Raw genomic sequence first — 70962 nt, forward strand, 5'->3', positions numbered from 1 at the left:
CCTCGAACCGGAAGCGAGTAAAAGCGTGCGGGACGACGAACGTTGTAAACAAATGTTGAAGCTTTGACGCAACATCTGTGGGAGGAATGCCACCTGAAAAGACTCGAGTTTAAGTGAGTACGTGAGCAAAGACTTATGAAATGGAAAACCTCTCCGCGAACTGTAGCCGCAACGCTAACAACGGCCTAGCAAAATGGTGGCGAAAAAAATTTGACTAAATTTGCCACGTCACGCGTGGGCGATGATGTGGTTTTGTCCGCTTGGTCCTTAAATTTGAGCCTAAATGTCAATCGCTGAAAAGAAAAGCTGCTTTTTATTAGCTTTTAAGCACCTAATTTGGTGGCTAGTTAGCATTAGCATGCTACAGCTAATTGAAAACAGTCGGACAGCCACATTGGCTGCTTTATCGGCAAGCTACTTATCGATGTTTACAAAATCCATTGATGACTGAGATATTTGCAATTGATATTTCTTAAAAAATAATTACACATGGGTTAATATAGTCTTTGCACGTCGGTGTCAGAAATGTCAAATGTCTAAATTTGGTTTTGGAACATCATAGAACGTTAATTGGGAAAGTCATCCATTTTCCAAACTCGGTGTAATCCAAAACTTGATCTAATTACGTTCAACATGTCACAAATCAAGATGAACACTAAATATCCTCTCTCGCTCTCTAAATGTACTGTACATCTTATACGTGTATGCACGTGCGCGCTCGTGGTTTTGTATATGATCCAACAATTGCTGTATATAAGTCCTCAAAAGCTTTAAAAAATTATGATTTCATTGGAGTAGTAAAAACATGTCCTGAAACATGATTTTTTTTTTCAATCTTTTTTTGTTGGTTTTTGGGGGGTTGTTTGAGCAGTGGCGGTAGTTGTGTAATTATATTATTGTGGTTTTTTTTTTTTCTTGGAAGTTCCAGAATGTTGTGCGAATTACTTTTCTCGTCTCTGTGGTTCCTGTTTGTCATCTTCTGGGTGGAGACCATCAGTGTATGGTTCTTCCTCTCCATGTTCTACCATGACAGAGCCTTCTACCATTGGGGAGATGGGTAAGTCACATAAACTTCTTAGAATATCACTCTGAATCAAGAGGTGGTTTTATATGACACTCCATATCATAAAGCATACGGTGTATACAAAAAATGTTTAGTCAGGTAGTTTTTCTATAAAATAAGACCAAGATAAAATAGTCTCAAAACTTTTCTCTATTGTTAACTTGATGCATAACCTGTAAAACCAAACAAAAAAGAATGAGGAAGGGAACAAAAAAATCTGCACATTCTGGTCAGGGAGGCTGCAAAAAGGCTGATGTTAACAAGTAGTAGTGAAGTAGGTGTCTGAATTTATTTTAAGTACGGGATTGTACATCTGCTGGGAATCCCTATTTTATCTCTGAGCTGTGGGAGAGGTTGAAAAGACAGAAGCATTGCCTTGCAAAGAAAAAAAATTTAAATGTAACAAATGCATGTGAGAAAATGTTTTTGTTTTTTTTGTCCGGTGAAAGCAAGGTTTAACTTGTTGTTCAGTGCAAATACAACGCAGCTCATCTTCAAAAGAACACCAGACCTACAGTAAACTATGTTTACAGCATCAGTCTTTGGGTCATCTTTTTTTTTTCAGCTGCAACTGGGGCCTGAGTCTCGAATTGGAGAGAGTTACGAACAGTTCTGAACACCAGTCAGTGTTAGAAAAAAACTTCTGGCTTCTGCTAGACATAATAAAAGAAACGTTAGCCTATAAAGAATCACTAGCACATCCCCAGTATTAAGGCGGTGTGCACGCTTGTGCAACCATATTACCCACTCTCGAAAAGATTTCATTTTTCTCACTTGGGTTGTTATACACGTTACTGGTGGCAGAAAAACAAGTTTTGAAATTATTTGACTTGGACGCAAAAATCTTGTGAACAACATCGTGTGGATTATTTTAATATTCACTATGAGTACAAATAGTTCTGTGTGTGTCTTTATGCTAGCTTGTGAGTGTCAAAGGGAACTAAACCTGTGTTTTCTGTAACAGGATATTTTCAGATGATTCTGGCCAGCTGATATACATGCTGAGCAGGTAGGGACCCACACAACTTCACACCGCAATTAAGTTCTGTTTGTCAGAAGCTAACAACACTATTATGCAGCCAAAAGAAGGCAATGCAGCTCTGCTTACATTGCACTCAGCCGTCACTGGTTAATTTAACCATTTAATAGGGAAAAGGAAATGACTAATTTCTGGTCTATAAGCCCCACCCAGTACATTTGAAACGAAAAACCATTTTGTACATGCATATACCGCACCTATCTATAAGATGCATGTGCCCAGATTGAAACACCAGATATTTACAGAGAAAGACGGTACACAGAGTTTTCAAAGTTTTAATAATATAGCTTAGCTTTTCTTTCCAAACAGTCACTGAAAGACGGCAGTAACATAGCAGCAACACGGTTTAGGTTACCTGCTTTTTATAATTTTATTTTATTATTCTGAAAGCTTTTTTCATCTTTTTATATTGCGCCAGTTCTTTCCGCTGCCGTTTCCAGCGTCTCACCATCGATTAATTTATGCCAAGTTTACGTACAGCAGGTCTGTTTCCTTCTTTATCGGCCAGCTCGATTGCTTTTAACTTGAAAGCTGCGTCATATGCATTTCTTCTTGCCTTTTTCATGTTGAGGACCTGTTCCTGATAATTTTATTCATGCACAAAGCGCGAAGTTTCATTAAACTTGCGTCTTCCTCGGCACACACTGTATATTCCACCGGTCTCACTCATACCTTTTCTGCTCGAGCGCCCCTGGCAGCTGTTCGAGAAAAAAAAAATCCATAAATAAGCCGCATCATTGCATAAGGCGCAGGGTTGAAAGCATGTGACAAAAGTCGCGGCTTGTAGTCCGGAAATTATGATATTTGCATTCAAACGTTTTTTTTTTATTTTATTTTTTAGGAAAAGTTTTTAATAACATTTATGTTAATCTTATATACAAAATAACACCATAAAAAAAACATGACAACTGTACTTCATGAAGTTCTTTCTTTGAAGAGCAAAAACATGTATGTCGAGTTCCTAATTTTGTACTCACCTGCATATGAAATCTGCTAGTTTTCATCAGAACTGTACTAAAATACTGTATATATTCCAACGGTTTGTGATTAAGAACCAATCTTCACGTTTGTACAAACCTGCTTTATTTCTTTTAATGTCCATAAATTATGGTTAATTCCCATAAAAGGTTTGCAATTCTGAAAAGATTACGCCAGACCACCATTATATGTATACCAGTCATTCACATTTGACGAGCGCCTCTGCCCCGCACGCCATCGCGCTCGCAAATCTGCACAGTCGAGAACGAAAAATCAGACGCGTAAAATTTGTTACGAGTAGAAAGACATTGAAAGACGTCGCTTACTTTGTGTAGTTTTGACTTTATTTACGTGTTTTTTTCCTAAACGTTGTTTACAAAACAAGCCTGCTCCTAAGCAATCAGTATTCACCCGGAAACAGGAAATGCAAGTTAACCGTCCAGACCATCTACGGAAGTGATGCCAAAAGCACATGTTCCGAGCTGCTTGACGTACTGCAAGCGCATTTACGTCCAATGTCATCAATATAATGAGCCATGTCGAAGGAAATTCAGTTACACCAGGGGTGCTCAATGCGTCGATCGCGAGGCAGTGTGAGAGCGTGCCCAAAAAAAAAAAAAAGACGTTCAACAATCACCCACCTCGTCGCTTGATTCAGGTGTGGCCAAAATGTCGTGCGCACGCACATATAGGCGCGTTCTAGCAAGCCAGCCTCCTATTTACGGCCGTCGCAGCGATGCGTGCCCCCCACCCACAACAATACATCACAATTGCCGACAGGAATGTTTGTTCCAATGTATCGCGAGCTTTTTGCCACTAACGCCGATTATGTTGAACTAAACTTTCAGCATTTCAGGCCAGTGCATTTAACGTCCATCCATCCATTTTCTTTGCCGCTTATCCTCACGAGGGTCGCGGGGAGTGCTGGAGCCTATCCCAGCTGTCAATGGGCAGGAGGCAGGGTACACCCTGAACTGGTTGCCAGCCAATCACAGGGCACATGTAGACAAACAGCCGCACTCACTATCACATCTAGAGGCAATTTAGAATGTCCAATTAATGTTGCATGTTTTGGGATGTGGGAGGAAATCGGAGTACCCGAAGAAAACCCACACAGGAACGGGGCGGACATGCAAACTCCACACAGGTGGGTCCGGGATTGAACCCAGGTCCTCAGAACTCTGGGGCCAACACTTTACCATCTGATCCAGTGTGACTGCATTTCTTCAGATAAAGTTTGTCAGATCAAGAATTTTTATTGATGAAAATTTTTAAATACCGTTCTATATCATGTTCTACTAATATCAGTTGAGATTGGAAGTTATTTCTGAGCTTGGAAATTTTTGTTTTCTATTGTAGTTATGTATTTGTTTATTTTATTTTTAATTTATAGCTATGTTTTTTTAATCCAGTAAGTTATTTTAAGGTCTTGAGATTGCATCCCTAATCACACCCGCAACATTATCTGCAGGCATGGCTGACCACACCTGTACATTTTTGAAATGTGAGTGACTGTTATACTGAACTTTTCTCCTTGTATGTCTTCACAGGGTTGATGCCCACATGCAGAGAGAGCTGTAGCCCTTGTTCATGAAGCACATCCAGGGGTGTAACCAACTGAAAGGACTCTTTTGAGATTTGTATGACCACACCATGCTGCTTTTTTTTTTTTTTTTCCTTTTTCCCTTCTCACTAATGCCATCCTCGTCACCATACTAAAGTGCCAGAGGTGCACATTGATCAAAAGAGCGATGAAGGCACTAAGGGCAGAGACGACGTTCCGGGTGGACTAACACAGGAACGTTTCTTGTTTCACTTTTCAATGTAGTGGGTGTTGCAGGAAAAAAATGATTGGAAACTCTTCTTTGTTTATTTTAATTCCAGAGGGGGCCTTTTTTTTTTTTTTTTTTTTTTGATGTGGTAGGATTTGCACCAAGATGTTTGCTATCACACTGCCACTCTATGCAGCTGCTTTGAAGCCATTTTGAAAGATAGCCGTCAATGCTTCCTGTACGTTAATACAAATGACCTGTTTTATGAAGAAATGTTAATGTAAATATGGCAAGCGTGGAAGCCAAAAATGATCAAATACAAGTACCAAGCTGAAGTTGTAGTACTGTCGTCCAGTTTTTAACGAAAATGTGTTTCAAGGAAATCGTCCAGCTACTTCCTGTAGCGTCGCAAGCTAACTTGAACCTATCCCAGCTGATTTTGAGCACAAGGTACGGTGTACACACTTGGAGCGTTCGCCCGCTAACTGCAGGGAAAATATAAACAACCATTCACAATTAGAGCGTTTAATAATTTTGAGTCAAATAAAACAACATCACAGGGTGGATTTTTATTTTCCATCCAAAAATTTGGATTAGTTCTCTCATGGAAAAAAAGTCAATTTATAAAACCTATATAAACACTGTAAATTCAAGTTTTAGATGTTCAGCAATTAAAGGGGGGTACAAAACGTCGTGCCTTGGTTGGTACATATTCCCGTTTTCTGTTGTTGATCTCCAGCTCTCTATCAAAGAGAGGAAAACATTGAAAATGAATCCAAAAACACTTCTTTGCTCGTTTTTACATGTGAGGAAAGGAAAACTTGGCAAACTATTTGGAAGCACATACTCTGTTCAAAACTTTCTGACATTAATAAACCACTTTTTTTCCAACGTAAATTGGCTGTATACTTTTGACAAAGTTCAGTTGAGTTCAATTTGATTGAGTGATTTAAGTGACTTAACGAAACACAATGTGGAATTTGCTCCGCTCATGTTTTTCTTAGCAGGAATGCAAGTCTCTAATTGCATGTAAAAAAAAAAAAAAAAAAAAAAAAAAAAAAAAATCAGAGTGGTTGGGAACGTCATTAAATAACACTGACCAATTCTCTAAGTTGGCAACATGACTTCTGTTTCTGTGCACTTTTCTAAAACAATGGTTTTATATTAAACAAAAATGTAATAATAAAATATATATAATGTACAATATTATAATATATTTACTATATATAATTATATATAATAAAATATATTTTGTATTAAAAAAAATCACCCAAATAAATAAAATCCAATTAATCAATAAAATTGATGGTTTACACAGCTCTACCATGATATTATAAAACCAAAGTATTAAGTATCCTTATTTTGATGTTAGCGATAAGGTTTTTTAAAACAATCGGTACTGCTGGAATTGAAATACTGTATGTCGTGTATAATGAGTGTATTTACATTACAATCTCTCAGTAAAATTAACTTGTGTACGTGCTGTTTAAAGTTCTATTAGCAGTTCTCTGGCTTCATCACAATTGTTTGGTATCTGTGATAATGTCAGAAAAAGCCAAAGAAAGTGAAAGTTTGGTTCAACTTGTACTACTTTTGGGCCATTCGGCTTTGAGAGTCCGCTGTGTAACAGTGAAGAATTGGTTCACTTTGGAAATTTTCATGTTATTTTTTTCTCTTTTTTTTGTGATTGAAGGAGATTATGTTTTTAAAAACTTGCATAGTTTTTCTTGTATCTCAGGCAAGTCAACCATTTTGTATTGGAACGCTCAATTCGTATTTCAAGACTTAATAAATGGATGGATTTTGAAGTCACAACCAGTTTCATCTAGTCACAACAGGGGGGGGGGGTTCAGTCTTGTGCTCACAGATAGGTATATAAAATACAGATCCTTATTATGTACTTGATTTAATTTATAAAATGTCCTATAAAGTTTAGTTGGGAATCACAATTACAGATAATACAAGATAAAAAAAATAACTAAAAATGTAAAACAATGTGGTCTCACTGGAATGTCCACCTCAGCCTTTTTTTTTTATGTACACTGAAAAAGCATCTCATAAAAGGACATGGGAAAGGTCATGTCTAGATTTTATTTTATTTTTTAAAGGGTAAATATTCAAATGTGTATGTGAAATTGTCCATCCATCCCTTCTCTATACTGTTTATCCTGTTCAGGGTCACAGGGTGCTGGAACCTTTCCGAGTCGGGATCAAACCCGGGCCCTCAAAACTGTGAGGCCAATGCTTTCCAGCTGACCGCTGTGCTGCCCACTACAGCATCAGTGACTGAAATACTGTTTTCAATACAAATAATTTATTCTAATTTTCAATATTTTATAAAATGTTTAAATGTCCATGTGAAATTGTTTATTTTACAAGTATTTTTATTTACAATAAGTCAAGTAGCCCATTTTTTTAGTCAGCTAAAGAGCAAAAATAGAATAAATGCATTTTAATCGATCCGTTTCTGTGGGAAAAGGGGCTAATTAATTGAACGTACATGACAAAACTCTAAATCGGAGTACTGTATTGTACTTTCGGCCCAAAACCGAATCTTGTGAAGCAACGCCTACGTACAATAGGGGGCGCTCACGAAAAAAAAGCTACTACTTTTCTAAAGCGGGTCTGGCACTTGAGGGCGTGGGGGGGGGGGAGTCTTTCCGGCACTATACATCTCACTCCAGCAAAGAAATAGATTATATTTCGAAAGCTGCGTGTGCTTTTTACCCTTATTTGGAGAGCTCCAGCCGTCGTGACTTGGAAAGCAGACACTTCGGTCGCCGTTTGGTGCTAGAATGGCGCCGACGATTCAGACGCAGGCGCAACGCGAGGACGGCCTCAGGTAAACACGTTAACACAGGCTGGCAAACTATCTCGAGCAAGTTTGCCACTTTTAGCCTTACTTTAACAGTTTGACATGTTGTTTTTTTTTAATTATTATTTTTTTTTTGCTTAGCCGAATTGGTGGAATAACTGAAAACATTGAGTACTACGTGCCCAACAAGATTTGCTTTTTATATAACGGCTGCTAAGTGTAGTGCAACATTTCCGATGTCTTGTTTTGCGTTCGACATATAACTCGGTTCAGTGGTTCGCCAACGTTCTCCCTCAAGGACCACCTTAACTAATAATGCTTAACGTTCCTAAGTATCACAATCCCGACCAACAATATAATAGTGTATGCTATCTTTGTAAGGCCAAATATACATCTAAATCGAGACAGTAACTTTTACAGATGGATTGACAGAAGCGACATCTGGTTTAATATAATGTATGCTGAGAAACCTCGTTTTTCGTGGCTATTTATCGTAGAATGTAAGTATGGGGCCATCTGGTACCAAGCAAAAATAAGTTATGTTACCAAATTCTGAAAAACAACTGCTGATTTCCATCCATTTTTTGTGCAAGATTTTGGGGACCTGGATTTCTCAGCGGAAGACCAAAATTAAGTTGTTTTTTTTTTGCTCAAGGACATAGATGTTGATTTCATATTATGTCGTTGTGCAATCAGCATTTCGTTTTTTTAAAATTGTAATTTGGTATACATTTTGTGTGTGTAGCTCTGACAAAGAGCTATATATATTCCTCGATTTGGGTGTTGAAAATCATAGGATTTGAAGACATAAGAAAATTTATATGATGGTGAGTCACTATTATTATTGTTTATCGTGAACTTAGACGTAAATATGACTTTGCACTTGCTCTCTGTTAGACCCAGAAAATGAGACGGCTCGAGTGGACACTTTCATTGGAAAAACCAAAATATGACCAAGGCTCTGCATAAACTTTTGTTCTAGTACCACATGATTTGGTTGCACCATTTTTTTTCCATGCATGACAGTGGAATACATTTATGTATGGAGATTGATAGTAATTGTGATTTATAATTTTATAATTAGCTATAACTTTTGTCCCCCTCCTTCAGTCGGCCGTCATCACACAGAACTGTCCCAGAGAGGTAAGAAGTGCTTGGACTTATTTTATAAATTGTAAATGGTGGTGGCGGTAATTTTTCAACAACAGCCATTTTGTGTCCGCGACAGGTCGGGTTTGGTCTGTCGGGTGAAATACTGCAACAACCTGCCGGACATCCCGTTTGACCCCAAATTCATCACATACCCATTTGATCAGCACAGGTACTGTTCATTACTTTGGAGGACATTATTATGAATATATACAGACAGTATTTTTCTTGTTTACATCTTTACAGGTTTGTACAGTACAAAGCCACATCTCTGGAGAAACAACACAAGCACGAGCTCCTGACCGAGCCGGACCTCGGCGTTACCATCGATCTCATCAACCCGGACACATACCGCATTGATCCCAACAGTAAGTCTTTTGAACCCCTAAAATCAAGAACATTTGTATGGAAAAGATATAATTACAGTAATTTGAAAAATTGCAGTCGGGCAGATGTATGATGGTGAGAGATATACAAAAGGAGAAAGGGGGAAGAAGTCAGAACACTAGCTACAGAGCTTGTGCACCTATGTCACCGAAATTACGTGATTGGCCATATTGCCGGTCAAGCAAAGCATTGAGACGAAACAAAAATACGTCTCCCAGAGTTTAGTCTGATACTATTAAACATTTAGAAGGTGATAATAAACAAAAGTACATGGAAAAATGAGAGACACTTGGGATAGAGGACATATATTTAATGCCGAAGTTGATGTTTTCGCCGATAAGAAAATGGACTGGTAACCAGCTTCCGCTTGTCTTGGACAACTGGATCTACACATGGATCTGGTGAATAAGTCGTTGAGATTTATACAGAAGAGTTTGAAAGCATAGAAAAGTCTGGACGCATACAAATACTTCATTGCTGGATCTGTTCTCAATCAAGAATAAATCCCACAGAGTGATGGAGCCATTCAGATTTTTTCAATACAAATACCAATATTAAAAAAAAATGACCCCTGGATTTACACAAACTCGCATTCATTAACTATGATTGGGGGAAAAAAGACAACAGGTTGATGGCTCGTGAATGCGGAAGTGTGTTGTGGCCACACGTTAAACTTCAGTAAACCTCTCTGTGACAGATGTGCCCCCGTCCACGGAAGCGTGTTGCGGCCACACGTTAACTTACGTAAACCTCCCTGTGACAGACGGTTTATTTTCTTTTTTTAAATATGCATTGGACTCATTTGAGAACAATGCATATTTAAAAAACAAACAAACAAAAACAAAAAAACGTCTGTCGGGTAGAGGTTTACTGAAGTTTAACGTGTACACGCTTTGTACGTTGGAAACGACTCCCTGTCTTTTTTTTTTTTAAACGCATTGTTCTCAAATGAGCCAACTTGATATTTTAAATACTTTTGGTTTGGCACCATCCATCATGTTTAATTGCTGAAATCCATCCGTCTTTTCTTGTCTTTTCAGCTGTATTCTATAGAATGACCTCTTTGAATATCTGTCTCGTCGGTTGTCACAACCAACAGCACAACAAGGCTCAGGCATTGTGAATTTTCTGCTCCGGTTCAATGTCCCCCACACTGTCGAGCAGCTCTTTTTGACCGGCAATATGGTGGCGTGAAAATGGTGACGTCGTGTGCACAAGCTCTCTAAGAAAAACAAAGATAATTTTTTTTTGTCCCCCCCCCCTCCCCCAGTACTCTTGGATCCAGCTGATGAAAAACTGTTAGAGGAGGACATCCAGGCTCCGTCCAGCTCAAAGAGGTAAAGCTTACAGTTTAGCTTGCCTGAGTTATCTGTAATACTTTTGATAATTTTCTGTTTTGTTTTGGGTTTTTTTTGTCTTCCCCTTTTAAAGATCCCAGCAGCACGCCAAGGTGGTGCCATGGATGAGAAAGACGGAATATATTTCAACAGAGTTCAACAGATATGGTGTCTCCAATGAAAAAGTGGAAGTCAAGTGAGTTGGTGTGTGTGTGTGTGTGGTGTGTGTGTGTGTGTGCGTGTGTGTGTGTGTGTGTGTGTGTGTGCGTGTGCGTGCGTGCGTGCGTGCGTGCGTGCGTGTGTGTGTGTGTGAGTGAGTGAGACCTTTCCAACATGAGTGCGTGTTTGTGCTTAGGATCGGGGTGTCTGTCAAACAGCAGTTCACAGAAGAGGAAATCTACAAGGACAGAGACAGCCAAATTTCCGCCATTGAGAAAACCTTTGAGGATGCACAGAAACCGGTGAGAGCGCAGTTGGACGCCGCTGTACAGGCACAGTCAGGAACATTTTGATTACGCTACTCCAGTGCTCTTCTAGTATTGGCTCTCATTCTATGCGATATTGTGATCGCTTATCTAAAAATGTCATTTGTGTTCAGATTGTCCAGCATTACAGCAAACCTAGAGTTACTCCTGTGGAGGTTTTGCCCGCCTTCCCAGATTTTAAGGTGAGCTACTATCTTTTTATCTGCTCAAGTGACATCCACTGTCACTAAATCCATTTTGGCTAGTTATGTATTTCTGAAAATGTCCATTATAACGTTTGCTCTTTGCCTCCTCAGATGTGGATCAACCCATGCGCTCAGGTCATCTTTGACTCAGATCCTGCTCCGAAAGACATGTCAGGACCGGCAGGCGTGGAAATGATGTCTCAGGCCATGATCAGGTAGCCATTAAAAAAAAAAAAAAAAGGGGGGGGGGGCTGCGGTGTTGATATTAAAACACCGGCTGCGGACACTTGACCAATGAACACCTTCCACGCAGAGGTATGATGGATGAGGAAGGAAACCAGTTTGTGGCCTACTTCCTGCCCAACGAGGAAACACTTCGCAAGCGTAAACGAGACTTTGAAGAGGGGCTCGACTACATGCCGGACGATCTGTAAGGAAACGTCAAGACGAGAGCTCACTTAATTAGGTACAGTTCAATTATAAAGTTATTTACTTTTTTTTTTTTTTTTAGGTATGACTACAAGATAGCCAGGGAGTACAACTGGAACGTGAAGAACAAAGCCAGCAAAGGTTATGAGGAGAATTACTTCTTCATCTTCAGAGATGGCGACGGGGTTTACTATAATGAGCTGGAAACAAGGTACGTTCCTCTGTGGTGGCGTCACAAAAAAACACACACACATTTCACAAAGAGGGGAGGAAAAAAAATAAAGCAAAACTGTTGTGGGGTGTATCCTTTAGTCTTCCGATATGTCATCCTACATCTTGTGGTGACATTTTGAGGCAAATTTTTCCAATACCATTACGTTAAACTTCAAATCCACTTCAAACTTTTTGCTGGCTCGAATATTGCTTGATTTATTATTTGAAAAATACATGACATGATATTTTAGAAATTGCCATCTTATGTCTCATTTTGGCGGCACGTTGGATCAGCTGGAAAGCATTGGCCTCACAGTTCTGAGGTCCCTGGTTCAATCCCGGACCCGCCTGTGTGGAGTTTGGATGTTCTCCCCGTGCCTGCGTAGGATTTCTGTGGGCACTCCAGTTTTACTCCCAGATTCCAAAAACATGCATCATTAATTGGACATTCTTAATTCCCCCGAGGTGTGATTGTGAGTGCGGCTATTTGTCTCGATGTGTCCTGCGATTGGCTGGCAACCAGTTCAGGGTGTAACTCACCCGTTGACAGCTGGAAAAGGCTCCAGCACGCCCCACGACCCTTGTGAGGATAGGCAGCAAATAAGATGGATGGATGTTTATTCTTAGTATTTGATCACGGGAGGAGGGATTTACCTTCGAACATTAAAAATTCACACACAAATTACATATATTCTCTCTAATCTGTGAAAAACAGGGCTAAATTATAGTGCCACTTTCTTCTACGTCTCGTCTTTTTTTTCCTTTTTAGCAGAATTGTATTTAAATTCAGTTTTATTTTCATTGCTATTAGTCCAAATTGGTTTTCATTTTTGTTTAAAATGTATAATTTTTAATTGTATTTTTCAGTTATTGTCTTATTTTAATGCATGTTTATCGTTAATTCATGTTATATATGAAAATGGTGTAATGTATTATTTTTCAAAATTGTCATTTGGTGATCACTCCGTGGGGGTTTTGCCCTGCAGAGTGCGTCTGAGCAAGAGGAGAGCCAAGGCCGGCGCCCAGTCCACCACCAACGCCGTGCTGGTGTGCAAGCACAGAGACATGAATGAGAAGGAGCTGGAGGCCCAGGTCGCTCTGTCTTCATCTCATTTTACAGCTGTCATCAGTTTTAGATTCTTTTTTTTTTTCTTCTTCTTGGATCATAACCGTTTCTCCGTTTAATTGGCAGGAAGCCCGTAAAGCTCAGCTGGAAAACCACGAGCCAGAGGATGAAGAGGAAGACATGGACATGGATAAGGATTCTGGTCAGTCATCTTTAGTGTATTTTAGAACGTTGATTCTCAAAACATGGTACTCAGGCAACCTCCAGCGTTGCTCCGTGTGTAATATGTGGCGATGAATGCATGAAACTACCGCAATTCAAATGCCATCTTACAAACTGTAAAAAATACATAAATACAATTCTTTACCTAAGCCTAAAATAGTAAAGCTCGATCAAAACTAACACATTTGTGGAGGATAAAAATGTCCTTGGTGGAAATGTATTTTTATTTTGGCTTGCCTTCATTATTATCCAGCTATGCATGAACTTCAAAGATCTTTAATTTTTATTGTGCCACAAACTTTGTTTTGAAAAACCTTTCTATTCTTTTGTTTTTTAAACCCAAATAGCTATTTGATATAGTTAATTGTGTTTTCACTTTATTGGATATATTGGGCACCACAGTGGAACGTTGGTAAATTAATTTTATCGAGTTGGAGTTCTTTGCTCAGGGCCATGTTGGATGGTTAGCAGATCTGTCTCATAGTTGTGAGTACCAGGGTTCAAATCCCAGCCCCGCCTGTGTGGAATTTGTATGTTTTCTCCATGGCGGAAAGGTTTTTAAATACAGCAAAATAGATATATATTTTTCATTTTAGATGTTTTTAAAAATGTCAAAATGTTTCATGTTTTATTTTTGGACTTCCTGAATTCAAATCATTTTATTCGTTTTTTTTTTCATTAGATTAGCTTGAAGTTCTCATTCTGATTTTATTAAAAAAAAAAAAATTGTGCACATTCACACTATCATGTTTAAATGTGTGATTCCTCCTGCCTCCCCTTTTGATCCAGGCGATGATAAAGAGAGAGCCAGCGGCAGTGAGGCCGAGAACTCCGCCAGCGATTCAGAGAGGGACGATGAAGAGCCGGAGCGGCGAGCGCAAGAGGATGACGATGAGAGCCGAGCGAAGATTATCAATAAGAACAAGAGGAGGCGGTCGAGCGGAAGCGGCAGTGAAAGCGGCGAAGACCGCGCCCGGGAGATGCGCGACGAGGAGGAGATCTTCGGAAGTGACGACGACAGCGACAACGAGCCAAAGAGGAGCAGCGGCGACGACGGGAGCGAGGACGACGACGAGGGAGGAGGAAGAGGAGGAGGAGCTAGCAGGAGTCGCAGCGCCTCTCCGGCTCACAGCGAGCGAAGCAGCGACCATTCGGAGGTTCAGGTGCAGAGCGGAAGTGGCAGTGAAAGGGCTTCGGACTCCAGTGGCGCGAGTGACAGTGAATAATTGCACTGTCCTCTTCTTATTGCTCCTATATTGTAGGTGTAGCTTGTACACACTGTTACATTGCGGACGCAATTTTTGTTTTTTTTGTTGTTGTTGTTGTTAGTGAGACAGCCAATACACAATGTGTAAAAAATGTTTTTTTTTTTGCTTTGTGTAATGCCTTTTAGACCAATAAATGTCAAGGATTTTTTTTTAACTTCTAATTCTTCTACTTTAAAAAAATACCATAAATAATCATAATAGGCTGAATCAGGGAAGTCCAACTTGCTTTCCTGGCACTCCACAATAGACCTTTTTCACCATGAAGTCACATATTTAAGAATGGCAAGAGACTGCGCCGTCTCTGGTTGCACCACTAGTATACAAGCACTTCAGTCATTTGACAAAGCCAGTGATAGAGGAAATTAACTGTTAAGACAAAAAAATGTTAACACTGGATACAAAGTCTACACATCTGTCAGTGTTTTGTGATTGTACAAAACTTTTCACCATTAAGGTTACTTTCATTGTGTTAAACTGTTACAACCGGGGGTACTGCTCTGTTCAGAATTAACCAATCACATTCAAACTCGTTAAATGGGAGCACGCTCCTGCATCACCATCCTAGACCCCTTAAGTTTCTCAATTGTATTGCAGACATTTTCTAAAAATCTCAATCAACACACCATCTCATATAGACGGAAAAAAATACAATTTTAATTTTCTATCCATTTTCTTCAGGGCTTATCCTCACGAGGGTCACGGAATGCTGGAGCCTAGCCTAGCTGTCAACGGGCAGGAGGCGGGGTACACCCTAAACTGGTTGCCACCCAATCACAAGGCACGTAGAGACAAACAGCCACACTCGCAATCACACCTAGGGGAAATTTAAAGTATCCAATTAGTGTTGCATGTTTTTGGGATATTGGAGGAAACCGGAGTGCCCGGAGGAATTTTAATTACTAAAAACATATGTGTATATCACAGCTGTAAGTATCAAGACCCTTTGCTGTGACACTTATATTTAACTCTTGGGTGCTGTCAGTTTCTTCTAATCATCTTTGATATGGTTCACATTCCCAGTAAAAACAAAATGACGTCAAATCATCCACCCTTGTTGTTTAGTCACATGACGTGTTTGGGGACACCTGTAGGAACAAAGGCAATAACGGGGTATCATTTTGGCAAATAATAAAATGTCATTTGTGATCACAGCTGTGAAAATTGTCCTTTCCGGCCCCATCCCGCTTCAATGGTGAGTGTGACCGCGTTTGGAGGGCTGCTGCGAAGAATGGGGTCGTCACGCACTTGGTCAGGTGGCATCGGGTGTCTGAGTTCTTCGCAGGGATGGGTCCGGCGTCTCCGGGGCATCAGCGCGTGCGTCAAGCTCACTAAGCGAAACCCCGTGTCTGTTGGCGTACCCCTTTAAGAAAAAGTCATGGGACCGATGCAGGTACTGGACTGAAGTACAATCCCTCACCACAACTGAAGTGGAGTACAAGATAAATATATACATAAAAAAAAAAAAAGCAGCCAAAATCAAATAGGTTCATCCATTTATTCCCTAGTAGTATATGCCTTTAAAAACTGGACAGAATTTATAAGCATTTTAATGGATTGAAAATGTTTGTAAACTCATTTGGCAAGCTTGTTTTTCAGCCACTGCTCGGTCAAGTCATCCACGTTGTCGATGCTTAAGGACTGAGTGGAGCAGAAAATGAAAAATAAAAAAAATAATTTAGCCTCATCATTCTTTGGCTCCTCCCTGACAGGGGACTCATTGTATGCAACGAGATGATGACATGCTTACGTTGGTGGCAGCCATTTGCTTTCTTGCGAAATCAACGGCGGACGCACACGACATCAGGTCCCTTGGATTGCACCCTATGGATTGAATGCACATTTTGGGGACATTAAATGCATCTCTTTTATAGAATAAAACAGGTGGTAGTTATTTCGGATCCGCTGAATAGTAAGGAAAAATGTGTCAATGTCATTTTGATGTCATTTATTCCGGCCACATTTTTGTTAAAAGGAAAAGTCTGGTGGTTTTGAGTAACAATGGATCCAATAGGTCATGTATTATGTACGCTATCTTGATAATGTGATGTTAAATCCTCTCTCATTTAATGTTTTGAGAAGATTTTTATTGACAATTACGAATTTTCGGGTGAGCTCGCTCCCCGAGCCCCAGATCTCGCTCGCCGGGGAGTGAGCTCATGGCTCCGCCACTCGGGGGAACTCACTCGTCAGACTCTGCGTCATTCCGCCCAAAGAACCATCCGAATATCCAAAACATCCAACTATGGCTGTCCCCTCTCATGAACTCATTTCTAATCCTACCTGTTGACTCCAAGCGAGAACCTCAGCATCTTCATTTCTGCTACCTCCAGCTCTGCTTCCTCCTGTTGTTTCTTCAGTACCACCGTCTCTAATCCGTACATCGTGGCCGGCCTCACCACTGTTTTATAAACTTTGCCCTTCATCCAAGTGGAGACTCTTCTGTCACATAGAACACCAGACACCTTCTGCAAAATGTTCCACCCCACTTGGACCCGTTTCTTCACTTCCTTACCACACTCACCATTGCTCTGTATTGTTGAGTCCAAGTATTTGAAGGCATCCACCCTCGCTATCTCTTCTCCCTGGGGCTTCACTCTTCCTCCTCCGCCCCTCACATTCATTCTGTTTTACTTCGGCTAATTTTCATTCCTCCCTGTTTTCACTGTAGATCACAGGATCATTTGCAAATATCATAGTCCAAGGGGATTCCAGTCTAACCTCATCTGTCAGCCTGTCCATTACTACCGCAAACAGGAAGGGCCTCAACGCGGATTCTGATGCAGTCCCACCTCCACCTTAAATTCTTCTGACACACCTACGGCACATCTCACCGCTGTTCTGCTGCCCTCATACATCCATCTCCTGTACTATTCTAACAAATTTCTCCGCCACACCAGACTTGCACATGCAGTATCACAGTTCCTCTCTTCGTACTCATTGCCACTTCTGGGTCATTCACGCTTGTCTCTTCTACACTACCTTCTCTCCCATTTTCTTCATTCATTAACTTCTCAAAATACTCTTTCCAACAACTTAGCACACTACTGGCACCAGTCAACATATTTCCATCGTTATCCTTAATCACCCTTACTTGCTGCACATCCTTCCCATCTCTATCCCTCTGTCTGGCCAACCTGTAGATCTCTTTTTCTCCTTCTTTCATATCCAACCTGGTGTACGGCGTCATATGCCTCTTGCTTAGCCTTCACCACCTCTACCTTCGCCCTACATTGCATCTCAATGTATTCCTTTCGCCTCTCCTCAGTCCTCTCCATGTCCCACTTCTTCTTCGCTAATCTCTTTCCTTATATGACTTCCTGTATTTTGGGGTTCTGCCACCAATTCTCCTTCTCCCCTTTCCTACGAGAAGGCACCCCAAGTACTCTCCCGCCTGCCTCTTTGAGTACCTTGGCAGTAGTATTCCAGTCTTCCGGGAACTCTTCCTGTCCATCTAGAGCCTGTCTCACCTCTTTCCGAAAGGCCACACAACAATCTTCCTTCCTCAGCTTCCACCACCTGATTCTCTGCTCTACCTTTATCTTCTTATTCTTCCTACCTGTTACGAGAGTCATCCTACACACCACCATCCTATGCTGTCGGGCTACACTCTCCCCTACGACTACTTTACAATCAGTAATCTCCTTCAGATTACATCGTCTGCACAAAATATAATCCACCTGCGGGCTCCTTTCTTGGTACATGAAAAACAATATGAAAATGATGCTACTCATGTTGTCTGTTTCTTAGCCGGAATTCAAGTTGCTAGTCGCTTATTGGCAAAATAGTCAAGAGAGTGTTTGGAAAGGTTTTTCGATATCCAGTATCGACCAAATCAGTGACAATGACCTTCTGTTTGCAGCCATGTTGTGAGTGCAAGCTGCTCAATGAAAAGGTCCTGAGCGAAGAACTCCCAACTGATCGATAAAATCCATGAGGATCCTAGCCCAACGCAAACACGTGCACTGAATTCAGTTCAAAGTCAGCTTTATAGAAGTTGTGTGATCGTAGTGAGATAACCGTAAATACTTACCGTTAGGGCTGACGAATATAAGGGTCCTGTAGCATGCCTTTATCTCGCCATCCTCAATGAGATCGTAAGGGTAAGCAATGATCCTACGTGACAGTCAAGGAACCGGGTTGCGTAAAAATCATGGAGTTTGTTATAAAAAATGTTTTACACTAAACAAAAAACTACTGGCAGTAAACTGCACAATCACTGAAAGTTTCACATAACGTACAAAATAGAATTTTAAATTATTAAGATATAATGGCTTAACTCTTCTTTTTATATTACATGAATGTCTTATTTTTAGGAAGCAGAATAAAATAATATGCAATAAAATATAGTTACATATTTGATAGAGGAACTTAAACACAACTGCAGAGCAACTTGAACGTTTTCTTTTTCAGGAGGTAAAATAACGTATTCAATAAAATAAAATGAAAATTCTATATAAGAGATCATTTTTAAGAATGCAAAGTAGTCTTACTTTTGGGGAATTGTGTAAAATAATGAATACACTACAGCAAAACCAACACCCCCTCCCCCTTTTTTTTTAACAACAAAAAATTAACCTAAAACATTATTATCATGGATTTAGGATATCTTGGCTCTTGCTTGGGAAGGTTGTTTCTTAACTCATCCAGTGAGATTTTCTAAAAGAGAAATATAATACTATAACGGAGAATGTGAAATTGCGGGCAGAAATAAAGGAATCACATTTTCAACTTGCCTCATATTCCTGATCGAAAATTAGAACCATCCGGTCCATTTTCACTGGGAGAAACGTCATATACGTTCACATATCAATAGCCATGACACTGAACTACAAACTTTCTTAAAAAAAAAAAAAAGAAAATACACTCACTTATCAGAGCGTTTTGGGGGTTAATAATATTTTCCAGCTTTGCCTTGAGGCTGTCATCGATCTCTGGTCCCATCAATGCCTGTAGGGTTATATACAGTACATATACATATACGGTACAAATGAGCAAGTCGCGACTTCATTTCAACTGCCATGCATTCCCTTTGAAGGGAACAGCAACCTTCCCAACATGGCCGTCACTTTGCCAAGTGGGTCAGACGGGCTGCTACAGTGATCTGGTGTCGAGTCGTCAGAACCGCGACACACATTTGCTGCTGTGTAATCGCTAATTCTTAATTTACAACCCGGACTATTTAGTTGACAGATGACCACATGACAATGCTTCAATGCCTTCTCTTGAATTGCTTAATGTTATGGAGATATGTAAATGTACATACTGCGTAGCTACTGTATTAGGTTATTTGGCCCTCAGAGCTATTGCTAGCTAAATCAATAGCAAAAGAGTTTTTGCCCAGTGTATCTGGTATGGTATGAGAATGGAGGAAAAGTGTGCTAATTCCCATTTTTAAGAACAAAGATGATTTGTAGAGCTGTGGGATCAATAGAGGAATAAAGTTGATAAGACACACAATGAAGTTATGGGAAAGAGTAGTGGAGGCTAGACTCAGGACAGAAGTATCTTCTAGCAACAGTATGGTTTCATGCCAAGAAAGAGTACCACAGATACATTATTTGCCTTGACAATGCTCGTGGAAAAGTACAGAGAAGGTCAGAAGGAGCTACATTGTGTCTTTGTGGATCTAGAGAAAGCCTATGACAAAGTACCAAGAGAGGAACTGTGGTACTGCATGCGTAAGTCGGGTGTGGCAGAGAAGTATGTTAAAATAGTACAGGACATGTACGATAGCAGCAGAACAATGGTGAGGTGTGCCTTAGGTGTGACAGAAGAATTTAAGGTGGGGGTGAGACTGCATCAGAGATCAGCTCTGAGCCCCTTCCTGTTTGCAGTGGTAATGGATAGGCTGACAGATGAGGTTAGACTGGAATCCCCTTGGACCTTGATGTTCGCAGATGATATTGTGATCTGCAGTGAAAGCAGGGAACAGGCGGAGGAACAGTTAGAAAGATGGAGGTACGCACTGGAAAGGAGAGGAATGAAGATTAGCCAAAGTAAAAGAGAATGTATGTGCGTAAATGAGAGGGCCGGAGGGGGAAGAGTGAAGCTCCAGGGAGAAGAGATACCGAGGGTGGACGACTTCAAATACTTGGAGTCAACAACACAGAGCAACGGTGAGTGTGGTAAGGAAGTGAAGAAACGGGTCCAAGTGGGGTTTAACAGTTAGCGGAAGGTGTCTGGTGTTCTATGTGACAGAAGAGTCTCTGCGAGGATGAAGGGCAAAGTTTATAAAACAGTGGTGAGGATTATGATGATGAACGGATTAGAGACGGTGGAACTGAAGAAACAACAGGAAGCAGATATGAAGATGTTGAGGTTCTTGCTTTTAGTGAACAGGTTGGATAGGATTAGAAATGAGGTCATGAGAGGGACACCACAAAATTGGATGTTTTGGAGTCAAGGTTAGAGAGAGCAGACTTAGATGGTTTGGACATGTTCAGAGATGAGAGAGTGAGTATATTGGTAGAAGGGTGCTGAGGATGGAGCTGCCTGGCAAAAGAGCGAGAGGAAGACCAAAGAGAAGGTTGATGGATGTTGTGAGAGAAGACATGAGGGCAGTTGGTGTTAGAGAAGAAGATGCACTAGATAGGCTTAGATGGAAAAAGATGACACGCTGCGACGACCCCAAATGGGACAAGCAGAAAGGAAAAGTATTTGCATTGTCTCTGTAAAGTGTCATCCCAAGATACGTTCATACGTGGCATTTTTTTAGATGTATTTTTGAAGCATATAAGACAGAAAAAGATACCCTGCAAAAACTCAAACTCTTACCAAGGATTATATTTCTAGTCAAAACTCATAAAAATTATACGCATCATGTAGAAAATAAAAATAAAACTGGCCAGTAGATGCTAAAAAAATGTCCTGCCTGGAAAACATTTTGTCTACCCATTTCAGGTAAAAAATTAGCTTGAAACAAATGAACATTGTCTTTTAAAAAAAGGTGATAAATCTTATGCCTGGATCAGATTAGAAGATAAATTATTTTGATTTTTATTATTTTATATAATAGTCATTATCTAAATTGAAGTTTTGAAATTGCGACATGTTTGACAACCTGAAATGGTGACATTTTTGTGTGGTGGGGTTCTGTGAGAGTCTTCAAATATAAACTGTGTGCCTTGGCTCAAACGTTGGGAAACATGCACGCATGCACACAGACACACAAATACATATGTGTAAAAAAAAAAGTATGTGAGAATATTATCCTGGAATTGGATCGGGTTTACTGACCATTTTCCTGATCTCTTTCCACAGTCTTCTCAATTTCGACAGACATGTAAAAAAAAAAAGAGAGAAAAAAAGTGTTATTCTTATACGAGTGCTCAAAGGCATAGGTTGGTGATCAGTTCTAGCAGGAAAAACCTGTTGAATACTAGGGTGTGTTCCAATAACCCCTTGTAAAGAAGGAATTTCAAAGCACTGCATATAAAAAAATGCAATTGTTCAGAAGTCAGATTTTGCATTACATCGACATACATCGACTTAAATTAGCGAAACTGAATAAGTAAAATAGTAAAACATTAATCAAGGCTGCTGGGTAACCGAGGTTGGGCTACAGAAGATCCAAGTGAGCAGCAGTCTCGGAATGCAGCATGAAGTTCTGCAGTATGAAAAACCAATATATTTGCAAAACATCATCAACACTCACACAGTGCTTTAAACTGGAAAAAAAAAAAAAAAAAGTAATGCACTGTTTTTGCAAGCCCATCTAAATCGGCGCCAATTGCATCTTGTCATCCATAACCTTTGGAATCATTTGGGAAGAATCAAAACTAAAGGACACAATTGGATAATATAATTAAACCAAACAGTAGCAAAATGGATTCATGTTGCAAATTGCTTACCTGTTGAAGAGGCCGCCAAGCACACAGAGCAAAGGAATGCAAGTTTGCGCAATGGAGTTTCTTGTGCAGGTACATAAGAAGGGTTCTCACCCATCTTCTTCTTCACTGATAATTATTTTTAATTACTGGTTTTAGTTGTCTTTTATGATGCTGTGTAGACCCAGTGCACCCCGTGCTGGCAGGATTCGACTAAACAGGTGTGCTTTGAACACTGCTTGTGTCATCTTCACATTACAGATTATAGCAAATCATTACGAATATCGTAAAATATAGTGGAGTGAAATGTATGCTGTTTATGCCAGTTTTCTCAACAGTATCTCCATCCATCCATCTTCAGAACTGCTTCCACTCACAAGGTCCACTAGTGTGTTGGCGCCTGTCTCAGATGGCTGTCCGCGAAAGGCAGGCAACACCCTGAAATGGTCGCCAGCCAATCACAATTAAAAACAAAACAACCATTCACACTCACATTCACACTCACAATTTTGGGCCTTCAATTAACCTACCATGCATGTTTTGGGGATGTGGGAGGAAACTGGAACACCTGGAGAACTTCACACAGGTGAGGCTAGATTTGAACCTGGAACGTCAGAACTGTGAGGCAGCTGTGCTAACCAGTTGTCCACCATGCCGCCTTAAGGGGATCTGTCCATGATAAATCATTCAGCTGAAGGCCTGCTGCGACCATCAGACTTAAAAAGCTTGACCTGTACCAACTTCAAGGTGTTCAAAGGCTTCAAGGGAGAGATCGCAGTGATCATAATGAGGTCATGCAAACGTTTTGCACAAATAGGGTCATACTCTATTTGGTAACATCCATCCATCCATCCATCCATGTTCATAGCCGCTTATCCTCACAAGGGTCGCAGGGAGTGTTGGAGCCCATCTCAGCTCTCAACGTGCAGGAGGTGGGGTTCACCGTGAACTGGTTGCCAGACAATCGCAGGGCACATGGAGACAGACAGCCACACTCACAATCACAGCTTGGGGCATTTTTGAGTGTCCAATTAATGTTGCTTGTTTTTGGGATGTGGGAGGAAACCGGAGAGCCCGGAGGAAACCCACGCAGGCACGGGGAGAACATGCAAACTCCACAAAGGCGGGTCCAGCATTGAACCCAGGACCTCAGAACTGTGAGGCCAACGCTTTACCATCTGATTCACCGTGCCGCCTATTTGGTAAAATTTGGCTTTTTTATGGATAATTTGTAAAATAAAATAGATATTATGAAACAAGGTTTTTATTATTTATGTCTCTACCTAAATGTAAGCGCTATGTCTGGTAATAGTCAACCATCTTTTAAAATTCTGTTAGATTTGACAGCATTCAACATTTATTTTTGATTTTCTAAATTAAAACTATTCTCATAATATAATAAATTATTTTGGTTCATATTATCTATGTGATGGTGCAGACGAAATGTATTAATAGTGTTGTAGTGAATTAATCCAAATGATTCATGTTACATTTGCAATACTGTATTGACTCTTGCGATGAAAAAAAGTCAAAATTTTGGGCGGTGAGGTTTTGTACTTTTTTCTCTTTAGTCTTCGGACGTTTTCTGTTTTCCATTAAACTAAGGTAAACTAATACTGTACATATTTTTCATTGAGCACTTTTGTTGCAGTTTGAAAACATGACGTAGCGCACAGGCGTATGACGTCAGATGCCTGCCATTCACTTACGTCATGCGCCAACTCCAAAAAAAATCGAAGTACATTCCTAACCAGGCGTCCACTGTTCTATTGTAATAAACTCATTTTTATCGTACGCACACTGTTCGACTTTCTAGGGGAATCTGTTTCTAATGGACGCTACCACGAGGGAGGATCGGAATCCACGCTTCACGCAGCTAAGGCAACATTATTGTTAGCAAAACTTGCTAAGCTACGAGGCTAGCCTTTAGCACCCGAGAGCTAAGCTATGCGTTAGCCTTAGCTTGCTAAAAGCACTGACAAACCGACAAAGGTAAGCAACTTGGAATCTTCTACGTATATCTTTGTGTAATAACCCCAGGGCCGTCGCTGTTAACTTAGTTGACGTTGTGTTGTCGTCGAAGTTTGTTGCGGGGGGAATATGTGCAGCAACAGCGTCAACGAAAAACAATACCAAATCCCCCCATCATTAGCAAGGCCGACTTTACTCGCGTTGGCTAGCTCATTCTGGCGTTCTATGCCGCCTATAGGGCAACTTTTTTACCCTCCACTGACTATACTCGGGAACACTCTGCTGACCGAAACCACTGTCGCTGTGCGAATCCCGTTTATATATATTTTTTAATATTACGGGGGCTACCGTTTTGTAGCGGTATGTGCGTTTTTGACGTGCTACATTAGTTTTGCTTTTCACCCTGTCATATGTGTGAGGGTTTCTATATTTTTAGTGGCCACAGGTGTCAGAGGTCCTTACCTCTTAATACCTCTTATAAAATTACCCATACGTTCGTTAATGTGGCATTCAACGGTAATCAAACTTTATACACCCCCCCCCATTAAAAAAAGTTTTCCAGGCTGCTACACAGCTTATGAATACCGTAATGTTTTCTTCGAAAAATGTCACTTCGTGACCTGTCCGACCGCAATATTTTGGAGAATTAGGGTCTTGAATAAACCATTTAGTAACTGAGTGGCAAGAAATTTACTAGTAAATTGTGTTCTTCAGACATCCTCTAATCAGCAAGGCTGATATAATGCCTAAAAATATACATTGTGAGCAATCGGCTCTCTGTGACACTGACATGAATTCTGCTATCTATAACTAGACACATATTTTAAAATCGATTAAACGATGTGGGTAATTGAGAGGACTAATCAAACTGTATCAGCTCTGTTGCAAAAAGAGAAACTTTGACTGTTATTTAATGCTGAGGGTCCAAATAACTTAAGAGGGCCCGCATTTTGACTAGTTAGACCTCCGTGTGGTGACTCCCTAACGTGAACTGAGTATAAAAGTGTCAATGTCATTTAAAAAAAAAAAAAAACGCAACTTGGTTTTGTCATACGAGTATCCAGAAAATGGCCCTCTGACTGCTACGTCTGTTTGACCCAGTTGTAAACATGCTTTGTTCATATTTAGCAAAGACTGCCCCCTTGAATAGTTGCCTTAATGTAGAAGACACACTTGTGAGGGATAGTGTTTGCTATGTAGGCAGTGGTGGCTCCGGAGATATTTGCTAGTGATATAAGCTCGAGACAGGATATCAGGCCTCTCAGCAGAAAAATTTGCGGATGTGTGCAATCATTTTTACATTTAGACTAAAAAAGTTGGTTTAGCAAAATATATCCCATTTAGTAAAAATCTGTCATAGCAATTTCAATCCAGTTAAAAACTATCTGAAGTGTCCACGAAAACTAAAGAAACGCTCATGCAATTATATTTGGACCTTCTCATTCATCCAAAGTCATTATAACGCCTCTTTTTTTATAACTAAGTTCACTTAATGACCAAGTTAATGATCTGGTTCAAGATGCCCTGTGATTTACATTGTTACATTTTACATACTATTATATTAATTGATGAATCATTCAGAGCATAGGTGTCGAACACATTATTGTTATTATTTTGAAAGTCAGTCAAGGAGAATAGCTTAGTCAACGATATTTTCAACTTCCTGTAAAAGGAGTTTGGTAACCAAAAATAAGGCTTGCGTTGGTCAACATTATTTATTTCCTATGACAATCTGAAATTTTGGTTCAAATCTCAGCAAGAATCATGGATGTCTACTTCCTTTACTTACCTTTGCGGGCCTGATAAAATAATATGGCAGGCCGGATCTGGCCCTGTAGCTTTGAGTTTGACACATGGTTTAGAGCATTGTTTCAATTTTTCCAATCGTCTGATTTCAACCTCTCAACGGAAAATATTTTCAGATTTCTGTACTTGCTCATGAAAGCAGATTAATCTATGGTTGATTAAAATCAGAGATTTGCAAACAATTGCTTTTACTTTGGAAACGACAATCAATCTTTCCCCCCAATTTTCTGACATGTTACATACCAAACTAGAAACTGCATCATAATCGACTTGTGGAAAAATAATATTCCGTTATATCATCCAAGTATTTGTTCTTTGAAGACGTAATATGAATACGTAATTGTAATTGAATCTGCAGGAGCCTCAGAATTGTATAACTAGCATAGGAAGGTAGAACAAATATACCTGAGTACTGTTACTTTAGAACAATATGATTCAAGTAAAAAGTAGTCTTCCAAATTATTACTTTGTGTAAGAAAGTACTCAGAGGAAAAAACACAAAACTAATGAGTAACAAGTGATTAACTTTTTTTTCATCAGCACATAAATGCCTAATAAAATAAAAATAACTAAATAAAATATGAATGCGTAAATAAAGATATTGCTTAACATTACCATAACTCTCGCACAATCTAAAATAAATAAATAAATAATCAATAAGATCATCTAATATGAAAACTTAGTCAAATACCATTCAGGCTAATTCAGCTCCGAGATGATCTAATACATTCTTTCCACTTTTTAAATAGCACAATACTGTAGGCTCACCAGGCAGATTACAAAAACAGGAACAAGGGTACAGAGGATATAAAAAGTATATATACACAACCCTGTTCAAATGTCAGATGATTAGTATTTATCACCAAGATAAATAGTTTTAAAACTTTTTTGATCATTTATGTCACCTAGAATTACATCATTTTTACTTGTTTTATTATTCGATGTGCAATTCAACTGATTTATTTATGTATCTTTTTGAGATGGGAAGTAAAAATAAACTGAAGTAAATGACTGTGATTGACTCGGACTTGATGTTGAACTTGCTGCCTTCTTGGAAAGGTCACCAATGAAACGGAGATGTTTTAACTGGTCCTATAGCTGGTTAAATAAAGTCAAAATAAAGTGAATAAAAATAAATCTAGTTGCACAAGGATACACTCCCTCTTAAAAATGGCATGTGGCTGTATTCAGAAGTAATCATATTCAAACTTATCTTGCATGGGAGTCCACACACCCCACACAATTTATATTTCTAATTGAAAAACACAACACATCCATGGTGCCTTTCAGAAACATTATTTGATTTACCAACTAAAATGACTGTATAAATAAATTGGTTGCTGAATAGTCTGATTGAAAGTCGGCGTGTGTGAGACAGACACCTGTCATTTCATTATTGGTTGGCATAATCAATGGAATAATCAACTCTAAAAGTATTCAATAGTGACTGCCCTCGATTTGGTTCCAAAAGAACTCCTAAATTAGGGTTGGGCCATATGAACCTTACAGTGCGATTCTAGAAACAAATAAAACCCAGGAGGAGGTCTTGCACAAAGCCCCAAAAACATTAAGCACACTCAGCGTTCACGGGCTGTATTCCGTGGTATCAACACAAGTATTCAGTGTTTTCGGCTTCCTTCTGAAGTCATGCATGTTAGGTTTGTCGAAGACTAAATTGTTCATAGCTGCGAATGTAAATGTGAAAGCATGTTTGTCTGTTATTATCTGTTGACCACTCCAAGGTATACCCGGCCTCTTGCTTAAAATCAGATGGGAAAAACTATGGAAGTGCTATTAAAATGAATGGAGTGAAATTCGTTCACAATTAAAACATTAACATCGTGTTTTTCTGCTTTTTAAGGTAACCGATGTGATCCTGAGCATGCGAGAGTGACTCTACAATCTCTTTCGACTCTTCCTGTCAGGATCACTTTACGAGGAACCACCGGCCCCAAAAACCAGTGGACAGGGTGATCTGACAGGATTTCTGTTATGTTTTGCTGCACGTGAACCATGTGAGGGTCTCTGAATTGGAGTCTGGGGAAAAGACTGACCCTGTCTGTCCCTGAAGAGTGTTCTTCCCCACCCCGTTGCCCCCTTCATCCCCCTCACACATTCCTGAGCTCCTTACCTAAAAAAACGGAGGCACGCCATGATGTTCAGAGACCAGGTAGGTATTCTCACGGACTGGTTCAAGGGCTGGAACGAGTGCGAACAGACAGTGGCGCTGTTGTCCCTCCTCAAGAGGGTGTCCCGCACACAGGCTCGCTTTTTACACATATGCCTTGAACACTGGTTGGCGGACTGCACAGAGATTCATATCCTTGAAGCGGAGGCCAACAATGCAGGTAGATGAACATATATTTCAATCTTGATATATGGTGGAACCTGGGATGCTGGTAAAGCTCCAATTTTGTTTTAGTACAGGGATATGTTTTATGGCCAAACTGACATTCCATTAAAAATTAACAACTGGATAGGCAATGGCAGAGGACCAAAATTTGAAAAAAGAAAAAATTCCAAACTAAAATCAATGAACTGAGGTATGCTGAGGTCTGTCGCCATTTTTGAAGGTTCCCCCGTATATCCAAATTGTGCTTTGAACATAATAAAGAAGCAGGACTAAATGAATATCCTCTTTCTTCAGCCGTAGTTAACCAGTGGCACCAGGAGCCCAAGGAGAAAGTGGTGTCCTTGCTCTTGTCCCATCTGCCTTTGTTGCAGCCACGCAACTGCGAGGCCAAATGTGAGTACATGAAGCTGCTGCAGAAGGTGTTGAGTCACACCATTGAGAGTAGCTTGTTTGTGGAGGAGAGCAGACAGCTACTGTCCTACGCACTCATCCATCCCGCCACCACACTGGAGGACCGCACGTCCCTGGCAATGTGGCTCAACCACTTAGAGGAGCATCTATCGGGCGGTTACGCGCCGTCCACACGGCCGCCCCCCAGCCCATACCACCCGCGTCAGGGCTCGGACGAGTGGCCCAGCTCGGCCGAGGCCCTGGAGCCCGGCCACGCCTGGCACGACAAGTCTCCCTCGTCTAGCACGTCTCCTGCAGGCCACAATGGGCATCTGGCTTTTCCGGGCGGATTGTCCTCTCCTGTCAACAGCAATAACACAGGTTTATAGACAGCTCACACTTTCGAAAATGCATATAACACAGAGTTGTTTTTTTTACCGTTTTCATCCCTCTCCTCATTCATAGGACTAGGTGGGCAGATGCAGCCAAGCCCTCTAAAGAAATCCATCATCCCCCCGAGCCCCCAGGCTTGTGGCTCCGAGTGGCTCAGCCAGGATGACACGGGGGGCCGGCAGAACTTCCTTCCGACGGATCACGCCCCCCTCTCCCCACAGAGTAGCGTGGCCTCCTCAGGCAGCGAGCAGACGGAAGAGCAGGGCTCGGCACGCAACACCTTCCAGGAGGATGGCAGTGGCATGAAAGGTCAGAAGACTTGCGCTCTCTGTGGCGGTGCAGCAATTTACATTGACCTGTCGATTCTTTTTGTTCCAGATGTTCCCGCGTGGTTGAAAAGTCTCCGGCTTCACAAATATGCATCACTTTTTTCCCAAATGACCTATGAGGAGATGATGATTCTCACGGAGCATCATCTGGAATCACAGGTTTGTAAGACTAGTTTTAGTTAAACAAAGAGCTGTCTTAGTTTAGAGTGGAATTACAAAGTTTGAATGGGCATTAATTAGGTAGTACAATTCCAAAACAGCCCCAAATTGAGCCTTGACAAATTTCTCAAGACTTCAGCATATCACAGGACATTTGCACTCCTCTAAAGGATTAGCCCTACTAAATTGTTTCGCTTTTCCATGTTGTTTTATAACTGCTGCAGATGGCAAAGTAGAGAAGTGTGACGTTAACCATTAAACAGTAATTTGAACTTTGTTGAAAAAGTAGCATTAAAATTTTTGAGGCTGAAATATATAAACAGCGTATCCAGAGACTTCTGCTCAGTGAGCTGCTAAAGGGTTATAGTAAAATGTGTGACTATAATATCTTGAATTTGTATACTGCGTTTGAAGGACAAAAACTAGGGAACCGGAAACAGAACTTGTTGTGACTGGTTGTGGGGTTTAGATTTAAGGGTGTATGCCCACCTCCATATTCAGATGGGATAATCCCCTGCTCACCCAGCGCCCTAATAAACTCAAACAAGCAGGTTTCCTCTTGTCCCATCAATGATAAACGATTGTGTTCTTAAACCTGATAATACATCACCTTTCAATGAGGCGTGAAATTAAACAATGTACCCCATCAGTCACACATAGCGGCGGGACAATTGTTGTCCCTGCTCCTTGGCTTCAATGAAACAGATGGTGATTACGTTTTGTTGTGTCATAATAATTGTAGATGGTTAGGGCAAGAAATGACACATCTGCTTCAGACACTGTCTTGTTCTCTTTCCTCTTTAGAATGTCACCAAGGGAGCACGGCATAAAATTGCCTTGAGCATTCAAAAACTGCGTGAGCGGCAAAGTGTGCTCAAATCTTTGGAAAAGGTAATTTACATAATGTTTTGTCTAAATTAGTTCGTCTTCTGGGACCAATCAGAAGGCAATAATTACTGGTCGTATAAGTTGCAACTCAGCTGGGGCAAGAAATTCCTCTTCAGCCTGTTGGCTGGCTGGTTGTACTTTAGGTACTTCTCCGACTCTTGTGACCGACTAATGTTCCTTCTCACGTGCCTGCAGGACATTTTGGAAGGAGGAAACTTGCGCAATGCACTGCAGGAGCTGCAGCAAATCATCATCACGCCCATCAAGGCGTACAGCACGTTGTCGCAGACCCTGCAGGAGCCGGCCAGCGCTACTCCAGAACCGACTAAGTCAGCAACGGATAAAGAATCAGCCCCTGAGGGATTCCATTCCCACAGCACCCCAGCCTGTGATGGAGACTCCTCGACGGCGCCTATCTCGGATGGCGACATTGCCGGCCAGTTTACTCGAGTCATGGGGAAGGGTAAGAGATGCCTGTTTTTTATTTTTTTTTTTATTTTAAGCAGCAAGCAAAACTACCACTTATCAATATGCTGCATCTAGCGTAAATTTTATAATGACAGTATTAAAAAAAAATTTTTTAGTATGTAACCAAATCCTAGCATTCTTAGAGAAACGCTAACAGTCACAATGACACAAATTTGATGGTGAATCAGAGGAAGAGAATTTTCCAACTGTGAAAAAAATACTGTGCGTCTTATTTGTGGAGGGTTCCTAGCAATAATTATCAACAATGATCAGAATTTACTTTGAGTTTGCATGTTCTCTCCATGTCTGCGTGGGTTTTCTCCGGGCACTCCAGTTTCCTCCCACATTCCAAAAACATGCATTAATTGCAGACTCTAAATTGCCCGTAGGTCTGATTGTGAGTGCAGATGGTTGTTTGTATGTGCTCTCCGATTGGCTGGCAACCAGTTCAGGGTGTCTCCCACCTCCTGCCCGAAGATAGCTGGGATAGGCTCCAGCAGTCAGGCGACCCTTGTAAGGATAAGCGGTTCAGCAAACACTTTATTTTATTTTTATTTTTAAACACTTGACTATATCTTCTGAACTCAAAACACAACTGGATACACTCGTTACTATGACGACGACAAGAATAATGGCTCGCGCCGTGTGTTTGTAAGAATAAAATGGGGGGGGGGGGAGGTGTCAGTGGTCACTGGTGCTCAGGAGAGGACTTTCATTCAAGGATTGCTTGAGGTATGTTCACATACTTTTAATACCATCCATCTTGCATGCAGGGAACAAAATACGTGGCGCACTAAAGGTTGTAAGCAAACGTGCATGTGTTGTCGAATCGTGCGCTAAGGTTTTGCTTTGTGTGAAGTAATCACAATAAAGTAATTTAATTACACTATGTTAACACCCACTATTTCTGTCATTTAATCTAGATTAGACCTAATTAGAATACAGGATCTGACCAGAGCAGTGATTTCCAACCTTTATGGAGCCAAGGCACATATTTTACAATTAAAAAGCCTCACAGCACACAAGCAAAAAAAAAAATGTCCCAAACAGTGGACATTAATTACTCTTTGTTCTTTCTGCCATCTAATAAAAGACCATTTATTTATGTCTGTTACAATGCCTCACTGGCAGAAAAGACGAGAAAAGATACATTTATTGCAAATATATGTTTTCGAGATTTCAAGTACAGAAGTACATACAATAAAATTAACTGGTCACATTAATAGACTCAACTTGTGATCCCATCAGTGATTGGTTATGGATTTTTTGTAACTCGCTGATTGGTGATGGCCCCTGAAAATCATGATCGTGCAAAGCTGAACTATGATATAACAAGATAAATAATGTCAATATACAATACTTTAGTTCAATGAATCAGTTGTGCACATGTTCAAGTAATTAGTTTACAACTTTCTTAGGAGATCATCATGTCCGATTACTAGTGAGCTTTTTTTAAGAACAGGTCCGCAGGTGCAGGCTACTCATGTTCTCCATAGGCACAGTGTTATTGATCTTTTGTAGGTCTCGAGATTGACATGACCAGTCTTATAAAAAAAGACAAACATTTTTCATAAGAAACTGGAGAAACACAGTATAATAGGGGTTTTAACGTCTGCCTCATAGTCCAGGTTTGCAGGGTTCAACTCTCTCCTCGTGTCCGACGAAGACTTTGCATGTTCTGCGACAAGTTTGCATGTCCAAGAATATGCCAGTTGTAGGTTCATTGAAGTGTCTAAATTGAACTTTTACCAGCTTCAAGCTTGGTTCAAAACAATTAGTAAAAAGAACAATTTAAGATAACAGCGTGGAAAGGAAGCACGGCGAGAAACAAACACGGCAGTGATTCATGAATGCCGGTTGCGCTCCAATGGTCATCAGTTCTGTGGCCTCATCTCACTCGATAGAAACAAAACTGGAAGTCGTTACCACGGGAACTCAATTTCAGCCTTCCGAATAAGATGTTGATTAGGCACGTGCCCCGATCCCTGTGGTTTAACACGTGGCTGACAGCTCTTGTTCGTCAACTTTCTATTTTAAGATTTCTCCATTCTACACTGGTATCCTGTTGCTGTATTGCATGCTCCTCTCAATAATGGAATGAAACCCCTTGGTGCTGATCTCATAACTTCAAATGCAGATACTTTTTTTTTTTAATGTTGCTGTAATATAGTCAAACTGTGTTTTCCTGTTATTATTGATTTTCCCAGAATTTACCGGTAACTGACTCAAAGTACACTAAAGTGCTTCCTCTTGTTGAATGCACGACATATTAGTTATTCAATATCTTTGTCAGTGTTCTCCGCTCATTCCACATGAATAGACTCACTTCTTTTATTTCAGTGTGCACGCAGTTGCTTGTGTCCAGGCCAGATGAGGAGAATATCAGCTGCTACCTGCAGCTCATTGAGAAGTGTCTAATACACGAGGTAAGTGTGTGTACCTGATTTATATTCAGCAAATATTGGCCAGGGAGTGTGTTTATTGACTCAACAGCAGACGGGGTGGAGACTTTAGCAATGTTTACAGTAAATTATATGTCAAATGAAACGGGAAGAAATTAAAAAAGGACTAATTGGTAAAATACTGCGAGAACAGAAGAAGACTAGGCAAAACAAACACAGTTGTCACATAAAGTATGATAACTTTTAATACCGCATAGACAACTTGTTTACTATGTGCTAAGGTTCCATACATCTTAGAGACTGTTTATGTTCACACTGCAGGTCGATTGCAATTTTTTGACCTCGGAGAAAATAATATGAACTTCTCTAAGAAGTTCTCTCTCTCGTTATTGTGGCATTTGACAAAATTAAAAAAAAAATTGGTGAACCTGTCACTGACTTTAAACAGGTTTAGTCTCATTTGACTTCAGACTGAGACAAAAAATGAACCTTTTTACACAGTGTGTGTAAACCTCTGGTTGTAACTATATATATATTAAGTTGGCATCTCTGCAGACAGCCACGCTATTTGAGGAAATACAATTATCACCACAAGCAAAGTGACTGAATGCGTCAAGGTGTGTTGTCTGAAAGTTGTTTTTTTTTCTTCTAAGGCCTTCACTGAAACCCACAAAAAGCGTCTGGTTTCATGGAAGCAGCAGGTCCTCAAACTGCTCCGCCTGGTCCCTCGGAAAGCCATGCTGGACATGCCTGTGTACCGACAGAAAGGGTGAACTGAGCATGCCTTCGAAAGCTAACCAGCATTTGATGTCAAGTACTTTCATCATGTTACGTGAAAATCGAGTTCTCCTTATTTTCTTCGCCTTGTTGTCTTTTCCACGCTCCAGGTGGACCTACGGGTCCAACTCCCTCCCCACAGCAGGCTCTGTGAGCGGAGGCGTGGGCCGACGCGGCCAGAGGCAGTTCCAGATAACACCACGTGGACTCCAGGCTGGTCGAATGGGTTTGCTGAGTCCCGGCAGCATCGGTAGCGCCTCTCCTCGCCACACGCTCACTAACCCTGCGCTGGCAGGCCAGGGCCGACAAGTTAGTACATCGGGCTCAATGTGCTACCTGTCATTTTGTTCCACTCTTGTGATCATTGCAGCTTCAGTGACTTGAGGCAAATGACACTGGCTGACATGACTCATCGGTGAATTTCTCGTGGTTTTTAGAGCCTGTGGTTTGCCAACCCCGGGGGAAGTAACAGCATGCCAAGTCAAAGTCGCAGCTCTGTGCAACGGACCCACTCACTTCCTGTCCACACCTCCCAGCAAACCATGCTCATGTTCCAACAGCAAGGTACTGTATGAAGCCTCTCCCACCCACCTCTATCATACTTCAGATAGTCTCTCTAATAAAGTAGTTTTCAAATATTTTGACCCAAATACTCCCTAAAAAATAATAATTTACCTTCATCCTTTCTTTGCCAAAACCTACTTTTCAGGCTTCCTTCTTTTTGTTCAAACTGTCTCTCCTTCACATCTGATTTCTTTTGTGCCTTCCTCTACCTCAGGCCCATTTTTTCTGGCATCTTTTGCTTCCTGACCACCTTTATTCCTTCACTCAGACCATTTTTTTCATTGATGCATGTTTACATCCTTCCTTTGCCATCCTTCCAAATATTTCAAATCAAGGCAAAATATGCTTTCTCTTTGTCTCTCAATATATCTTCTTACCAGGCAGTATTTGTATAACAACTTTACACTTGCTCCAAGAAAGATATTATAACTTATTGAAGTTTTCTTTTTGGCTATGAGTAATCTTTCATTCCATAGGTATAGGTAGCATAGATACATTAGTTTCAAAATATTAGTTTTTTTTTTCCTTATAGGCTTGCAAAGTTTACAATAAATATTTTGCTTGAATTAATACAACCCTCATTTCATTACTTTCACGGCACGGTGGACCAGCTGTAAAGCGTTGGCCTCACAGTTCTTAGGTCTTGGGTTCAATCCCGGACCCCACTGTGTGGAGTTTCCATGTTCTCCCTGTGCCTGCATGTGTTTTCTCCGGGCACTCCGGTTTCCTCCCACATCCCAAAAACATGCAACATTAATTGGACACTTTAAAATTGCTTGTAGGTGTGACTGTGGATGTTAGTTTCAATGTGCCCTGTGATTGCCTGGCAACCAGTTCAGGGTGTACCACACCTCCTGCCCGCTGACAGCTGGGACAGGCTCCAGCACTCCCCGCGACCCTTGTGAGGATAAGCAGCTAAGAAAATGGATGGACGGATTTCATTACTTTTCTTGTATTTCACAGTTTATACAGTCTAGCATATGTACTTTATTTGGACTGTATAAATTTTGTGACATTTTTCTCTGTCCATGTGCCATGAAATTAAAATGCATTCACTGGCATTGACAGCTATAAAATTCAAATATCCATGTTAACATGGAGGACTGGCAGTGAATGAGTTTTAAAGAAAATGCCTTGGCTCAGTAAAGGTTGGGAAGTAGATGCCTTTTCCATTTGCAGTTGAGTAATTAAACACCATCAGCAATATATTCAAAAATTATGGTATCTGTGTTTCTGCACATTTTCCTTTCAAAGTGAGTCTGCTTAAGTTCTCACAACGTTCTGTGTCTTCACACAAACGATGTGTTTCACACATCACAGAAAGAGAAGTTTCCTTCACAAATTGTACAAGACACTTATAGGATCTGTCTTTGTGGGGAAAATAAAAGTATACTCCTATCGTCACAGATCTCCATAAAGAAGGTAGGAAACAGCCGCATACTTTTTTAGAGGCGAGGTGGTGTCATTAAAGAAGTCATCGTTTGACTATGTTGGAACACAAAAAGGCCATTCGAAGAGAAATCTGCTGTGTGGCATCTGGCAAATGAGAACGTGTGCGCGCCGTGCAGATTGTGCCAGATTGTTTACAGCCAAGCGCTGCTCCCCTTGTCTTGTTTTTATGTCTCCAGCATAGAGGGTGAGCTATGTTCTGTTGCTGGAATATGACCAATGACTTATTTTATTTTTTTTTTCATTTTAGTTGGTGAGGTTGTGCAACACGTGTGGCATACAATATTAGCGTACAAGTATAATGTAGAAGAAGAAGGTGACTTTAAGGTTTTCCTGTATTGTTGGATAATAACTTGACATCTCAAATTCAGTCTTAATGCAGTTATACAGTTGTGCACATAAGTTTACATACGGTAACCTTGGCAGAACATACAACCCCGATTCCAATGAAGTTGGGATATTGTGTTAAAAATGAATTAAAATATATATATATTTAATGTTCAAACAGAAACACATTGTTTTTTAGAGCAAATATGTGACTTACCGACTTCCGCATTCAGTAAAATAGTTCTGAGTACTTCTACATGGTTCCGGTGAATGGGGGAGGGGGCTGTGACAATGCAGCTGTCGGCAATTCAAATTTCTACATTATTTTTTGTTGAACACAAGATGTTACCAGAGAGCCACCACAGATGGCGAAATGTGATGTTTACTCTTTTTTCTGTTACTATATGTTTGTCTGGTTAAATTATATTTATGTAATTTTAACTTTTGTCTGGCAATACCTGGAATAAAGACTTTGGCTTCAAACAATCACGTTATCAAACCGTAGTGATGGTCATTAGCGTACATGCAGAGGAAGTCAATTGTTTTGTTTTCCGGATTACTCACATGCTGCTCTGTATGCAGAGGATTTGGAGATGATGAAGAATACGAATTTAGTAATCCCACAAGCAATCAATATAACGCAGAATTATAATTTTCCGCTTGTTTCATTGTTAGATTGCCAAGTTCCAGGCGCAGACCTGGAGATCAACCCGACGCTGGAGTCGCTGTGCCTCAGTATGACGGAACACGCCTTAGGTGGTGAGTGTCCTTCGCTGCTCTCACACCATCCGAACTCTCTTGAGCGGTCCCTGTAAAATGTCTCAAAATGTTCTCGTCTCCATCGCAGATGGAACTGACCGGACATCGACGATATGAAAGAAGAGGAGAGGAAAAACAGAAAAGTTCCTCATCACCCAGCACAAAGATTTTACGTACGCTCGAGTAAACCAGGCAAAGCAGTCACTACATAATGACAAAAAAACTGTGTATATGTTCGCTAATATTTTTGTACTTTATTATATATAACTAAGTTTATTATTAAGAAAAATGGAATACAGATTATTATATTGCAGGACAGGGAGGAAGGTTCACAACCGTGTCACTTGCAGGACTGTGACATGGCGCAATTGTGTAAGAGAGAAAAGGATCGGTGCTGTCTTAAAAACGGTCCAGTATCTGTCCTCCTTTTCCCTCTTCCTCACAGTTCGGCACTGCCTCGCGTGTAGATCGGCCAGATGTAAGGCACTTTTATCCATACGGCACTAGACTGTAATTGGCTTAAAGAAGACACTTTTTAAGAAGCCTTTCGGCTTCTCAAAAAGGTTTAGTCTCCTTACGGTCTTCTCCAGGCGTGTTTTTAGAGAATGAGCGCGGAACTCAACAGCAGGCGTCGCCTTTTTTTTTTTCTTTTTCCAATGTTCCACCCTAAAGACTCCTCCTCTCCATTAAAGCCAAAGAGAAGGGTTGATCGGTCGATGGCTCGTTCGGGAAGGATTTACTTGTAACAGAATGGTTTAACTTTAAAAAGCAGTTGGAGCATGCTCAGCTGCTCTTTGCCTCCGTTATCTTTTTTTTCGTTTGTTTGTTTTTTAATTCCCACTGCGTCAATGATGATGAATTTTCGCGTTGTGTTGAGGAGCTAGGGTCGGCAAAGGGTTGTACTTTTGCACAAGAGCTGATTTTGAAATATGGTTTCTCCCCAGTGCCCCCTTAGTCCAGGGGGTCCTCGCATTTATGACTCCATTCAATTCCTACGGTGCCAGCGTAACTCAAATTTGTACAAAAATCAAAATGTGTCGTGGTCATTCACGAACCTGTGCTAAAGCTGTACTGAAATTATAATACCAAATATTTGTATGAAAAATACTAATAGGCTATAAATACAAAACAATACAATGAAAAACAGCAAGTAAAGCGGTAACTAGGTGACAAATTATACTTGCACAACGGTAAGAAACAACTTTGTAACATCAAAATGAACTTGTGGACCGAGGACCCCCTGTATTGTCGTAACATTCATATAAAACTGTATATAAATAAATGAGAAAGACGGTGGAACCCTTTCTTCAATCAATTGATAAAGAATCTTGAATATACCTAACACTCTTGACAACTGGCCAATAAAAAAATGACCCGTGACCCACGCTGGGACCCCAAACTACACCCTATATAATCACACGTGACGATTTGATGACTCATGCATTTTGCAAGGTGCTCCAAGATGTCCATATTTTTTTGTTAGTGTCTGTGTTTCAGTCAACCCTCAACATTATCGCGTGGTATCAGTGTTGAGTCGTTTAAAAAAAAAAATAGTAATAATAATAAACAAACAAAAGAAGCGATCTTCTAACCCCGGCCTCTGTCTTGGAATGTGGCAGAGCGGAGGTGCATGTATGTTTGAATATGGTCTCTCTTTTGGCCCACTTTGTTTGCTTGGTTGCTTTGTAAGGCAGGGATGACCATTCAAGGTTTTATTTTGTGGCAGCACCCCTAGTCAAAAAAAAAAAAAAAAAAAAAAGCGAAGAGAAGTACGACAGTGGAACTCCCCAAATTTGAATCAAAAGTAATTCTAATTTCATGTTTTCCCAGAGAAAATCATGTAATGTGAATGAATTTGCTCAATAGTTCTGTTTTCAGCATCATCCAATAACTTTACAGGTGTTTTTATTATGAGAGACATGTCATTCTTTTTTGTTTTTGTTTTTTTTCGCAAATGTAAACTGTTCCCAGGTGTTTTGAACACATGCTTGAGATCTTTCAAAATACCCCAAGAATCAAGAATTCTATTAGGCTTCACACATCCTTTTGTTTTTTGGAATTAGACCGAATTGGCCCTTTCTCATGCGCGTGAGCCAGCTTTGATCTTGCCACACATCAGGAGTATGGATTTGGTTTCCATGACAATTAGCAGCAGACTGAGGGGTTACTGGATTGACAACCCAGAATCGAAAACAGCAAGTGAGAATTGCAAAGCACAGGCGACCCCCCACGAATACAGCATGGATTCTATTTTCCGTCATGGAGGAAGCACCTCGGTGCCGCGTCTCCAAATTTCACTTGTCAATTTCCGTGCTGAACCGAGTATGTGGCGCATGCAGTTGGCCCATCACCAAACACAAATACACTGCCACCCCCCACCTTGTCAAGTATGTCCCACTGATCAGAAGCTAATGCTAATCTGTGCATAAAGCCAGACTTCAAATGAATGGCACTTGCATCAAGCTACCACCGGCGTGTTTAACCGTGTGAAATTTCCATGCACATTATCTGGGGCAGGCTCCAGCGCTCCAGTGTGACCCGTGTGAGGATAAGCTGCTTGGAAAATAGAATGCGATGGAATTTTCAGAAGTAGGCAGCTAACAAAACATTTACTTGGTAATCAATTTTCATGCTTGGAGTTAGAATTACACTCTTGGCAATTGCAGCGTGGTTGCTAGGCGGTGGGCACACAGTCCAGAGACCCCACTACTTGTACAACTTGTGAAAGAGTCAGATTCCTGTAATATTTTCTCTAGATAATGGGTTCTAGTTGCTAGCAACATGTTTAGCCACACTGTTTTTGCCTTAAAGAAATCCAATCTATTCATTATCTGAGCTGCTTATCCTCACAGGGATCATGGGGGTGCTGGAGCCTTTCCTAGCTCCATTTAATTATTTAATGAATTGTATCACTCCTATTTTAAACTAAGCAGCCCAACACGTTCCTATCTCACAGAGATAACGAATATGATGACTATTGAGCCTTAAATGCTCAAGTTTTGTCAGAAGTTCAACTTTGGAAGTTCCACTGCGTAGTCAAACCTGTTTTTTTTTTTTTTAAACTTTCCCTCGATATGGATAACTTATGCTTACTTTGTATAATTGCATGTTTTTTGCCACACTAATACAGCACTGTTGTAGATAAGAGGACAACGTGGTGAGCAGACATTTTGCAACTAAAAGTGTGTGTGTGTATGTGTGTTTATAACGCCTGTTTACATCTTTATAAGATAAAGCCCACGTCATATTATGTGGAATTTTTTTTTTTTTTTTTTTTTTGCATCTGCGGATCTTTTAACACGTTGGCTTCACGTTGTCGCGTTATATTGCAGTTAGGTTTTCTTCAGAGCAGGCTCTTGAATACATCTGACTTACTGAGAAGAAAAAAAACAAAACGAAAAAAAAACACATCACGCTCGTGCCCAACAAGGACCTCAACAAAGACAGCTGACATTTTTAGGACTTGTTACATATGGCTCAGATTGTCCTTTCCAGAATCAAGGTGCTGCAGTAGAGCACGGTACAGTCGATGTCCATCATGAAGCTGCAGCAGGGCATGGCGACGCTTTTCTGAGCCACAGTCGGTGATGAGTAATCTATGAAACACTACACAACAATACAAGGCCAAGGAGTACTCTTATGTTTACATTCCAGTAATGCACTTCGAACTTGTGTGTTTTTGGCACTAGTACAAGGGTGGGGAACCGACCTGCCGTGGCAGTTGTTCGAGCTCGAAACGATCATAAAAAGCCCACAATTGTGCATAATAGGCTACTCACAAAAATGTATCTATATTGGGCTCTTGTTTCAAATTTCAGGATGAACCTCTAAACTTTACAGGTACAGGTTCTCTTGCTACACTTTTGAATGCACTTCTAACTTGTCAATGGTTCGGCTTTTAACCAAACTCGCTATTCTCTATAAAAAAAAAAGAGCTGACTGGCAAAATTCAAAACAGGTGCAATAGATTTCCCTTCATGTCCACATCTGCCTTTCTGTAACTCTTCCAGTCCGTCTGTCTCTGTTGCAACTTGGAGGTGACATTCTTGACGCTTTAAATTCAGTGGTCACGTTCCTCTGAGAACATAATTTTTGTTGGTTAAATGTTTCTCGGTATCTTGGTCTCAAGATATAAAAATGTGAAAAGTCATGTCGAATTGAAACAGGAAATGTATGAGTCCATGAATCAAGCACCTGTTGTGAAATTTGCTGTTCAGCTTTTTGGTGGAAGCAAGTTGTCCAAAAAGCACTAAAACATGTAACAGCTGGACATGTGCAGATCAAATTAAGTTAGTTCATAGTGTATTTTATGTTCATCTTGAAGTTTCAGCCAAAAGCTCAATATTCTTAACTTTTTGAAAGTAGTGTACATGATGAACATTAGTTGGCAAATATTGTTCTATGAGCTTTTTAAGGATATCAACTAAAATGGTTCCTTCCCCATTGCTGCACTAGCAGACGTAGACGCATTGACATCATCCATGACCCTGCCAAGCTTGATTCGTGAATTGAATGCAATTGGGCTGTTGTTTTTGTCTTAACACAATTATATTTCATTCTGACGACTTCCCAGACATTTTATGTTTTGTGAAATCTGTGCATCACGTGCTTTTTTTCTTTCCTTTTTTTTTTTTTTTTTTTTAACTGCAAGTCCCATTTGTGAATGGTCTGAAGTGCAGCATCCGTCGGGTCATTGACAGTCCTAATAAAGAGGTTCAGTTCTTTTTGCAGCAGAATCTGTGGCGTGTCTGTTCATTTGGATCTTTATTGCGTGACTCAGTAATAAATTGCAAATGTTTTACTAAGGAGTTCTAGCACTAGAATGAAAATAAAAGAATGGGAAAACTATGATGGGGGAACAAATATGTTACTTGACCATTGATGGTGCGGCTGATTAGAAGGTTGGCTTTATAATTCTGAGGAATGGAGTTCAAATCCCGGCCCTCCCTGTGTGGAGTTTGCATCTTCTTCCTGTGCCTGCATGGGTTTTCTCCCAAATCCCCAAAACATGCGTTAATGGGAGATCCTAAATTGCCTCGAGGTGTGATTGTGAATGCGACTGTTGTCCGTCACTATGTTCCCTGCGATTGGCTGGCAACCAGTTCTGGGTGTCCCCTGCTTCCTGCCTGATGACAGCTGGGATAGGCTCCAGCACTCCCGCGACCCTTGTGAGGATAAGTGGCTATGAAAATGGATGGATGAATAGTTTAAGAGGGTTATGGTTAATGAGTCAAAACTCCAAGTCAAATATGCAATGTGTGTTCTATCTACCAGTGAAATCCCAAATTTCACAAACATTTTTTCCCTCTTAAAATAACACTATTTGACATACTGGCTGTTCATAACATTTTTAATTTTATTAGTAACTAAGTCATGTAAGATTTGGGGGAAAAAATGAATTTGGAAGAGGATTTTTTTTAAAAATGTATTTTAAGGGCGGCGATTTTTCTTGAGAAATACGTTTAATCTTGTCATATTCTTGATGTAAAATTATAAGTGTTTTCTTGTAGTTGGTGTGAACTTATGACTTTTTTCGTGGTTATTGGCACATTCTGGGTAGTAAATGTTTAGTTTTAACATAAAATGTTCTTATTTCACCACGACATCGGAAAAAGTACTTCCGGGTTGTATAGCTTCCGTGTTTGCTATCGAGTGGCTAATGCGAGCGAGCTGCCTTTTGGCAACGTCGTTAATGCACCCAAGATGAAGTCGAACTCTTTTCCATGCCGAGTTTGATACGGCCAGCAGAGGTACGTTAACACTCTTCTATCTAGTTAAACTACCATATTGTGTAATTGTTTCTTTTTTTTATTCCGTCAAGGATGTATCAAGTTAACAAGTAGCTTCCAGGTCAGCCAGGTTAGCCCAAGCTGTGCTAACGCGAGAGATTTACGTATTAAAGTTATTTTACAATCAGAATTGTTCCGTGTGACTGACATTTCCCATGAGAACTCTTTTGTATTTGAAAGGGCAACTTTGCCATGAGAGAAACAGTAACGTTCAAGTTTTTGTAACTCATCCACTTTTGGAATGATTTATCTCTGAGAATGGTAAATGATTAATGGGTTGTTCTGAAATATTGGACAGTACAACCGTGTATAGTGGAGTTGGAAAAGGGCAGAAACTCTCTTAATTCTGGAAGTATTTTATCTTTCACCTTTTCCACTTGGGAACTAATTATCTGCTCGTTTTCTACACTGGTTATACAATTCAGGGTCCTGAGGAAAGTCTGCCGACCCCAGTTGACTTTGGGCGATTAATGCCAGCGGGCTATGCCATGGACTGGGCAACAGTTAGTTGTAGGGCACATATAGGGTGTATCTTGTTGCCATATTTGGACCTTTCTAGGTCCTAGTTCCTTCCAGCAGAAATTCCATCGAGGATTTTGACAGAGTAATATAAGAGGAGGTATGACTGTTTAAAAGAAATAAGACAATCGTTCCTCAATGACATCATTTCATGGAACCCTCGACTAAAGATGACATCTCGTCATTGACCTGTCACAAATTTAACTGTCAGCATGGCTATATTAATATCACCAGAAATGTCTGGTCTATATCTAATATATTGAGTGGCTTTACATTAATCAGACTCATCTTTATTTGCCAAGTACAGTATGTCAAAAACATACAAAGAATTTGTCCCCGGTAGTTGGAGCCACTCGAGTACGACATCCATGTAGACTACGACAACAAAGATACGCTCAATTGAGACCATAAGTAATCAATGATCAAGTCAAATATAATTGACCCCTCCGTGGATATTGCGCAATCCACATCACTGACCAATCAGAGGCCAGAGATCTGCATAAACCAAAGCCCGTTTTTGCTCCCGCCATTTTCTCAGAAAACATTGCATGGTCCAGTATAGGTTTAGTTAGCATTTTATCGCGTATTTGGGTTATTTAACAAAAAATATGGTTAAGAGGTGTAGTCACGGACTTTGTAATAGTGACGACAGGTATCCTGAAAGGCTAGTTGGTGGAGTTCGATTCGTACCCTTTCCAAAACCGAAGACCCAGTACGAAAAATGCCTTCGATGGATCAAACTTTGTGGAAGACCGCATCATCAACTAAATCCATCTAATATCAACCGGAACACATATGTTTGCACGAAGGTATGCCCTATATTTGATTTTCAATACATGTCTCGTATAAATGAATTCGAAGTTCTTCGCTAGCATAACAGCATAACACTGCTGCGTGTGAACGATTGACACACTTATTCTTTGTTGAGCGATATTTAGCGATGATCGGACTGCACAAACGTATTGATTTCTTGCTGGCTCGTGGCCGAAGCTTAACCAGACTGTGTTTGCACGAAGATATGCCCTAAATTTGATTTTTAATACACGTCTCGTATAAATGAATGAGACGTTCTCCGCTAGCATAACACCGCTAAGTGTGAACGATTGTCACACTTATTCTTTGTTGAGCGATATTTAGCGATGACCGGACTGCACAAACATATTGATTTCTTGCAGGCTCGCGGCCGAAGCTTAACCAGACTGCGTTTGCATGAAGATATGCCCTAAATTTGATTTTTAATACACGTCTTGTATAAATGAATGAGACGTTCTCCGCTAGCATAACACCGCTAAGTGTGAACGATTGACACACTTATTCTTTGTTGAGCGATATTTAGCGATGATCGGACTGCACAAACATTAATTTCTTGCTGGCTCGCGGCCATAAGTTAACCAGACTGTGTTTGCACGAAGATATGCCCTAAATTTGATTTTTAATACACGTCTCGTATAAATGAATGAGACGTTCTCCGGTAGCATAACACCGCTACGTGTGAACGATTGACACACTTATTCTTTGTTGAGCGATATTTAGCGATGATCGGACTGCACAAACGTATTGCTTTCTTGCTGGCTCGCGGCCGAAGCTTAACCAGACTGTGTTTGCGCGAAGATATGCCCTAAATTTGATTTTTAATACACGTCTCGCATAAATGAATGAGATGTTCTCCGCTAGCATAACATTGCTACGTGTTAATTATTGAAAGAAATTAGAAGCATGGCGTCTCTCTCAGTTAAGAATGTGTTGTATTTAGAATCTATAATATATCGTTGATTTGAATGAAATCAGAAGCATGGAGTCTGTCTCAGTTCAGAATGTATTGTATTGTATTTGCCATTTTTACTGTTTGTCTTACGTCAGCGCACGTGGCGTGATGTCACTTCAGGAGGCGTGGTTAAGTGCCCTGTACGGAGGGGTCAATTACAGTCTTTACAAATTTGCAGATGAAAGATGATCATGATCGGTCAATCCTATTTGTGCCAGTCAGAGGGCAGAGCCACTTAGATTCACACAGATTACTGAATTAGTCTTTATTGAATCCATTGTGGATGTTTTGGGAATGTTGGAGGAAGCTGGCGCACCATTAAGGCCTCTTTATACTTCGGAGCGGCCAACAGTGCCTGCATTGCATCACGTGACCAACGCATTGGGCCCCGTTCCTCAATGTATCACATGACGCCCACAAGATGAAAATTCTTGCTGCTCGGAGAAAGCAGCGGTGATCATAAGCGATGAACTCCGCTGCTTTGGGTTTTAGTCACAAGCTGTAATGACGTACTTGACATTTCTCTTGGTTCTACATGCCATCTACATTGCTGCCTTCTTCATCAAGGTTGCAGCATAATTAAATATATCTGGTCATCTAGGTCCATTTGTTTTAACAGACACTGTCTCATGGTCTCTACTGTTGTTGCTTTATATTCTGGAAAGGGGGGGAAGCATATGGCTACCGTGCGCATGCGTTGCACTAGAGTGGAAAGGGAAACGGCATGCGGAATAGCCGCAGTGATGTCAGCACAGTTCCTGCCCACGGGAGTACAAAGAACTCTTATGAAAACCCACTGAAGCACAAGGTGAACATGCAAATGCCACTCAGCAAACACCAGAGCTGAGATTTTAACTTAAAACCTCACAACTTTGAGGCAGTCTTGCTAACCACTATTTGCTTTTCTATCAGGCAATGTAATTTTACATTTCCAATTTTTTCCACACATTACTTCCCATGCAAAGTTTCCACATTTAAAAGTCAGAAGTGTCAATCCTCCTGGGAAGGTGGCGTGTTTCCTATAAGAAAATAAATTATTCATGTTAATCATATGATGATCCATGCCAGGCATTTGTTTTCTCCTCCTAGTCCACGATGTCATTACCAGAGGAGTCGGCGGCTCGCAGAAAAGACCGTGAGAGGGGAGCGCGGCCGAAGGTGCGGCTGAGTCGTTCAGAGGAAAGACGAGGCACTGGCGGTGGGCAGAAAGGTGGCAAGAGGAAAGGCTTTCCCACACACGAGCTGGCTGCCGAACGGCCTGTCAGCGACAGTTTTGAGTATGGGGATTTTTTAAAAGACCTGGAGAGGAGGGATCAGGCCGGTGCCAGCTCCTCAACCTCCCAGAGAGTAGTCTGCCGACGTCACGGTAAGGAAACCTCATTAGTGTCAGAAGAGCAGATGAGCAGTCCAGCAGCGGCAGCAGTTCACTCTTGCGCAGAGTCGACACCCACTGAAGGCGGCGGCAGCAGCAGTCGGACGCTCCGGCAAAAAATTCAAGATGCAATGGGTCAGTGTTTCCCCATGAAGACGCACAGCGCAGCAAGCACGCCGCCGCTCCCACATGCCTTATCCCTGTCAGCAGGGTGCAGCTCCTCCAGGCGCAAGATCCACTTAAGCGAGCTGATGCTGGACAACTGCCCCTTCCCGGCCGGGTCGGAGCTGGCTCAGAAGTGGCACCTCATAAAGCAGCACACGGCACTCGACCCCGCCGTGGCGCTCAACACATTCCCGGCGGACGACGTCGACGACCGGCTGAGGGAGCGCCGGCGCATCAGCATCGAACACGGTGTTGAGCCGCCAGCTAACGCAGAGATCCACACCCTGGAGGTGACATCGCAAGCGAGCGCGGCCCTCCATAGGCGCCGCGGACCCAAGCCGGCGCACGGCCCGAGCGAAGCGGGCGGCGCTGAGCAGAAGCAGTTTATCCTCCAATGGCAGCACCAGCTTCTTCTGCAGAGTTGTCTGGACACACTTGATGAGGTGGTGGCTTCGTCTTCCGCATCATTATCATCATCTTCCTTTGATGTTAGCGGCGCCCCTACGGTTGACCCAGAAGCGCTCCCACGAGCCACGTATCCCCACTCCAGCCCGCATGTCCATACTCAAATCGACTACATCCACTGTTTGGTCCCCGACCTGCTGCAGATCACCAACTTGCCTTGTTACTGGGGAGTCATGGACCGCTATGAGGCCGAGGGGCTCCTGGAGGGCAAGCCCGAGGGCACGTTCTTGCTGCGTGACTCGGCCCAGGAAGACTACCTGTTCTCCGTCAGCTTCCGTCGCTACGGTCGCTCGCTGCACGCCCGTGTCGACCAATGGAACCACAACTTCAGTTTCGACGTGCGCGACCCCAGCGTCTTCCACGCGCCCACCGTCACGGCCCTGGTTGAGCACTACAAGGACCCCAGTTCCTGCATGTTCTTCGAACCGCTGCTGTCCTTCCCCATGCACCGCACGCAGCCCTTCAGCCTGCAGAGGCTCTGCCGCGCCGTCGTCAGCAGCTGCACCACCTATGATGGCATCAACGCGCTGCCCGTCCCCAACACTTTGAAGAAGCACCTCAAGGAGTATCATTACAAGCAGAGGGTGCACGTTCACAGGCTGGACACTTGGTGGGAATGACCGTCATCATCATCAACTAGTCACCAAGCTGTACTTATTTATTGTACTGTATATCCTGCTGTTTACATCCTAACCACACTGAGGAGAACATGTAAACCTACTGGTTGTTTCTGCTAGAATAAATCTACCTAACCTATGTGTTCTGTGTATAATTTTACCATTTTATGTGATGATGACAACGGGTAGTCTCGTAGTGCAGTGTCCCAAGCATTATTAAGATGAAGCAATTATTTTACATGAGAAAAATCTCTCAAAAATGTATATATGCATAAAGGTCCCATATTTTACCAAACCGACTTACAATGGCTTATAAGGTGCCTCAGTAAACATTAAATATGAATTAAAATGGTCTCTATATTCCTGAGTACTACAGAGAGGTCTGAAATCAGGTAGTTTGAAATTTTCAAGGTTATCTACATCAAGCAAAGCTCTCCATCTTCCATTTCTGCTCCCTAAACCGAGCTGTCACAGTCATAAGTGGGTCCTCATCATGGAGACAACCAATCAAAAGAAAGGGGGGCAGTCTTAGCCAAATGTAGGTAGAAAACTTGGTCAAACAGAAGTAGCTGTAAGAGGAGCCTTTCCTGGACTCTCGTGATAAAACCAAGGTGGGTCTTGAATTGAAAATGACACTTAAACTAAGTCTGCTATAGAGAGTTACTAGGGAGGTGTAAATAGCCAAAATATGGGACATTAAAGTAATCTTAATGTACTTAGTATTTGATGTGATGAGGAAGAATATTTCTCCCTCATCACCATGGTGGCACTCTCACAGCTCCCAGGATAAACATTACGGGAAGCCTAAAATAGAGTGAAATATTTCAAGTCAACCAGTTAGCCATTTTTCTATAGTGCTTGTTAGCATTAGGGTTGAGTTTGAGGTGGAAACTATTCCAATTGACTTTCTGCAAGAAAAGCGCATTAAACCCTAAAATGGTCACAGAGTCGATCACATGTCACAGTCAAATCCATGCACATCTAAATTAGTCTTCGATGAACGTAACATACTTGCACTTTGTGAAATGTCGGAGGGAGCCAGAGTACCTGAGTAAAAACATGCAAGCTTGTGGTGAACTTGAACACATCATACAGCAAGACCTTAGTACAGTTTCGAATTAAGAAATGTCAAGAAGAAGTGCAAACGGCGAGTTCCACATGCTGACCTACAATTCGAATTTCAATAACATTTTTCTGGACTTAAAAAACAATATATATACAAATCATTCTGGTTGAAAATGGTCGGAAGGAAAGTAACAATAACCATAGATGAGCAAACCCAAAAGTTCAAAGTAAATGGAAATACTTGTGAAAAAGCCACTAGATGACAGTGTAGTGCTGCAAAACCTATCCTTTCCATCGCCCCTTGTTCTTATCAGCAAGTATGTAACAGTAATGTAGTTTTTAGTACACAGTGGTTAACACGTTATAACACTTGCATGACAGTTACCTAAATGTCACCTGTACCGTTTTAGTGAGAGATTGATTAATTCACTTTACATTACATTATTTCCCAAGAGATGTTTTTATTTTTATTTTTTTAAAGCACTTGGGAGCACACCAGCACTGTGTTTGACTTTGGAGGTCCCACTGCACGTTACTTTTAGCAAATTTGTAGTTATACAGTATGGAACTAAACGCAGTAAAACTACATGGCTTGTGCCAGCTAATCAGCTAAACCATGTAATGGATAATACTGGTAACTTGCTAACGAGGTATTGTGCATATTGCAATTCGACGATGAAGTACTGTTGTTTTAAAGTTTTGCATTTGTGCATTTACAGCATTAGGTACACGGCACAATTTTGATAAGGTCCAAGTTCACTCCATCCTATTTTCTGTCGAGAAGCACCTGCTGTGCTTGCTGCAATTCAGCCTTGAGCACTCATTTCAATATCCTACCTGCTGACACCTTCTGTACGTTGCCAAAAAGATATGGCTGCAATAAAAAAAAAGGATGTTCGAACAGTGGGAGAAAACTAAGTGGCCTATGTACACTCAATCACTGCTCAGTCTGTATTCACATCATTTAGATTAGGTTTGAATGGTGTGAAACTGGCAGGCATTTACAGTGAAGAAAATAAGTATTTGAACACCCTGCTATATTGCAAGTTCTCCCACTTAGAAATCATGGAGGGGTCTAGGTGCATGTCCACTGTGAGAGAGATAATCTAAAAAGAAAAATCCAGAAATCACAATATATGATTTATTTGTGTGATACAGCTGCAAATAAGTATTTGAACACCTGTCTATCAGCTTGAATTCCAACCCTCAAAGCCTGTTAGTCCGCCTTTAAAAGTCCACCTCCACTCCATGTCCACCCCATACAATCACTAAGACTCAAACTTGTAACATGGCCAAGACCAAAGAGCTGTCCAAAGACACCAGAGACAAAATTGTACAACTCCACACGGCTGGAAAGGGCTACTGAGAAATTGCCAAACAGCTTGGTGAAAAAGGGTCCATTGTTGGACCAATCAGTAGAAAATGGAAGAAGCTGTGAGATTTTGGGGAGCGACCTTTTTCCCTCAGTCAGATCAATGAAGATGCGTCATGGCTGGGTATTTCAACATGACAATGACCAGAAGCACACAGCCAGGAAAACCAAGGAGTGGCTCTGTAAGAAACATATCAAGGTTCTGGCGTGGCCTAGCCAGTCTCCAGACCTAAACCCAATAGAAAATCTTTGGAGGGAGCTGAAACTCTGTGTTTCTGAGCGACAGCCCAGAAACCTGTCTGATCCAGAGAAGATCTGTGTGGAGGAGTGGGCCAAAATCCCTCCTGCAGTGTGTGCAAACCTGGTGAACAACTACAGGAAACATTTGACATCTGTAATTGCAAACAATGGCTACTGTACCAAATATTAACATTGGTTTTCTCAAGTGTTCCAATACTTATTTGCAGCTGTATCACACAAATAAATCGTTAAAAAAGTCATACATTGTGATTTTTCGGATTATCTCTCTCACAGTGGGCATGCACCTACGATGAAAATTTCAGACCCCTCCATGATTTCTAAGTGGGAGAACTTGCAATATAGCAGGGTGATCAAATACTTGTTTTCTTCACTGTAAATAATGACGATGCAGATCCAAGTCATTCACGTCAAAGAATTTGGATCCTATGTCCCAATACTTTTGTTCAGCACATGTATTTCCTAACTATAATGTGCAAACTAACACCGCAGTACTGTGTTTTTTTTTTTTTAATTTTTTATTCATTTATTTTGCACAGGTGTATTCTAGTGAGCACAGCAGGGGGCTCTATGGAGCTTCATTGTGTGTTTTGGGCTGGATGTGCGATTCTGCTGGTGCAGCCGGCAGCATCGTGGCACTCATCATGCAGGTATTAGAGGCCCTGAGGGAAGAAAAAGGTATTTCTTCCTGGATCAATGGGCCCAGAGGGGACAGCAGTGCTCAAGGAGACACCCAAGCTGATTGGCTACATATTGTCAGCGTCTTTGAACCTCTCGTCCTCTCTCTCTCTCTCTCTCTCTCGCTCTCCCTCCCTTTTTCTCCACCATTGAGGCAAGAGATTTTCCTCCGAGTTTAATCCCCACATCTGAGCATCAAGGGGGTGGAGAATAAGATTGGAATGTTCACAACACCTGGGGACAAACACACTGCCAAGTCGCCCGGCGGGTCTCTGTGTCGAACAAATGCTGAAAACGGATTCCGGCTGGCACTGGCCCAGCTTCCCTAAGGCTTTTTGTGTGGACCCCTATAGACCGGTTGGTGACTCTGTTTTAGGGCTGCGGGCCAGCAACAGAGCAGATCCAGCAGATGGTGTCGTTTCCCCCCCTCCCCTCAAATTGACGCCTTGTCCCGGTTAATCAAATAAACACCACAAATCGGTGCTTCCATTTCCCCCCACTGGTGGAAAAACACAACAGGTGGTGCCATTAAAGGGCTGTAATGACCTATGTGTTAACTTCAAGTTTCCATATGCAATATCTGCTCTATAAACGGTCCGCGTTGAGGCAATAACGTGGCACACGGTGCTGTCGCCAATTCATGGAAGCCTGGTTTGCCATGAGGCCGCCACAAGTCGCTGCCACTACAGCCAGCACCTGCACAGCAGATGTGGCATCTGTAAAGCTGAATTCTAGATACCGATACACATCTTGAATCTCTATTTGGTTGGCTTCCGGTCCCCGAACCGATGACAACAAATCGAAGAAGCTCCGACCTGCACGACCGTTCAATGCTAAATCCTGCTGAATTTGGAACGAATTTCTGTATTTCTTGGTAAATGCTGGCGTCACTTTATCGAAATAAAGAAGAGTTGACATACTTGGTGTAGGTCATAAACCAACTCCTCAAATCACCTCAAACAGTAAATAGTCTGAAGACCATTTGGGTCTTCTTCTGAGTTGATGTCATCAACATTAAGTTTTTGGAAAACATCCATTTTCTTATCCGCTTATTCCTCACGAGGGTGGCGGGAGTGCTGGAGCCTATCCGTGCTGTCAACGGGCTGGAGGCGGGGTACACCCTGAACTGGTGGCCACCCAATCGCAGGGCACATCGAGATGAACAACCATTCGGACTCACAATCATACCTGGGGGGAATTTAGAGTGTCCAATTAATGCATGTTTTTGGGGATGTGGGAGGAAACCGGAGTGTTTTTGCTGCAGGTATGGGGAAAACATGCAAACTCCACACAAGGAGCACCGGGATTTGAACCCCGGTCATCAGAGCTGTGAGGCAGACGCTCTAACCAGTCGTTCCACCGTGCTGCCTTTCTTGAAATAACAGCAAGATGTAATTAAAGTGTCACCAGGCAGGAGGCAACACCCTGAACTAAGCCTAACCCATCCATCTTCTTAGCCGCTTATCCTCACGAGGGTCGCGGGAGTGCTGTCAACAGGCAAGAGGCGGTGTACACCCTGAACTTGTGGCCAGCCAATCGCACGGCACATCGAGACAAACAGCCACACTCACAATCACACCTTGGGGCAATTTAGAGTCTCCAGTTAATGCATGTTTTTGGGGGATGTGAGAGGAAACCGGAGTCCCCGGAGAAAACCCACGCAGGCACGGGGAGAACGTGCAAACTCCACAAAGGTGGGGTTGCGATCAAACCTGGGTCCTCAGAACTGTGAGGTCCACACTTTACCAGCTGAGCCACCGAGCCACCTGGTTTGGAAAACAGTCCCTTCCAGTCCTGAAGGAGAGGACTGTAAAAGACAACGTGGGTTCAGTTCCCACTCAGTGCGGTGGGAATGTGAATGTGAACGCAAGACGTTGTCTGCGTGTTTATGTACCCTGCCACTGACTGGTGGTCACTGTCGGATCAAATCCGTGTTTCACCTGATGTCGACACCCTGTGACCCAGAACAGTTGAGAGAGGATGCAGGCTTCAAAGACAGAACAATACACCGTTGTGCTGAATTGTTGATTTAAGGTACGGAATCTCTTATGTATCTTATATCGCGTATGTACTTTCTAGCATGAGCCCCTCCTTATTTTGTGGAGTGGCCATTTAGCGGAATTGCCGCTTCCTTGTTCATTAACACGCCTCATTACTAGCATAGCATATAGCATGCAATTAAAAACAAAACACATCTTTCTTTGTAATGTAATGTGTTCTGTCTTATTCGGGCTGCAGTCTCTCTGGCATTTGACACCACGCACGACGCGTTGCGAGGGAGCAGCAAACCAGATGGGCTCCGCCACGCCTTGCCAGAGGCGCGTTCTCGGCACTCACAGCAGGGTGAGCACAACGGCGCCCTCCCCTGCCTGGATGACTTTTTCTTCTTTTCCCCTTGCGACGACGTGAGGCATTTTATGCCGTCAATTAACGGCCCGCTGAATTTCACCAGAGACGAGAGGGTGGGCGCCCCACTTTGTCTCTCTGCGGTCCGTGAGAGCATGTGCGATTGCTGCGAATTGTTTCCCTGCTAGATGAAGCAGGACCTTGATTGTTAGCTGAAGGTTTGACCACATTTGACGACAGGCTTACAGTGTCTGGATGCTCAAAGAACGTCTCAGTTCTTGACCATTTTGAATGCTGATTTCACAAACGTGATTTAAAAAAAAAATTAAACTAATTTGCTTATTGTCCAGCATTTTAACAAGAATCCTTTCCATGATGTGTCAAATTTACATTTGCAGTTACTAGGTTAGTTTTGGCAGCATCGTGGATCAGCTGGAAAGTGTTGGCCTCACAGTTCTGAGGACCCGGGTTCGATCCCGATCCCGGTCCCGGCCTGTGTGGAGTTTGCATGTTCTCCCCCGTGCCTGCGTGGGTTGTCTCCGGGCACTCCGGTTTCCTCCCACATCCCCCAAAAACATGCATTAATTGGAGACTCTAAATTGCCATGTAAAGCACAGGTGTCAAACTCAAGGCCCGGGGGGGGGCAGATCTGGCTCACCTACATGATTTTATGTGGCCCATGAAGGCAAATCATGTGTGTAAACTTCTATGATTCTCGTGAAAATCTGTACCAAAACTTCAAATGATCAAACATCATAAATGATAACATTGACATATTATATGCATTTTTGTGATTCCAAACATAAAAAATAGTTGAAAAACCAATTATCCTTGATTTCTGATTCCAAAACTAGTTCAGAAATGTTGTGTGTAAATATCGACTATGAGGGGAGTGAATATTATTTTTGATACTAATGACAATCAATACTCCATTTGATCACTTATGTCACAATACATAATCAAATCACTTCGCTTTGAGTTGCGGTATTAGTTGTTGGAATTTCAAATGTTAAATATTTTATACTGCTAAAGGTTTTAAATAATATAGTTTAAAGATGTTAAATATGAAATAAACATTCACTTTATCATATAAAATCGTGAAATACAGGGCCAGCACGGCAAAAAAAAGCTTAATCTGGGACCTTGTTACTTGCAATGTTTTCTTTAATGAATCAAAACCAAATTTGCCGCGTGCATGATTTATAACACTGGCAACGGAAGAGAAACGATGTCAAAATAATTGAAAGAAAAGCAAGCGGCATTGTTCTGCCGCACAAATTCCATTGAAGGAGTCTGTGAAGTTCATTTCCACGCGACGCGCCGTATGTAGGCCGTTAATTCAGGTGAGGATGTATGAAACAGATTCGCAGTTCCTGCAAAGATGCTTGCGTCTAGACGTGTTTTCGTCTGATCCGCCCACCCGGCAGGCCAACATTTCCGTGATGGAGGAAATACTGCAGATAAAAGACCCCCACCCCCTCCGCCCGACCCCCCATTTCTTTTTTTATGGACGCCAAATGAGGATTGCTGAATTTCCCCCTTTTGAACCTATCTTCCTATTTTCGTCAAACCTTTCAAACGGTGTGCTTTTTGTCGAAAGCAGGTTATTTCATTCCTGGATTATAAAAGTTTCACTTCTTCCTCGACTTGACCTACTTGTACAAAAAGATAGAATGAAATAAAAGGCCGGTGATGGAATCATGTGTTGTCCACACAAATAGCCACATGGGTTCCGTGCATATTGACGCCATTTCTTCAGATTTAACACCGGGTTATCCCACGGCTTAGCCCATCGAGTCATGAACCGCTCCTGAGTGGAAACTGTCGGGATGTGCCATCGACAAAATACTGACGGCTTCCCGTTATGAGGCTTTATAAATGATCCTATCGTCGTACTCGTAATGTATCGTAATATGTTTGTCGTAATGGGGGTGCAGATATAATTATAGATAAGAGTTGTTTGTTTTCAAAACAATGGTTGTTCATTACCGGCTTTCACCTTGGCTACTAAAAAGGGCCACATCCGTCACGGAGAATAATAATAATAATAATAAAAAAACAATACGTAAGAAAATGTGTAAGTCTAATAATAATAATAATAAGGTAGCAACACAGTGGATCAGCTGGAAAGCGTTGGCCTCACAGTTCTGAGGTCAAGGGTTCAATCCCAGACCCACCTGTGTGGAGTTTGCAAGTTCTCCCCGTGCCTGCGTGGGTTTTCTCTGGGCACTCTGGTTTTCTCCCACATCCCAAAAACATGCAACATTAACTGGACACTCTAAATTGCCCCTAGGTGTGATTGTGAGTGCGGCTGTTTGTCGCTATGTGCCCTGCGATTGGCTGGCGACCAGTTCCGGGTGTACCCCGGCTCCTGCCCGTTGACAGCTGGGATAGTCTCAGGCACTCCTCAAGACCCTCATGAGGATAAGCAGCAGAGAAAATGCATGGATGGATGTTTTAATGTTAGTTTAGTGTTAGGATTAGGATATAACGTATGTTAGCTACCTCAATGTAGAAGAAGGGGAACTATGAGACTGGGGGATTTCCCGGCAAGCATATGCTATGTACCCAGAGTTCCCCTGTTAGTAACGCATGCGCGTTAATCACAAGGAGACTTTTCAGCACGGGGGAGCACTCAGACCGTCACACCAGCAAGGAGATTTCTGTGCGACCCCGTTGGTCCAGGCCCTCCAAATCTAAAGTTAGCATTTTGTGTCATGTGTCATAAAGTTCAACCGGAGCCCTGATGAAATGCCCATGCAGTATTAGCTTGCTTGCTAGCTATTTGAATGCAATACAGAAAGCCGCTCGCCGCTTTGTCCACATTTATTGAACATGATGGATGGATGGATGAGGTTAGAAGCAATGGTGTGCCGTGGGTTGGAGAATGTGTGGTGGGACCACCTTCTAAAATCAATTTCCTCAATTGGGTTTCATTGAAAACAAAAACATTTCTAGAGAACAACCCCGCTAACATCTACAGAGGCCGGGCACAACACGACACTTTTACCGTGACTGCAGTATCGTTGTGACATGCACACAAAGGGCTAATATGTGACCACCAAAATGGTGTAATTTACGGACTAAATACTAATTGGTGGGGTTGTTCTCATTCTGTTTAGCAACCAAGCAATTGGTGTGCACCTCTGCTAGAAACAGCAATTCCTGCTGTCCTCAAGGCAAGCGGCTATTTTTGCCTGCAATGCTGCCTGCCTAATCTACCCATGTAAAAAACAAACAAAAAAAACCCCCCAACAAAACCACCTTACTCCTAATAATAAGATCTGTCTTCCTGTCTGAGACTTTTCAAATGATCTAATTGCTGTGCAAACACTGAATTTTCCATAATATGTTTTCAGTAATGAGTGCTACATGTAAAATTATAGCTTTGGGTTGCTTGTTTCCGAGAAGAATGCTTGTTTATGACCGGCATTCACCTCGACTGGCCAAAAATGTCCAGCTGTGTCATTAACGGAAAGAGCGAATAAAAAAAAAAAAAAAAAAAAAGCAAGTGAGAAATTGCGTAAATGATCAATTAAATTGTACCACGCTGGCTCTGTGCGCCCAATTACCCGCTTGGAAATGTTGCATTCAGTGACCACAAATGATACCTGACGTGTGAACTCACTCTGACAGTTGGTGACATTTGTGAGGAATCATGCCGCAAGTGTTCGTTATTAAAGAAATAGCAGTTAACCCGGCTCTTACATATATTATGACATTATCTAAATAATGGGAAGACATAATGAGAGAAGCTGACTCCTAGTGGAGTGTTGATAGCGGGAGATCAAATGCATATGAGATTTACTTTTTTTGTTTGACGTATTTTTCACTTATTGGTACAAACTACACATATTTGCAGTCGAGCACGTATGAAAGAAAAAAAAATGAATGAGCATATTGCCATGAACAAGTCAACAAGTTTGTTGTTTCTCAATATCATATATATATATATTAGCATCTACTACTGTACAAGTGTTTCTTTGTAATCCAACCCACTGCATTTTTTTCCCGAAATATTTTTTTAATGTAAAAAAATCTACTGATTATTTTAGAGTGTTTTCCTCCCGTTTTTTTGTTTTGTTTTTGTATAACAATAATGAGATTTGAAAAAGAGGCATAATGAGATGTGCTTAATATATACGTAAACAACAATAATCAAACAAATATGACTGCAATTAAAATTCAGAGGACTACACCAACCAGAGATATAATAACATTAATAGTAATTACAAAAATGCTAAATAGGCTTTTTAACAAATTCAAACAAAATACATTTCATCCAAATATAAATAAAAAAACCCCATCATTATTAACCCTCTCTGGACCAAATAAAATTTTGCATAGAGAAAAATCTGATACTTTCAGAAAATGATATTCTGGATTATATAAAACCTGTTGCAAATTTGCAATCCCTTCACTGTCTTTTTCCCGGATGTTGATTTTTATTGTTTTATTCAAGTTTGGGTGGTGCACTTAAAATTTTAATGATTTATTCAGTCACTATTTTAAAATGTTTACCATGACAGAGAACATTGATAAAAAAAAAACAAACGCGCACACCAAAGCTAAACTAAAAATATGGGGAAAGACAAATTCCTTGTGTGTTGTTACACACTCCACACCATTAAAGCTGATTCAGATTCTGAAATACAGGTGTGTTGCATGGCAATAGGAAGCTGAGCGGCCAATCAGAGGAGGAGTAGGTTGGGGCTAAAGAAGAACCAAGTGCAGCTAATCAACACAAGGACGTCCATCGCTGCTGGAGACCGTAGAGAGAATATGATGATGCTTGAAGAAAAACTTGAAAATAGCTACCTTCAATAAAAATCTCCATGTAAAGCTGAAAAGAAAGAGTGAACTGGTTGGAGAGGTTTGGACCGGATCTGAAACTATAGGTAAAGCTGACTGATATCAATTGGATCCAATCCTGTTCAGGTTGTCTGAATTGTTGCATAGACTTTGCTCATTATTGGTTCGCGCTCTGAAATGAAGGTTTGTTTATAAACTAGACCTTCACTAGCATGTACTTTTTTTTTTTTTTTTAGCTGCCAACTGGTTTTCTGTTGACCCATATTGACCTTCTGTTAAAACTGACTGTAAAGCGTTGGCCTCACAGTTCTGAGGTCCAGGGTGACTGACTGATGCGCTTTCAGTGGAAAGGGAGACTGCAACTGCTCTATCTAACATTTCCGTGACTTGATATTTACAGAATTTTAATTGTGGATCTCAGAGCTTTTAAAATGGTTTCCAGGGGACGTTGTAAACACCGAGCCTGCTGCTGGCAAGCAGTAACCGTCTTGCATCTTATATTCCCATTTTGGTTATAGAAATTCACTCTGAGTTAATGTAGTTATTGTGCCATTTGCCACATTGCTGGGAACATTTATTTGTTCAGCTGCATCGTGAAAGCGGTCTATAAATAATTACGTGACATTTATTGGAAGCTCCACCTTTATATTTGTACAAATGCATTTAAAAATATCACAAATTACACTAATTATCCATCATAACGTGTTATAATGGAAAATATTGTATTAAATCGTGAAAATGGAGTCTTTTATTTGTATTGAAGCCAGGTCCGTGTGTTTTGTGTGCGATGTCTGGTGTAATACATAAAAGTTTGTTATTCTAGCCACTGTATGTGCAATTTTTCATTCGCAGAACTGCTTGGAGAGTGTTTGAAGCGTGCATACAGATTTGTGGGTGGGCGATCTCTTCTGTATGGCTTTGCAAGACCAGGTCAGAACTTGAAGTAGCTGCGAGGTGTGCGACAGGAAGTGGCTGCCGAGAGAGTGTGTGTGTGTGTGTGTGTGTGTGTGTGTGTGTGTGTGTGTGTGTACATACTATACCTGTATGGGATTAGGTGCTTCACTACTGGCAAATCGGGCTCTATTCTTTCTTGAAAGCAGCAGAATTACCAAGTAACAACAATGAGATCAAGAAGTATTGCTTCAGTTTTAAGTTATGGAGGCAGTGAATAAATGACGACAGATGAATGTAAAAAGATGGACCTTTAGTGGAAATGGGTCTTCGCTTAGAATTGAATTGGCCCATGATTCCTTCGTAGGTGGCCAAAGCAGCAAATGCTCAAGTTGTTACTTCTTGGCTTGACTGCCATCGGTAGCCACCTCCTTCCCAATCAATCCCTGGGAAAATGATCCATTTGATTTTAAGTTAACTATTTGATTGCTTTACCCTGTTAATTTTAACAGTGATGAACGGGCTTTTGTTCTAGTCCCCTGTCGTGACTTTCGGCTTGTCCCATCAAAGTTTGCCACAGTGTTACAAGTGACTGGGAGGCCATCTGACTGAAAAACAAACAGTGTAGCCTCTGTCATTAAATGTGATTATCTCGGGTTGAGTAATAGGTATATGTGCAATAGTTGGGTGCTAGTACTTATTCAAAATCAAAGCTCTTTAACTAGCTCCCCCATCCAAAACTGGTGCATAAATTCGTGTAGAGAGGTTTGATGGACATTTATTGGTTGGCCAATGGTGAAGCTGGCCTTCATTACCATGACAACCAGGAGCAGAGCCCTGATATTAATACTACAGTGGTAACTACTTGTAGTAACAGAGCCTAGAGTGTGGTTGTTTAAAAAAAACAAATAATTCTCAAAGATAGTTAAAGCATTTTTTTTCTTCACGACGGCCGCAAATACACTACACTGTGTGTATGTGGCACCACGTTAACAAAGTGATAAACAATGGCATCGTGTCAACTTCGCAGACCAATCAAGCATGTGCCACTTCTTAAAAACTAACATAACGTTGATCTGTGCATCCGACATAGTTCCTTGAAAGCGGCTCTGGATCTGGACTTTTGCAGAACGGGACTGCGGTGGAGTGCACAATGGCCCGCTCACAATCATATTTTTACAAATATGTGGATAACAAAAGATGTACTTGGTTGTTTTTTGAAAATTTCCCCTTATTTTTTCATTGTATTAATTTGAACTGAAATTAATATTACTGATCAGAATGATGTTGCCCGGTCTGTATAGATGAATATAATTTTCCAGTTCAAAGTAGTTGCGTTACATCATGTTTTTCCAGACACTAAGCAAAGGTCAATCCCATACAATGAAATATTATCCCCCCACATGAAATCTGGTGTACTTTACAATTGAAACAGAACGTGAAATCTGTCATCTTTTTTTTTAGTGTGCATCTGTCTCTCTCTCTCTTCAATCGAAAGGCCTCCCAACAAGCTGGATCTGTTAAACTCGAGCTACTACTGCATGTGGGGTTTGTGACAATTTTTAACGCTGAACATTTTTTATTTTGTCATTTTATTCAGGTGTGGAGTAGCTAGGGTTGCATGGTGGCTCAGCTGTAAAGCGTTGGCCTCACAATTTTGAGGTCCCAGGTTCAATCCTGGACCCGCCTGTATGGAGTTTGCATGTTTTCCCCGTTCCTGCGTGGCTTTTCTCCGGACACGCCGCTTTCCTCCCACATCCCAAAAAACATGCAACATTATTTGGACAATTTTAAATTGCCCCGAGGTGTCTCTGTGCCCTGCGATTGGCTGGCAACCAGTTCAGGGTGCACCCCGCCTCCTCCCCGTTGACAGCTGGGATAGGCTCGGGCACTCCCCAAGACCCTCATGAGGATAAGCAGCAGAGAAAATGGATGGATGTGGATTAGGTGTTTCAAAAAGAATCACCCGTGACTAAAGAAAAAATTGTAGACAGTTGGAGACCAACAAAAGTTTTTTTTTTTTTTTTTTTTTGGGTGGTAATTTAGCTCCATTGTTACTTTCGGAAACACACCATGCCGAATTTCTCATCGCGTCATCAAGCTGAATGCGAGCTTATTCAGACTAGAATGCTAATGTAGCGCTGATTTTCAAGCATCATGTTGAATAAGTCTTATGATTGACAGACATCTATTATTGCAACAGCTATGTAATTGTGTGTATATGTGAGTGCAAGCATGGAAGCTGTACACAAAAGGGAGACAAAACACAGCTTGAAGCATCGATGTTAAGCCGGAGCAGAGACTACCCGCAGTGCCGTGCCTGCACTTACTGCTCCTAATTAAAATCCAAACTACTTATTTGGAAACGACGGCGTGGTGAAACGAGTATGGTCTCATCTCAAAACAGCCCCGCGAGCTTGCAAAGCGATGACAATCGAACAAACTTACCAACTGATTGCATCTATTGGGCAACTTTACGAAGCGTGACGCGATCTTGCCCTGATGAGATTACGTTTCAACGCTTTTAATTTTTCTGTCTGCAAACTTCGAATTGGATTTTTGAGATCCATCACTTGATAGCCATTTTGCATCCCTTGGGTCAAAGCGTTGTTGGGCTAAAATAGTTTACGAATTTTTCCCAATCCAGTTATTTTGTCTTCAAAGTTTCAAACGCTGTCCCAAGATTGAACTGAGCTATGGATTTAATATTTTATCAAGATGGTAGGGTTTGTAACCCTCCTTAAGCCATCACCTTATCGTGGTGGAGGCGTTTGTGTGTCCGAATGATCGTAGAAGCTAAGGTTACTGGGGCTTCATGCCCCTGGTAGGATCACCCACAGCAAAAATGTCCTAGGTGAGGGACCAGACAAAGTACAGCTCCACAAATTCCCATGACGAATACAAATATCCGATCTAGGTCTGGACGTGGGTCACTCGGGCCCACCTCTGGAACCATTTCTGGAGGTGGGGCTCGAAGTTGAGCGCCTGTTGCCCAGGCCTGCACCCATGGTGCTAGGCTGGGCACACACCGAAAGGGTAATATAAGTCCTCTCTTCCATAGGCTTACCACCTGTTAGAGAGGTCGGGTGTAGTGTGAGCTGTTTTTTTCTGGCTATGCACCAAACAGTTCGGAGTACCCACCCTTTTTCCATCATTCTTTTGGGGGACTTCAATGGTCACGTGGGCAATGACTGTGAGACCTGGAAAGACATGATTGGGAAGAACAGCCCCCTTGATCAGAACCTGATCGTTGTTCTGTTTCTGGACTTCCATTCTCATTATGGGCTGTCTATAACAAACACAATCCCAAACATATTCCGGGGGATGCAGGGGACATTGAGTCTAAGTGCAACAGTTCTGCGCCTCTGTTGCTGAGGTGGCAGACCAGAGCTGTGGCCATAAGGTGGTCAGTGTCTGTTGTGGTGGACACAAATGATGAGGGATGTCGTCAAGCTGAAGGAGTCCTATCGGCATTTTTGGCCTGTGGGACTCCTGAAGTAGTTGTTGGGTACTGGCTGGCGAAGCAGAATTCAGCGTTGGTGGTCACTGAAGCAAAAACTTGGGCATGATAGGAGTTCAGTAAGAATATGGAAAAAGACGTCCAGATGGCTTTGAGAAAATTCTGGTCCACCATCTGCCAGTCTCAGGAGGGCAAATCAGTGGACAGTCAACACTGTGTATAGTGAGGATGGGGCGCTGCTGACTTTGACTCGGGACATTGTGAGTCGGTTGGGTGAATGACCTGAATTCCACTGACGCACCTTCCCCTGAGGAAGCAGAGTCTGGGTTTTTTGAGGCTAGGGACCTTTGAGGGCACCGTGGTGGTTAAAAAGCTCTTTTGGTGGTAAGATCTCTGAGGTGGATAAGACTTGCCCAGAGATCCTAAAGGCCAAGTAGTCACATGGCTACTTAATACATCCCCTTGTGGATTTTAAATACTAGTAACTGTTACTGTTAATTTCGGAAGTCTTGTTGTTGACTGACTGAAGATGTATTGTGGTTACAGTTGTGTCAGTGCACATCTGACTGCAAAAAGTGCAAGTGACTGGCGAACTACTACGACGAAAAGAATGCAGCGTTTACGGACCTCTTATTTGATCGGACCCAGCGACGTCTCCAGGAATGCATTCCAGATCGTTATGAGGTGACTTTTCATTATGTACATTACGTTAGTGTTTAGTCCTAGTTTTAACAAGTATGAAAATGTTCCTTGTGGTTTTTACGACGCAAACCTGATGGCAAAACGTGTTTCCGGAAATGAAAATCTTATGTTTGTAGGATTCGGACACAACAGAAAACTATTGGAGGGATGTATTTGATGATTATTATTCCTGTCTGTGAAGCAAATCTTATAATGCGGTTGTTCTGTGTGACCCTAAAAATGAGATGGATACCTTGAAGATCACCCCCCAAAAAATGTATTATAATCTTAAGGTGACACTTCTCGGGTGGAAAGAGTATCAAGGGGATGTAATAAGACCAGCTAGAAGGCAGCCCGGAGGCCACATTCACGTCTTTTTATGTGCCCGGCGAAAGCAAATCATCTCTGTTAACATCCATAATTCTTGCTTGAATCTTAACTACAATTTCACATCGTAATGAATACTAGAGATTTTGCAAGCATTTACATTTTTTTTTTTTTTTTGCAAACCATGTTTTACAGCAATTTGAACAATTGTTGAACTTACTATTATTCCTTGATCTCTGAATTGAAATCCATTTATCCATCATTTTGCCCAGCCAATGAAACTGTCATCAAGCCCCTCTGAATGAAATCGTACCACGATTTGGCTCGCAGCAAAAATGACTTTGAAACTTAAATACGTCATCAAAATTTTACACCAATAAAAGCAGGACATGGTTACTATATAATGTATATTTCATTGAATACACTACAGTAATTATTTGCAACGCCCTTGCTGTGTTGAGGGCAAGCGTTTTTTTTATTATTTATTTATTTATTTTTTCCCTCCACTGGCACCATTGCGTTCAGTGGCGAGCACAGTGTTGCTTCCCAATGACGCGGCGGACACATCAGTAATGCGGCAATTATTAACCTCTGTATCCGCTACGGAGGTTGATTTCACATTTGCTCTGTGACACGTTTTCCAGGCAGAGTTTGTCCCAGGGAAATGACATTTTCTGGGAATGATATCGTTCCTCGGACTAACAAACTGGCTACGTGCAGGGTGTGTGGCTGAAGTCGTTACGGAACGATCAGTGAACCTTGTGGGAGCGGGAGTCAGGCGTGACAAAAAAAAAAAAAAAAAAAAGACTTGCTCACAAACAGGAGCATATGCCCCTAAGTGAATAAGCCTGCTTGCATTGGGACCAAGCGGGGTAGTGACCCACCAGACTAGCTCACTACGTTACTGTAATTGCAATTACTGCCACCCAGTAGGACAACAGCGGAAGAGTATTTCCCGGCACGTGACTCAAGTCGAGACAAACCGCGTAAAGGGTTGTTGGGCCTCGCCGCAGTTTTAATAATTGAATTCCCTTTGAGGTCTACTCCAGTTTTGCTTGTCGATGCGACGTTTCAACTTGAAAGCTGCCGCCAAGACAGTTTCCCCATTTGTTCATTATTGCGTGCACGATATTTGACAATGTTTCGGTATGCAGTCACTAGGCAGCCCCTCTCTCACGCTTGGTCCCAGTAATTAGAAAGAGGAGGAGGGATGTGCTGTGTTTAACCTTCACATCCCCTTGTTGTTATAGAAGTGAGTCTCCTGAACAACTTGTTTGGTAACGCAAGCCTCTTATTGTCAATCTGCGCTCTTTTCCGAGGACTTATTATATGTGCGTGCGTCTTCTAACAATGACATCTTCTCCATTGCGATGCAGGATTTGTCTACTCCCAGGACTCATCCCCTTGGTGCTTATCAAGTGGACTTGTGTTTAATGAGTTGTAAGGCATTCTCTCCAAAGTAATGGCAAAGCTTATTTTGTATTCCTGCCGGGCGATGGTTTGCTCGATGTGCATGGCGGGGGAATCCCAAGTTCTGCTGTATCGGTGTCCTGACCAATGCCAGGGATGCTCCGGTTTGGACTGAATGAAGCAGGATGGTGTTGGTAATGATTGTATGATGGGATTCTTAGAACCCACACTTAAAATGGTCAAAATCGACCCCAAAAAACATTTCAGTCACTATAGTAATGTTTTGCCAATGAAAAGAATAAGTGCTGTTGTAATGGGGCAAAACATGCACAAGTACACCAGACTCTCCTCCGAATGTATTGGAACTGTGCCCAATGTGGGCCACCTTTTGTCCCTGAAAATCCCTTTTCTGTCTGGATGCATTTTCAATAAACATCAGAATAGTAAAAACAAAATGAATAAATAATTGAGTATTTCAAGCTTATTTGTTGCACATCAAAACTGTTTGAGAATAGAAGGCAAACAGATCCACGATTTTGCAACCTGGACAGGAAACGTTTAAAAAAAAAAAAAAGTTGATTTCCATACTGGACGCTGCAATTCAAAACAGTTGCTTGTTTTGTCTATGAAACCATCAATGGCTAACACATAGGTGTCTTTTGGCCCGCGGTGTAATTATATATGGCCCGCGAGGCAATTTCAAATTAATATTAGAGCTGGCCCGCTGGTATTACAAGTATTGCACACTGGTTTGGCTCCATATTAAAAGGTTCATTTGTTTAACTTTGGCCTGCGGCTTTGTTCTATTTAAAATTTTGGCCCACTGTGAGTTTGACACCCCTGGCCCAAAACCTCCTCAAAGCTTTCAACATGCCTTAATTTTTTTTCCACTACCTTTTGATTTATTTTATTCCCGTTGTATGTATTTGTGTTTTTCAAAAGTGCTGTATAAAAAAAATGTTTACTTACGAGCATTTCTTAGCTAAAACATACCAGGCATCAACAAATCTAGTACAATCCCTGCTCGAGTTTTTTTGTCTTGCAGAAATTCACCCGCTTTAGTTAGACCTGTCACGTAAGTAAGCAAGTGTATACTCCATCCCAGCTAGTGCTGGGTCGTCAGTCTTTTGTCACCATGACGACCAGGGATGCAGCCTGAGCTTTGCGCTAATTTCACACTCAATGGTTGGTCTAGTCAGTCACTCCAAAATTGCTCAATTTCCCATAATGTCCCCTTTAGGTAAAAACTCATTTGACTCTTACTTTGTTGTGATAGAAACGAATGTGCCGTCCCTCCCCCCCACCTCTCCTCAAGGCAATGCAGCATCTCAAATAAAATCTGCTCTGCACAAACGCACGCACACGCTCCAGAGATATGACACTTTCACTTTGATTGGTCTGATAGCGTCTGACGGGCGCATTATGTCCATATTGGCCGTCCATATCGCTCCTGAGAAAATATGACTTGAACCGTTGCGCTCCTCAGAAATGAGGAGGCGGCCGCTGGAGTTAGTTGCTGCATGTCAATGGCTTGCTGCACTCTTGTATATGTTGATTTATATATTGCAGTGCAATTAACCAGGTATACCTGATTGATAAACAATAATAGTCTTTTTTTCTTTTACCCCTCACCTCTGTGTGCAAGAAGTGCCATTCAAAGGTCACCCCCTGGCGCTGGCATAATGAATATGTCACTTCTCAGTGCGTTTGTGCGAGGCTGCGGCCAGAATGTACAAGTGTCACGACAAATATTCATCTTGAATACTCTAGCATGAAATTATATTCTCACCCCATTAGTTTTGCTGGGGTATTTTTTTTCTTTAAGAAGTGATGTTGCTCAAACATAAATACTAAGACTCTGAGAATGAAAAGCGGCCTCTTTTACCGCCTGCCTTCCAGAGCGTGGAATTTAATAATAGCACCATGCAGCATTAATTCATAATCAGCAGTACTACACCAGGAAGCCCTTTTTGCTGGTATAAATAATTGTCCTCATGCATGCGCCCAAGGTAAGGATGCAGTAAATCACAGGCGGTCTGTGGCAAAATGACAAAATGGAATTCTTTAACACACATTGTAAGTCTGCCAGAATACTGAAAGTAATTCAACAACCCATTTCCTTTTTTTTTTTTTTTTTTTTAAATTGTACGTTGGATTTGAACTTGAGGCTGTGTGAAGCTTCTTGATAATGACTGCGATGCATTAATTTAAAGGCAGTTGCATGTTTGAGTTTTAAAATATTCATGTGATCAGATTTCATGACTGAATTGTCTGATTGTGTTTGATAGAAATTTCAAAGTGAAATTCCAAATGCGTGAAAATGCATTATGTCTCAAACCAGGATCGGCTTTCATTTGACCGTGTAGCTTCCGACAGCGTATACAAAGCATGTTGTATCAAATCTGATTTGATTATTCAAATATAAAATAGATCTGAATATGTTAAATAGCGAAAAAACATTTTGAAATATGCCCTGGATCAAACTTGACTGCACTGCTTCTAATTAAGTATATACATAGCTTGTTTTGGAAATTTTGGAATTAAAAACCACAGGTAATTTCAATTTTTATAAATGCAGCTCATTTAATATTACTGCATAAATCTCAAATATTGAATATCCCGTATAAAATTTGAATCTCTGCTGAATGTGCAGTCGGGATTGGATGCTGATGCAAATCTGGCAAAATAACTCGTGACCCAAAACACATACATAGTCAGATAAAATGTGACACACATTTTTGTTTTCCCCAAACATGTCCAGATTAAATTTCAATTCATACCAGAATCTAGCTCTGATTTCGATCAAACTTGGTTTGACAGAGTCCAAGATCCAGTATACATATAACCCATTTAGTGGCATCTGAATTGAATGCTGAATGTTTATTTAGATTAGTTGAGCTTTACACTTAATTGGTGCCAATTGTTTCAGATTACATTGCTTTGTTAAATCTTTTTACCCTGCATACAAATCAAATTGGCTGTGATTTGACCAATTCCTTGTAGAGTGTATACTTAAGTCAGAACATGTCCGGTGGAATTCATTACTTTCAAACGCACAATCTGGATCTGTCCTCATGATCCTCAGATGCTGCAACCTCTGCCAAATGTGGATCGGATCCGGAGCAATATGTAGCTTTTAATTCCCGTGTTGGCAGGCATATTGTTGACTGCAGTTGATGAATGCAAAGGCGTTGGACAAAGCTTGCTCAGTATACTGAAAAATGTATCTTATTGCACCATATGTGTTCTGCCGCCCCATCCTAAAGGCCAAAATACAGTGGAGCCCATTGAAAGAGGAAAATGGAACAAGTTGTGGTCGGGGGTGTCTCTGGAGAAACGGGAAGGCTCGTGACTTTCAACACGAATTAAAGACCAGCCCATTCATCCTTCTGTGTTCCTATTGTGAGGAACTATGAAATTGAAGGCCTCGCGGCGGAAAACTCTGGACTGGGTCCCGTGCTAGACAACCGATGCTTAGCACGAGGGGAATCCTTGCTGAATGATGCTCTTCCTCTGGCCTTCAAGACTTCCAGACATTTGTTGTAATTGTAACAATGAATAAGTTTCTACTCCCGTGCTTTATACACGACGAATGCAGCCGAGAAGAAATCATCCCAGACCTGTAAACCTGTTACTCCATGAATGGACTGTGCAAATGGACCATAAGAATCCATGATTCACTGAAGCGACGATTAATTTTCCATAGGGTCCCAGACTATTTAGTTTTAGGATTCATTTTATTCTTTTGACTTTGATTAGCTTGTCTGTCAGCAGCGAGAAAACAAATTTTAATGCGGGCGAATCCTGAAATCAGGTTGGTAAGCAATTAGTATTATCTTCTCCTCGTTGATTCAGATGCGTGTTTGAACACCTGACACTAATGCAGACATTTTTACATTAGCCTGGTTGTATTCATTTCCTCCATTCCTCTACACGAGTCATTGGGTGTGTCAGGGCTCGTCGTCGCACCGATTATATTTATTTAAAAAAAAAAAAAAATGCTGGACGTTCTGGCACCGAGCCGCCTCTCAGAGGTTTTCCAATAGTTTTCAGAATATTACAAAGAAATGAGCCGATTTTGTCATGCATGCGCCATTACAGTATAAATGCCCTGCAGTCTAAATCCTTCACTGCCCATTTGAAGTATACATCCACTTGGCACAGGCCTCAAGATCGGGACACCCAACCAAAACAATATTGGATGATGCCAGTTTCTTTGTAAATATCTCGTGATTCAATGTGAGTTTCAATGTGGACACTTGCGGCTTTTACACACGCGAGACTTATGTATGTACTAAATGGTATTTCCTTTACAAATGTACTCAGTGAGGCTTGTAACCAGGTGCGCTCTGTAGGCCGGAAATTACGGTATTACGATGGCCACAGTTTGATCACAGAATCCCCCACCCCACACTGTGTCAACAACTTGGAAGTCTACCGTGCTATTATCAAACTACAACAGAAACGGTTGTTAAATCCAAAATCGAATCATCCGCTGTAAAATATAAATGGAAAAAAAAACCTGAAAGAGCAACAAAACTAAATTGTCAAGAGTAAAGTGACAAAATGCGAATGTTTCAGGTGGAAATAACGGAACAAAGCCGTAAAAAATAGGGACATGACAAACGATTACTAAATAACTTAAGGAACATGTTATTGCAAAACAGGGATTTCTATTAAAATTGTTTCACGCACAATTAGGGTGTGCGTGTGTGTTAATCGGTCACTAACCAAGTGTGTGTTCTTATGTCACACAACACTAACAGTGGCGCTGTCTTTCTTCCTGGCAGTATAATATAGTACAGTCCAACCTCGCTCTCATATTCTGTTGGGCAAGCAGCCTCTCACGTATCAACCGCTTTCCCCGGGAGGTTTGCTGCTCTTTTCTTTGCACCCGAAGAAGTCAGCACACTGAATTTGAACCCCTCTTAACCAGGAGCAAATCTAGGCGAGGTCACTATTCCTAATCAAGAAAGCATGTGGAAATCGAGCGGTTTCACTTAATTGGGTTTACTTTTTTTTTTAAACTTATTCACGGTACTACAAATAATGTGTATTTGTTGATCTAGCAATGCTCAGTGACAGGGAGAACAATTAAATCACAGGTGTCAAACTCAAGGCCTGGGGGCCAGATCTGGCCCACCACATGATTTTATGTGGCAACCGAAAGCAAATCACGTCAATTTTCATGATTCTAGTTCAAATCTGTACCGCGTGATATCAAAAATCATAGAGATCTTCGCTTTTTGTTACCTATCATTAACAAATGTTGAAAAACTGATTCCACAACTCGTTCATGTTAATGATTTCACGCATAACTGTAGGAAAACCATAACTACAGTGTGGCCCACGACAAAAATGAGTTTGACAACTCTGAATAAAATGTTTTCTTACTAAATGGCAGCAGATACAATTGTCCTGTTGTCATATATACATACAGAATAATAGCTTTGAGTTCGACACTGGCCCAGATTTGACAATGACTCAATTTTTGACTGCTTTTTAATACCAGCACTATTTATAAAACACATTAAGTGACAATATAGCTTTGCAAACACCTTTCTGTTCCCAGGCGGCATGAAACGGTGAATAGTTTTGCTGTATTTTAGTTTTGTTGTTCAGGTGCTGGCATCTTTTTATGTTTGGAATGATGTTTTAGAAGACTAACATTAGGGAAATGATTATTAAAATGTGTATGATG

General features: G+C 41.4%; 4 protein-coding genes across 10 annotated transcripts; 3 read left to right on the forward strand and 1 right to left on the reverse strand.

The window, feature by feature from the left end:
• The first annotated feature begins 7476 nt into the window (after positions 1-7476).
• On the forward strand, positions 7477-14562 carry paf1 (PAF1 homolog, Paf1/RNA polymerase II complex component). The gene is made up of 14 exons (XM_061826831.1): positions 7477-7694; positions 8778-8810; positions 8896-8988; positions 9063-9184; positions 10474-10540; positions 10635-10736; positions 10896-11001; positions 11139-11207; positions 11322-11425; positions 11524-11640; positions 11722-11850; positions 12839-12944; positions 13045-13120; positions 13930-14562. Exons 1-14 carry the CDS (start codon positions 7648-7650, stop codon positions 14364-14366), a joined length of 1608 nt encoding a protein of 535 aa, XP_061682815.1. The 5' UTR covers positions 7477-7647; the 3' UTR covers positions 14367-14562.
• Positions 14563-14686: 124 nt separating this feature from the next.
• LOC133504527 (glia maturation factor gamma-like) lies at positions 14687-24734 on the reverse strand. 4 transcript variants are annotated; one of them, XM_061826835.1, is made up of 10 exons: positions 24668-24734; positions 22765-22903; positions 22259-22672; positions 21645-21669; positions 19277-19355; positions 19142-19185; positions 19015-19064; positions 18439-18521; positions 16156-16229; positions 14687-15768 (listed from the first exon to the last, which is right to left on the reverse strand). In XM_061826835.1, exons 4-10 carry the CDS (start codon positions 21645-21647, stop codon positions 15658-15660), a joined length of 444 nt encoding a protein of 147 aa, XP_061682819.1. In that variant the 5' UTR covers positions 21648-21669; positions 22259-22672; positions 22765-22903; positions 24668-24734; the 3' UTR covers positions 14687-15657. The 4 variants fall into 4 exon arrangements, with proteins under 4 accessions (XP_061682819.1, XP_061682818.1, XP_061682816.1 ...); XM_061826834.1 differs by lacking the exon at positions 24668-24734 and adding an exon at positions 22972-23782; XM_061826832.1 differs by lacking the exons at positions 22259-22672; positions 22765-22903; positions 24668-24734 and having other exon boundaries at positions 21645-21999.
• On the forward strand, positions 23938-42007 carry LOC133504525 (protein Smaug homolog 2). Its single transcript, XM_061826830.1, has 13 exons — positions 23938-24226; positions 27873-28359; positions 28659-29135; positions 29220-29456; positions 29526-29635; positions 30440-30526; positions 30719-30986; positions 33332-33417; positions 34047-34162; positions 34281-34479; positions 34608-34734; positions 37186-37269; positions 37358-42007. The coding sequence occupies exons 2-13, from the start codon at positions 28164-28166 to the stop codon at positions 37384-37386; spliced, it is 2016 nt and encodes a 671-aa protein (XP_061682814.1). The 5' UTR covers positions 23938-24226; positions 27873-28163; the 3' UTR covers positions 37387-42007.
• Positions 42008-42858: 851 nt separating this feature from the next.
• On the forward strand, positions 42859-48102 carry socs9 (suppressor of cytokine signaling 9). 4 transcript variants are annotated; one of them, XM_061828103.1, is made up of 4 exons: positions 42859-43019; positions 46432-46708; positions 46781-46849; positions 46925-48102. In XM_061828103.1, the coding sequence occupies exons 1-4, from the start codon at positions 42993-42995 to the stop codon at positions 47962-47964; spliced, it is 1413 nt and encodes a 470-aa protein (XP_061684087.1). In that variant the 5' UTR covers positions 42859-42992; the 3' UTR covers positions 47965-48102. The 4 variants fall into 4 exon arrangements, with proteins under 4 accessions (XP_061684087.1, XP_061684086.1, XP_061684085.1 ...); XM_061828102.1 differs by having other exon boundaries at positions 46432-46849; XM_061828101.1 differs by having other exon boundaries at positions 46781-48102.
• Positions 48103-70962: the final 22860 nt, after the last annotated feature.

Source organism: Syngnathoides biaculeatus, chromosome 8 (assembly GCF_019802595.1).
Source record: "Syngnathoides biaculeatus isolate LvHL_M chromosome 8, ASM1980259v1, whole genome shotgun sequence".
Taxonomy (NCBI): Eukaryota; Metazoa; Chordata; class Actinopteri; order Syngnathiformes; family Syngnathidae; genus Syngnathoides; species Syngnathoides biaculeatus.

Bases quoted from the DNA above. Each gene is read 5' to 3' on its own strand.
- socs9 (XM_061828100.1), top strand. From the start codon at position 42,993: ATGCCGAGTTTGATACGGCCAGCAGAG. The intron at 43,020-46,431 runs GTACGTTAACAC...TTCTCCTCCTAG, and splicing joins GTTTGATACGGCCAGCAGAG to TCCACGATGTCATTACCAGA.
- LOC133504527 (XM_061826832.1), bottom strand. From the start codon at position 21,839: ATGCAGTGCTTTGAAATTCCTTCTTTACAAGGGGTTATTGGAACACAC. The intron at 19,186-19,276 runs GTGAGTGTATTT...CGTTTCTCCCAG, and splicing joins CCCCCAAAACGCTCTGATAA to TGAAAATGGACCGGATGGTT. The intron at 19,065-19,141 runs GCAAGTTGAAAA...TTTCTCTTTTAG, and splicing joins TTTTCGATCAGGAATATGAG to AAAATCTCACTGGATGAGTT.
- paf1 (XM_061826831.1), top strand. From the start codon at position 7,648: ATGGCGCCGACGATTCAGACGCAGGCGCAACGCGAGGACGGCCTCAG. The intron at 11,426-11,523 runs GTAGCCATTAAA...CCTTCCACGCAG, and splicing joins ATGTCTCAGGCCATGATCAG to AGGTATGATGGATGAGGAAG. The intron at 13,121-13,929 runs GTCAGTCATCTT...CTTTTGATCCAG, and splicing joins GGACATGGATAAGGATTCTG to GCGATGATAAAGAGAGAGCC.
- LOC133504525 (XM_061826830.1), top strand. From the start codon at position 28,164: ATGATGTTCAGAGACCAGGTAGGTATTCTCACGGACTGGTTCAAGGGC. The intron at 30,987-33,331 runs GTAAGAGATGCC...CTTTTATTTCAG, and splicing joins TACTCGAGTCATGGGGAAGG to TGTGCACGCAGTTGCTTGTG. The intron at 33,418-34,046 runs GTAAGTGTGTGT...TTTTCTTCTAAG, and splicing joins AGAAGTGTCTAATACACGAG to GCCTTCACTGAAACCCACAA.